The 72,089-nt window shown below is 38.2% G+C and overlaps 1 protein-coding gene across 3 annotated transcripts; it reads left to right on the forward strand.

The window, feature by feature from the left end:
- The first annotated feature begins 36,488 nt into the window (after nt 1-36,488).
- Nucleotides 36,489-45,971, forward strand: LOC145164513 (disease resistance protein RUN1-like). Of its 3 annotated transcripts, none has more exons than XR_013739832.1 (9): nt 36,489-36,587; nt 38,776-39,373; nt 40,462-41,608; nt 41,704-42,027; nt 42,097-43,017; nt 43,095-43,683; nt 43,827-43,898; nt 45,566-45,684; nt 45,809-45,971. XR_013739832.1 is itself a non-coding variant. In XM_079083230.1 (7 exons), exons 2-7 carry the CDS (start codon nt 38,838-38,840, stop codon nt 43,895-43,897), a joined length of 3,588 nt encoding a protein of 1,195 aa, XP_078939356.1. In that variant the 5' UTR covers nt 36,489-36,587; nt 38,776-38,837; the 3' UTR covers nt 43,898-45,544. The 3 variants fall into 3 exon arrangements, 1 of the variants encoding a protein (XP_078939356.1); XR_013739833.1 differs by having other exon boundaries at nt 42,103-43,017; XM_079083230.1 differs by lacking the exons at nt 45,566-45,684; nt 45,809-45,971 and having other exon boundaries at nt 43,827-45,544.
- Nucleotides 45,972-72,089: the final 26,118 nt, after the last annotated feature.

Raw genomic sequence — 72,089 nt, forward strand, 5'->3', positions numbered from 1 at the left:
TTTGAGAGAGATTTGGGAGAGATTTCACATACTTGGAGAGATTTGGCATTCAGAGAGAGATTTGGGAGAGATTTGACATTCTTGGAGAGATTTCTCATACAGAGAGAGATTTGGGAGAGATTTGACATTCTTGGAGAGATTTCTCATACAGAGAGAGATTTGGGAGAGATTTCACATACTTGGAGAGATTTGGGAGAGATTTGACATTCTTGGAGAGATTTCTCTTACTTAGAGAGTTTTGGGAGCGTTAGAGTGAAAGAGATTTGGAGAGATTTCTTTTGTGACCTTTTTGAGTGTTTGGCTTCGCAACGCAAGGTTCTTACACTCTGTTAAGCCTTGTTATGAATGTTATACGCTCCCGAGAGTTAAGGAATAATGTTTTATCGAGTAGAGTCATCACTTACCCTGATTAGGGTTTAGAATTTCCGAACACGTGAAAACTCTAAGTGATAATTTGTATGAGAATTGCGAGTTGTACAATAAGAAACATAATGGAAACCCTAATGTACAAGGGTTAGATAAGTTGACCGATTTGACTTGTTGACTTTAGTTGACTTTGACTTGGCCAAATATTGACGGTTGTCACATCATCCCCCTGTTAGAAAGAATTTCGTCCCGAAATTAGAATTTAGGCAAGGAATAGGCATGAATAATCGAGCCAAGAAGTGGGGATACTTCCTAATCGATTGATTCTCGCCCTACCAAGTGAATCCAGGTCCTTGGTTGGTATTCCAACGAACCTTCACTAATGGGAAGCGGCGTTGCTTTTTCCGTTTGATCTGACAGTTCTTGCAGCTCGGTAGAGGGTTAGACTGTAGGACGATCTGGTTACTGGAGTCGTACCGGGTTCTAAGTTTGTTCGTATGACGATGCGATTACTCGTAGTCTTGGGAAGTCTCCGTCCTGAAGTTCATATTAGATTGAACTTGACGTACCGTCCGAGTGGTACTTCGGGGAGGTTTGTTGAGGTTTCTTCGGAAAGGATAAGAAACCTGAGGTACTCTACGCATGAGTACTTCGGAGTTCTGGAATGACGGCTTCGCTAGAAAGATGATTTCGGAGGAAGAGATTTACGCACGAAACTGGTATTGTGAGGATCGGATGGACTCCAGTCGTATGATAAAAATTGGAGTCACTTGGAAATAAAGGCACTAGATTTTGATCATATAGGCGTTACAGACAAAACACAACTGTGCAACTTTTAACAGAGTTACAGTGCTATAGATTTACTACAAGACTATTGCTGCGAACTAGGTATACTACAAAAGACAAGTATATGCAGCACGAGGGTCCCTTTACTGACGGGGTCTCGCAAAAGATAAGACTCTAGTTGCACTAGTTTTAAACGGTTTATGAGTCTGTTACAACGAACGCCTTAGATACTTTAACGGGGTCCGAAGTAGTTTCTCCTGCGACAGTGATCCTTAGTATCTTCCCGTCTACGCCGAAGTTCTTTATTATTGGATAGTCCTTTTTGAGGTGTCCTATCTCGCCGCATTGGTGACATATCTGGCTTGTACTAGCATTGGTGGTGGGAGTGAGGTGTTTAGTCAGAGTTACGTGGACACGGGTGCCCTCCTCGTTCATCCACTTCGAAAATTTCCTTCTATGGGGTCCGATTTTACCACCACCTTTGTGTGCAGGGTTGGTCCTGATGCCAGGGACTTGAGAAATGGGTCGTGCTGGTGCTGAAGGGGCAGGAGTTGCCACTTGCTGCTGTTGTATGGTAAGTCTTTGGGATCGTTGGCGCTCCTCGAGCTCGGCGATTTCGTTTCCTCCTCTCGGTTTTACAACTTTGTACGTCCGTGACTGTTGCCCTTTGTTGGCTTCCTGGATCGATACATCGATCGAAATTTTCAATTCCTTCGCCAGTCGTGATTGCGTTGCCAGCGTTGAGGTTTGCAAGGACAGCTGTCATGGAAGCTGTTACCGCGGCTTGGAATGTAGCGGCGTCGATATGAAGGATGGGGGATTCGTTGTTCGGCTGACTATTTCCGGATGACGACATGATTCTGTAACATGGGAATAAAATGAATTCGTGAGCGATTATGGTTGAACCTAGATGTATTTTGATCGTATATGTAAAGAGTAGCAATAAGTTCTCGAGAGTTTGACCTACATCCCTATGATGTAGTCCTAGTAAAGAATAGAAGTAAGTTCGTAGAATGGTCTCATGACGTTTGTCGTTCAAACCGGGGTTCCATTGGTTGGTGAATAACATGATTCAACCTTTGAAAGAGAATTGGGAATGATCTCGGAGCTAAATTACCTTAGTCCAATAACTTGACTAGAGTGGGTTTCAGATAGACTCCTACGATAGTATGATGAATGTATTTGAACAAAGAATGACACCGAAGTTAGCCGACTGTCAATGTCATTGATGTTTAAGATGTAACAGGCTTGGGAAAATTGACCTTGTAGAGGGTCTTACATCACATCCGGAGTAGGAAAGTTTTGGCCGCCTAAAGGCCTAACTAAAAGTACCTACAGTACAAGATAGTTTCATAGAAAATGCCACATAGGACATAGATAGGAAAAACGATTCCTTTTTAACAGGGAAAGAAAGTAAGGCATCTACTACTGGCGGCGGTCATCCCTCTGGTGAACCCTCAGTTCAGCCAGTTGCCGCTCCATATCAAGCATGTGCCTTTCGTACACCCTCTGGCGTACTCGGAGTTCTATGACTTCTGCTCGTGTTTCAGCCAGTGCTTACAGCAGGGTTTCATGGTCTCTCTCAGATCTTTCACGAGTGTGCTCAAGGCGATTGGTGCGGATTGTATGCATTCTTGCATTTGTATCAACCTCTGCGATACGATGGAGAGCAGTTCTGCCCTGAATCTCGTTTCGGGCAACTCTACGGACCAGAATTGGAAGAATTCTGTCTGCTGAGCTTCCTTCGCTTATGTTGTAGAAGCTTCGGTCTCCATTAAACAGCATAGGTTGGTCTTGCTCTTCGCTCCAGGTTTCCAAGCACTCTACCCAAGGAGGCGTCGGGCCTTGAAAAGCCGGACGAGGGTTAGGATTCGGAACAAGAGCCATCGGGGGTAGGTTCTCCACTTCAGGTTCGGAGTCAGAACCATCAGCAAAGCCTTCAGCTTGGTGACCATCCATAGGTGATTGGGTGATCATTCTATGGCTCCTCTCCAAGCCATCCAGCATTGCCATGGTTAGGGTAGTACGGGTCGTCGTGGGGATGGAAATACAGCCATGATTTCTACGCGAGAAAAGGAAATATAAGAAATAACTAAGTAGACGTACTAATTAGTTAATTATAAGATGATCTTTATCAGATACTTCAATACTTGTTTAGTGCATACTAGTTATATGTATTTGGGACAGGATAGACCTTCGAATAAGCGACCCTAACTCTAAGTCCACAACCCAACGAGGAACAGGAAGTAAAGCAAAGATCCACAGATTCTAAGTCTATGACGTCCTGGATACATATAATTTTAATGTATCCACTAAGCAATTATTGACCTATTGATAAAAATCTATTTAGTTCTCAGATAAGTAATTATAGTAACACCAAATACCCCTATGGTATTTCATTGTGGTAGTGTTGGTAAGTTTTTAGACTTGTTGCCACATCACAACCATTCTTGGGCATATGCTAATCACTCCTCGGACCAGCATAGTTGATCAGGCTATGCCATTCCCAGGACTGACCATACATCCCCAAGCTTACTTGTGATATTCAACAATCGTAATACTTTTGTTCTTATCATTGTGACACTGATTTTAGTATGAATGCAGGCACGTATAATTTATTAAATATTTTATTATTTAAAAGTATTAACTCTTGGTCAGAGTGTTTTAATCCCATTGTATTTATAGTTAGTATATCTTTTATGGGTTGATATACTTAATTCACTATAAACAATGCTCTGATACCAATCTGTCACACCCCAAAACCGAGAACGGCGGAAACGTTCCGGGGTGGAGGACATCATGTAAAGTATCACAACAATGTAAAGTAGTAAACAAGCGACAACATCATCCATTGCATTAATAGTATAACTTTGAATTACAAGTGTGTTCTTTCATAACATAAACAACATAATAAATACTCAAAATAAAAGACGAGTCTTGACTGCTCCGTCTTCTCTAAACCTTGCATCGGTACTTGTCTAACTGTGACCTGAGAATACAAGTTATTTTGAAAGCGAGTATCAGCAATAAAGCTGGTGAATTCATAAGTATTTTAGTGTCATTTCTTGTGGAAAGTTGTTATGAAAGATTCGTAAAAGTTTGAGAAAGCAGCTTTGTATAAGTGTGAAAACCCTAGAAAATCCCATATTTCCTACTAGTATAAAAAAAGTAGTCTTCTACCAAGACTCATGTGTTTTAAAAGTATGAACCTCTACGTAAGAGAAAGTTTTACCTTGTACAATTATTATTATTCAAATCTAATCTACCTCATCGATTATGCGAACGTGACGCAAAGTAAAGGTAATAAGGTAAATAATATAATAACAGAGAGTGTATCCTTTTGCACTAGGATAATCATGGCGTGGAAACTCGCCGAACAGTACACCCGTAACTATGTGATTGTGACACACAGTAAGGGTAATGATATCCTTGGGTACTAGGATATTCACGGCGTGGAAACTCGCCGAACAGTACAACCGTAGCCATCTGCCGATGTGCATTTTCCCTACTGTAGTTGACAGCCTTGGGTGCAGAATGGTAAGTCCCGTAGTGGTATCCTTGGGTACTAGGATATTCACGGCGTGGAAACTCGCCGAACAGTACAACCGTAGCCATCTGCCGATGTGCATTTTCCCTACTGTAGTTGACAGCCTTGGGTGCGGAATGGTAAGTCCCGTAGTGTATATAATAGAGTCTACTCATACAATATGTAATAGTATCTAAGCATATAGAACCTATGTAATCGTATCTATGTACAAGTATCCATGTAATAGTATCACTACAAATAACATATATTCGTATAGACTCATGAATGAATCGACTCAGGTGTGATTCCTTGTACTAGGAATGGCAAGTAGTATCTCCTAACTATACCTATTATAGGTACTAGTAATGTACGAGTATAATCGGAAGTATACATTTGCTACCCAAAGGTACTGAATTGACTGATGCAACGTTTATGACTATATATGTATACATGATATATAACTGATATTTAGACGACCTTCGGACGGCTAACCGATACCCATCAAACCACATCCCAACGAGGAAAAGGAAACAAGGCGAGCTAGCCGTTCTAAGTCCTTTAAACATTACTTATATAACTATACATGTGTAGGCATGTATTTAATAATATAAAAGTATAAAAGAAGTCTTGTAAAACTTTTGAAAAGTTTAATAACAAAGAAAGAATGACTTGGTGTTAGTTTATAAAACGATTTGAAAACGGTTTGATAAGACAGTGTAAGTGAAGAAAACCTTTGTTGAAACACAGCTGTAACAGACTTTGAAAGGAAGTATACAGAGTGTAAGACAGTTTCCTAAAGAGATTTAAACTAGTAAAAACGTTTTAGAAAGCCATTTAAAGTAATATATTTGGTAAATGTGAAGCGAATGTCTCACAAAGTCATTAACGAATTTACGTGTAACGTAATGAAAATCCCTTTTGTATAAATGTACCCTTTTGAAATGTATGTATTATATAATGTATCATAAACTATACCTATTATAGTTTATCAAAACAAGGGTAGTAGTAGTAATGTATGTAAACTATACTTAACATAGTTTATCCAAATGTTTGTATGTAATGGATGTACTTTGATTATAACAATTTGTTATTTTTATGCTTTATCTAGCAAAATCCATTTGTTAACTGTTGTATGTCCTTATACTAAGACAAAATGTCATATAATGCAATAACATATAATCACATAAAGATATACACCTTGCTCAACATGTTACAAGGCGTAATGAAATTGATAGCATTTTTCTGTTGTTAACAGTTTCTATTAATGTTCTTAGAAAATTTGTAGAAAAATCATCAAAGGTCCAAATCAGAATCCGTAAATTCTGAGAGTTTGGCAAATGAGTCTAGTTTGTTCATAAATGTTCTCACGATTTTTAGTGACTTATAACTTGTGTGAACAAGTCCATAATCACAGACTGGTCCGGATTGATGTTTGAAATGATAGGCAGTTTTGTAAAAATCACCATAAATTGTAGACAAATCGTATGGAGATGTGCAAGTAGCCATTTTAAAGCTAAGGATTTGAACTACTTGCACCTTGTACAGTTTTGAAAACTAAAATGTTTAGGTTGTCCAAAACAGTCCGTGATTGGAGTCCAACTTTTTTGATGAAAGCTGTTGGAAAAGTTTAGTTGTGTTCTTAGTGTTTTAACTTGTATTCCCCCCCCCCCTTAAAACTTAAGAAAACATGAAAAGATAGGGGTATGAACTCACCTTGAGTGATTTCAGAAGATGGATGATGGAGAAAAGAAGTCATCAACTCAAGAACACTTGGGAGGTGCTTGAAGATTCGAAGATCTAACACAAATTGACGACATTTGTGTAAGTAATCTATGATTGGAGTAGAAGGAAGTGTAATAATCATAAGGAGGATGAATTATACTTACCAAGAGTGTAAGAAAGCTTGATGATCAGCCTTGGAATCCCGAAATTGAGGGAGAAAGTTAGAGAGAAAAGTTGAGTTTGATCTTTGGTGAAATGAGAGCAAGTGAGTGAGATTGAGGAGAGAGGATGAGTGTCCAGCTCTAAGAACGTGGGAATAACTTGTGAGAGAGGGAAAAAGTACAAGGAAGTGACAAGGTATGGTGGGGAGGTGTGGCTGGTCATAGAGTGGGTATGGGTGGTTGCTTGTGTCATAAACTAAAGAAAAGTCAACACTCCACCTCTTGTACTTCACCCACTAAATCTTGGATAAGATTTATCCCAAAAAACGTGATTAATTAATAAATATGGGGTTTTATTTGTTAAAATATGATTTTGGGTGAAAAGCCCACGTTAAAATAATTAAAATCGGGCTTTGAACGCAAACTTGTCGAAAACCGGGAAGAAAATGGCATTACAGCGAGGCTTCTCGGATTGGGCCGGAGGTTCGGTCCCTACTGTTGTTGGGTCCGAAGGGAAGTGGAGCGAAAGGTACCAGAAGCGAAAGCGAACTTCGGGTTCGCTCTATGCGAGGTTCGGGTCCGAGAGGACCTTCGGGTTTGGTCCTTGCGAGGCTCGGTCCGAGAGGCAGGTTCGGTTCTCAGCAGGCTTCGGTCCGAGAAGGTTCGGTTCCAAGAGGTTTCGGGTCCTAAGAGGAGTTCCGGTTCCTAAGAGGAGTTTCGGCTCCTTAAGTCCGTTTTTCGCGTAGACTTCTGTTTTTGGGCTGTTTTCGCCAAGTTCGAGGGTCGGGATGCCCCGAGTGATTATAAAAAGTTGAGAGAGATTTTGAGAGAGATTTGGGAGAGATTTCACATACTTGGAGAGATTTGGCATTCAGAGAGAGATTTGGGAGAGATTTGACATTCTTGGAGAGATTTCTCATACAGAGAGAGATTTGGGAGAGATTTGACATTCTTGGAGAGATTTCTCATACAGAGAGAGATTTGGGAGAGATTTCACATACTTGGAGAGATTTGGGAGAGATTTGACATTCTTGGAGAGATTTCTCTTACTTAGAGAGTTTTGGGAGCGTTAGAGTGAAAGAGATTTGGAGAGATTTCTTTTGTGACCTTTTTGAGTGTTTGGCTTCGCAACGCAAGGTTCCTACACTCTGTTAAGCCTTGTTATGAATGTTATACGCTCCCGAGAGTTAAGGAATAATGTTTTATCGAGTAGAGTCATCACTTACCCTGATTAGGGTTTAGAATTTCCGAACACGTGAAAACTCTAAGTGATAATTTGTATGAGAATTGCGAGTTGTACAATAAGAAACATAATAGAAACCCTAATGTACAAGGGTTAGATAAGTTGACCGGTTTGACTTGTTGACTTTAGTTGACTTTGACTTGGCCAAAAATTGACGGTTGTCACATCATCCCCCCGTTAGAAAGAATTTCGTCCCGAAATTAGAATTTAGGCAAGGAGTAGGCATGAATAATCGAGCCAAGAAGTGGGGATACTTCCTAATCGATTGATTCTCGCGCTCCCAAGTGAATCCAGGTCCTTGGTTGGTATTCCAACGAACCTTCACTAATGGGAAGCGGCGTTGCTTTTTCCGTTTGATCTGACAGTTCTTGCAGCTCGGTAGAGGGTTAGACTGTAGGGCGATCTGGTTACTGGAGTCGTACCGGGTTCTAAGTTTGTTCGTATGACGATGCGATTACTCGTAGTCTTGGGAAGTCTCCGTCCTGAAGTTCATATTAGATTGAACTTGACGTACCGTCCGAGTGGTACTTCGGGGAGGTTTGTTGAGGTTTCTTCGGAAAGGATAAGAAACCTGAGGTACTCTACGCATGAGTACTTCGGAGTTCTGGAATGACGGCTTCGCTAGAAAGATGATTTCGGAGGAAGAGATTTACGCACGAAACTGGTATTGTGAGGATCGGATGGACTCCAGTCGTATGATAAAAATTGGAGTCACTTGGAAATAAAGGCACTAGATGTTGATCATAAAGGCGTTACAGACAAAACACAACTGTGCAACTTTTAACAGAGTTACAGTACTATAGATTTACTACAAGACTATTGCTGCGAACTAGGTATACTAAAAAAGACAAGTATACGCAGCACGAGGGTCCCTTTACTGACGGGGTCTTGCAAAAGATAAGACTCTAGTTGCACTAGTTTTAAACGGTTTATGAGTCTGTTACAACGAACGCCTTAGATACTTTAACGGGGTCCGGAGTAGTTTCTCCTGCGGCAGTGATCCTTAGTGTCTTCCCGTCTGCGCCGAAGTTCTTTATTATTGGACAGTCCTTTTTGAGGTGTCCTATCTCGCCGCATTGGTGACATATCTGGCTTGTACTAGCACTGGTGGTGGGAGTGAGGTGTTTAGTCAGAGTTACGTGGACACGGGTGCCCTCCTCGTTCATCCACTTCGAAAATTTCCTTCTATGGGGTCCGATTTTACCACCACCTTTGTGTGCAGGGTTGGTCCTGATGCCAGGGACTTGAGAAATGGGTCGTGCTGGTGCTGAAGGGGCAGGAGTTGCCACTTGCTGCTGTTGTATGGCAAGTCTTTGGGATCGTTGGCGCTCCTTTCGAGCTCGGCGATTTCGTTTCCTCCTCTCGGTTTTACAACTTTGTACGTCCGTGACTGTTGCCCTTTGTTGGCTTCCTGGATCGATACATCGATCGGAATTTTCAATTCCTTCGCCAGTCGTGATTGCGTTGCCAGCGTTGAGGTTTGCAAGGACAGCTGTCACGGAAGCTGTTACTGCGGCTTGGAATGTAGCGGCGTCGATATGAAGGATGGGGGATTCGTTGTTCGGCTGACTATTTCCGGATGACGACATGATTCTGTAACATGGGAATAAAATGAATTCGTGAGCGATTATGGTTGAACCTAGATGTATTTAGATCGTACATGTAAAGAGTAGCAATAAGTTCTCGAGAGTTTGACCTACATCCCTATGATGTAGTCCTAGTAAAGAATAGAAGTAAGTTCGTAGAATGGTCTCATGACGTTTGTCGTTCAAACCGGGGTTCCATTGGTTGGTGAATAACATGATTCAACCTTTGAAAGAGAATTGGGAATGATCTCGGAGCTAAATTACCTTAGTCCAATAACTTGACTAGAGTGGGTTTCAGATAGACTCCTACGATAGTATGATGAATGTATTTGAACAAAGAATGACACCGAAGTTAGCCGACTGTCAATGTCATTGATGTTTAAGATGTAACAGGCTTGGGAAAATTGACCTTGTAGAGGGTCTTACATCACATCCGGAGTAGGAAAGTTTTGGCCGTCTAAAGGCCTAACTAAAAGTACCTACAGTACAAGATAGTTTCATAGAAAATGCCACATAGGACATAGATAGGAAAAACGATTCCTTTTTAACAGGGAAAGAAAGTAAGGCATCTACTACTGGCGGCGGTCATCCCTCTGGTGAACCCTCAGTTCAGCCAGTTGCCGCTCCATATCAAGCATGTGCCTTTCGTATACCCTCTGGCGTACTCGGAGTTCTATGACTTCTGCTCGTGTTTCAGCCAGTGCTTACAGCAGGGTTTCATGGTCTCTCTCAGATATTTCACGAGTGTGCTCAAGGCGATTGGTGCGGATTGTATGCATTCTTGCATTTGCATCAACCTCTGCGATACGATGGAGAGCTGTTCTGCCCTGAATCTCGTTTCGGGCAACTCTACGGACCAGAATTGGAAGAATTCTGTCTGCTGAGCTTCCTTCGCTTATGTTGTAGAAGCTTCGGTCTCCATTAAACGGCATAGGTTGGTCTTGCTCTTCGCTCCAGGTTTCCAAGCACTCTACCCAAGGAGGCGTCGGGCCTTGAAAAGACGGACGAGGGTTAGGATTCGAAACAAGAGCCATCGGGGGTAGGTTCTCCACTTCAGGTTCGGAGTCAGAACCATCAGCAAAGCCTTCAGCTTGGTGACCATCCACAGGGATTGGGTGATCATTCTCTGGCTCCTCTCCAAGCCATCCAACATTGCCGTGGTTAGGGTAGTACGGGTCGTCGTGGGGATGGAAATCCAGCCATGATTTCTACGCGAGAAAAGGAAATATAAGAAATAACTAAGTAGACGTACTAATTAGTTAATTATAAGATGATCTTTATCAGATACTTCAATACTTGTTTAGTGCATACTAGTTATATGTATTTGGGACAGGATAGACCTTCGAATAAGCGACCCTAACTCTAAGTCCACAACCCAACGAGTAACAGGAAGTAAAGCAAAGATCCACAGATTCTAAGTCTATGACGTCCTGGATACATATAATTTTAATGTATCTACTAAGCAATTATTGACCTATTGATAAAAATCTATTTAGTTCTCAGATAAGTAATTATAGTAACACCAAATACCCCTATGGTATTTCATTGTGGTAGTGTTGGTAAGTTTTTAGACTTGTTGCCACATCACAACCATTCTTGGGCATATGCTAATCACTCCTCAGACCAGCATAGTTGATCAGGCTATGCCATTCCCAGGACTGACCATACATCCCCAAGCTTACTTGTGACATTCAACAATCGTAATACTTTTGTTCTTGTCATTGTGACACTGATTTTAGTATGAATGCAGGCACGTATAATTTATTAAATATTTTATTATTTAAAAGTATTAACTCTTGGTCAGAGTGTTTTAATCCCATTGTATTTATAGTTAGTATATCTTTTATGGGTTGATATACTTAATTCACTATAAACAATGCTCTGATACCAATCTGTCACACCCCAAAACCGAGAACGGCGGAAACGTTTCGGGGTGGAGGACGTTATGTAAAGTATCACAACAATGTAAAGTAGTAAACAAGCGACAACATCATCCATTGCATTAATAGTATAACTTTGAATTACAAGTGTGTTCTTTCATAACATAAACAACATAATAAATACTCAAAATAAAAGACGAGTCTTGACTGCTCCGTCTTCTCTAAACCTTGCATCGGTACTTGTCTAACTGTGACCTGAGAATACAAGTTATTTTGAAAGCGAGTATCAGCAATAAAGCTGGTGAATTCATAAGTATTTTAGTGTCATTTCTTGTGGAAAGTTGTTATGAAAGATTCGTAAAAGTTTGAGAAAGCAGCTTTGTATAAGTGTGAAAACCCTAGAAAATCCCATATTTCCTACTAGTATAAAAAAAGTAGTCTTCTACCAAGACTCATGTGTTTTAAAAGTATGAACCTCTACGTAAGAGAAAGTTTTACCTTGTACAATTATTATTATTCAAATCTAATCTACCTCATCGATTATGCGAACGTGACGCAAAGTAAAGGTAATAAGGTAAATAATATAATAACAAAGAGTGTATCCTTTTGCACTAGGATAATCACGGCGTGGAAACTCGCCGAACAGTACACCCGTAACTATGTGATTGTAACACACAGTAAGGGTAATGATATCCTTGGGTACTAGGATATTCACGACTTGGAAACTCGCCGAACAGTACAACCGTAGCCATCTGCCGATATGCATTTTCCCTACTGTAGTTGACAGCCTTGGGTGCGGAATGGTAAGTCCCGTAGTGGTATCCTTGGGTACTAGGATATTCACGGCGTGGAAACTCGCCGAACAGTACAACCGTAGCCATCTGCCGATGTGCATTTTTCCTACTGTAGTTGACAGCCTTGGGTACGGAATGGTAAGTCCCGTAGTGTATATAATAGAGTCTACTCATACAATATGTAATAGTATCTAAGCATATAGAACCTATGTAATCGTATCTATGTACAAGTATCCATGTAATAGTATCTCTACAAACAACATGTATTCGTATAGACTCATGAATGAACCGACTCAGGTGTGATTCCTTGTACTAGGAATGGCAAGTAGTATCTCCTAACTATACCTATTATAGGTACTAGTAATGTACGAGTATAATCGGAAGTATACCTTTGCTACCCAAAGGTACTGAATTGACTGATGGAACTTTTTTGACTATATATGTATACATGATATATAACTGATATTTAGACGACCTTCGGACGGATAACCGATACCCATCAAACCACATCCCAACGAGGAAAAGGAAACAAGGCGAGCTAGCCGTTCTAAGTCCTTTAAACATTACTTATATAACTATACATGTGTAGGCATGTATTTAATAATATAAAAGTATAAAAGAAGTCTTGCAAAACCTTTGAAAAGTTTAATAACAAAGAAAGGATGACTTGGTGTTAGTTTATAAAACGATTTGAAAACGGTTTGATAAGACAGTTTAAGTGAAGAAAACCTTTGTTGAAACACAGCTGTAACAGACTTTGAAAGGAAGTATACAGAGTGTAAGACAGTTTGCTAAAGAGATTTAAACTAGTAAAAACGTTTTAGAAAGCCATTTTAAGTAATATATTTGGTAAATGTGAAGCGAATGTCTCACAAAGTCATTAACGAATTTACGTGTAACGTAATGAAAATCCCTTTTGTATAAATGTACCCTTTTGAAATGTATGTATTATATAATGTATCATAAACTATACCTATTATAGTTTATCAAAACAAGGGTAGTAGTAGTAATGTATGTAAACTATACTTAACATAGTTTATCCAAATGTTTGTATGTAATGGATGTACTTTGATTATAACAATTTGTTATTTCTATTCTTTATCTAGCAAAATCCATTTGTTAACTGTTGTATGTCCTTATACTAAGACAAAATGTCATATAATGCAATAACATATAATCACATAAAGATATACACCTTGCTCAACATGTTACAAGGCGTAATGAAATTGATAGCATTTTTCTGTTGTTAACAGTTTCTATTACTGTTCTTAGAAAATTTGTAGAAAAATCATCAAAGGTCCAAATCAGAATCCGTAAATTCTGAGAGTTTGGAAAACGAGTCTAGTTTGTTCATAAATTTTCTCACGATTTTTAGTGACTTCTAACTTGTGTGAACAAGTCCATAATCACAGACTGGTCCGGATTGATGTTTGAAATGATAGGCAGTTTTGTAAAAATCACCATAAATTGTAGAAAAATCGTATGGAGATGTGCAAGTAGCCATTTTAAAGCTAAGGACTTGAACTACTTGTACCTTGTACAGTTTTGAAAACTAAAATGTTTAGGTTGTCCAAAACAGTCCGTGATTGGAGTCCAACGTTTTTGATGAAAGCTGTTGGAAAAGTTTAGTTGTGTTCTTAGTGTTTTAACTTGTATTCCCCCCCCCCCCCCCCTTAAAACTTAAGAAAACATGAAAAGATAGGGGTATGAACTCACCTTGAGTGATTTCAGAAGATGGATGATGGAGAAAAGAAGTCCTCAACTCAAGAACACTTGGGAGGTGCTTGAAGATTCGAAGATCTAACACAAATTGACGACATTTGTGTAAGTAATCTATGATTGGAGTAGAAGGAAGTGTAATAATCATAAGGAGGATGAATTATACTTACCAAGAGTGTAAGAAAGCTTGATGATCAGCCTTGGAATCCCGAAATTGAGGGAGAAAGTTAGAGAGAAAAGTTGAGTTTGATCTTTGGTGAAATGAGAGCAAGTGAGTGAGATTGAGGAGAGAGGATGAGTGTCCAGCTCTAAGAACGTGGGAATAACTTGTGAGAGAGGGAAAAAGTACAAGGAAGTGACAAGGTATGGTGGGGAGGTGTGGCTGGTCATAGAGTGGGTATGGGTGGTTGCTTGTGTCATAAACTAAAGAAAAGTCAACACTCCACCTCTTGTACTTCACCCACTAAATCTTGGATAAGATTTATCCCCAAAAACGTGATTAATTAATAAATATGGGGTTTTATTTGTTAAAATATGATTTTGGGTGAAAACCCCACGTTAAAATAATTAAAATCGGGCTTAGAATGCAAACTTGTCGAAAACCGGGAAGAAAATGGCATTACAGCGAGGCTTCTCGGATTGGGCCGGAGGTTCGGTCCCTACTGTTGCTGGGTCCGAAGGGAAGTGGGGCGAAAGGTACCAGAAGAGAAAGCGAACTTCGGGTTCGATCTATGCAAGGTTCGTGTCCGAGAGGACCTTCGGGTTCGGTCCTTGCGAGGCTCGGTCCGAGAGGCAGGTTCGGTTCTCAGCAGGCTTCGGTCCGAGAAGGTTCGGTTCCAAGAGGTTGCGGGTCCTAAGAGGAGTTTCGGTTCCTAAGAGGAGTTTCGGCTCCTTAAGTCCGTTTTTCGCGTAGACTTCCGTTTTTGGGCTGTTTTCGCCAATTTCGAGGGTCGGGATGCCCCGATTGATTATAAAAAGTTGAGAGAGATTTTGAGAGAGATTTGGGAGAGATTTCACATACTTGGAGAGATTTGGCATTCAGAGAGAGATTTGGGAGATATTTGACATTCTTGGAGAGATTTCTCTTACTTAGAGAGATTTGGGAGAGATTTGACATTCTTGGAGAGATTTCTCATACAGAGAGAGATTTGGGAGAGATTTGACATTCTTGGAGAGATTTCTCATACAGAGAGAGATTTGGGAGAAATTTCACATACTTGGAGAGATTTGGGAGAGATTTGACATTCTTGGAGAGATTTCTCTTACTTAGAGAGTTTTGGGAGCGTGAGAGTGAAAGAGATTTGGAGAGATTTCTTTTGTGACCTTTTTGAGTGTTTGGCTTCGCAACGCAAGGTTCTTACACTCTGTTAAGCCTTGTTATGAATGTTATACGCTCCCGAGAGTTAAGGAATAATGTTTTATCGAGTAGAGTCATTACTTACCCTGATTAGGGTTTAAAATTTCCGAACACGTGAAAACTCTAAGTGATAATTTGTATGAGAATTGCGAGTTGTACAATAAGAAACATAATGGAAACCCTAATGTACAAGGGTTAGATAAGTTGACCGGTTTGACTTGTTGACTTTAGTTGACTTTGATTTGGCCAAAAATTGACGGTTGTCACATCATCCCACCGTTAGAAAGAATTTCGTCCCGAAATTAGAATTTAGGCAAGGAGTAGGCATGAATAATCGAGCCAAGAAGTGGGGATACTTCCTAATCGATTGATTCTCCGCGCTCCCAAGTGAATCCAGGTCCTTGGTTGGTATTCCAGCGAACCTTCACTAATGGGAAGCGGCGTTGCTTTTTCCGTTTGACCTGACAGTTCTTGCAGCTCGGTAGAGGGTTAGACTGTAGGGCGATCTGGTTACTGGAGTCGTACCGGGTTCTAAGTTTGTTCGTATGACGATGCGATTACTCGTAGTCTTGGGAAGTCTCCGTCCTGAATTTCATATTAGATTGAACTTGACGTACCGTCCGAGTGGTACTTCGGGGAGGTTTGTTGAGGTTTCTTCGGAAAGGATAAGAAACCTGAGGTACTCTACGCATGAGTACTTCGGAGTTCTGGAATGACGGCTTCGCTAGAAAGATGATTTCGGAGGAAGAGATTTACGCACGAAACTGGTATTGTGAGGATCGGATGGACTCCAGTCGTATGATAAAAATTGGAGTCACTCGGAAATAAAGGCACTAGATTTTGATCATAACGACGTTACAGACAAAACACAACTGTGCAACTTTTAACAGAGTTACAGTACTATAGATTTACTATAAGACTATTGTTGCGAACTAGGTATACTACAAAAGAAAAGTATACGCAGCACGAGGGTCCCTTTACTGACGGGGTCTCGCAAAAGATAAGACTCTAGTTGCACTAGTTTTAAACGGTTTATGAGTCTGTTACAACGAACGCCTTAGATACTTTAACGGGGTCCGGAGTAGTTTCTCATGCGGCAGTGATCCTTAGTATCTTCCTGTCTGCGCCGAAGTTCTTTATTATTGGACAGTCCTTTTTGAGGTGTCCTATCTCGCCGCATTGGTGACATATCTGGCTTTTACTAGCATTGGTGGTGGGAGTGAGGTGTTTAGTCAGAGTTACGTGGACACGGGTGCCCTCCTCGTTCATCCACTTCGAAAATTTCCTTCTATGGGGTCCGATTTTACCACCACCTTTGTGTGCAGGGTTGGTCCTGATGCCAGGGACTTGAGAAATGGGTCGTGCTGGTGCTGAAGGGGCAGGAGTTGCCACTTGCTGCTGTTGTATGGCAAGTCTTTGGGATCGTTAGCGCTCCTTTCGAGCTCGGCGATTTCGTTTCCTCCTCTCGGTTTTACAACTTTGTACGTCCGTGAGTGTTACCCTTTGTTGGCTTCCTGGATCGATACATCGATCGGAATTTTCAATTCCTTCGCCAGTCGTGATTGCGTTGCCAGCGTTGAGGTTTGTAAGGACAGCTGTCACGGAAGCTGTTACCACGGCTTGGAATGTAGCGGCGTCGATATGAAGGATGGGGGATTCGTTGTTCGGCTGACTATTTCCGGATGACGACATGATTCTGTAACATGGGAATAAAATGAATTTGTGAGCGATTATGGTTGAACCTAGATGTATTTAGATCGTACATGTAAAGAGTAGCAATAAGTTCTCGAGAGTTTGACCTACATCCCTATGATGTAGTCCTAGTAAAGAATAGAAGTAAGTTCGTAGAATGGTCTCATGACGTTTGTCGTTCAAACCGGGGTTCCATTGGTTGGTGAATAACATGATTCAACCTTTGAAAGAGAATTGGGAATGATCTCGGAGCTAAATTACCTTAGTCCAATAACTTGACTAGAGTGGGTTTCAGATAGACTCCTACGATAGTATGATGAATGTATTTGAACAAAGAATGACACCGAAGTTAGCCGACTGTCAATGTCATTGATGTTTAAGATGTAACAGGCTTGGGAAAATTGACCTTGTAGAGGGTCTTACATCACATCCGGAGTAGGAAAGTTTTGGCTGCCTAAAGGCCTAACTAAAAGTACCTACAGTACAAGATAGTTTCATAGAAAATGCCATATAGGACATAGATAGGAAAAACGATTCCTTTTTAACAGGGAAAGAAAGTAAGGCATCTACTACTGGCGGCGGTCATCCCTATGGTGAACCCTCAGTTCAGCCAGTTGCCGCTCCATATCAAGCATGTGCCTTTCGTACACCCTCTGGCGTACTCGGAGTTCTATGACTTCTGCTCGTGTTTCAGCCAGTGCTTACAGCAGGGTTTCATGGTCTCTCTCAGATCTTTCACGAGTGTGCTCAAGGCGATTGGTGCGGATTGTATGCATTCTTGCATTTGTATCAACCTATGCGATACGATGGAGAGCTGTTCTGCCCTGAATCTCGTTTCGGGCAACTCTACGGACCAGAATTGGAAGAATTCTGTCTGCTGAGCTTCCTTCGCTTATGTTGTAGAAGCTTCGGTCTCCATTAAACGGCATAGGTTGGTCTTGCTCTTCGCTCCAGGTTTCCAAGCACTCTACCCAAGGAGGCGTCGGGCCTTGAAAAGCCGGACGAGGGTTAGGATTCGGAACAAGAGCCATCGGGGGTAGGTTCTCCACTTCAGGGTCGGAGTCAGAACCATCAGCAAAGCCTTCAGCTTAGTGACCATCCACAGGGATTGGGTGATCATTCTCTGGCTCCTCTCCAAGCCATCCAGCATTGCCGTGGTTAGGGTAGTACGGGTCATCGTGGGGATGGAAATCCAGCCATGATTTCTACGCGAGAAAAGGAAATATAAGAAATAACTAAGTAGACGTACTAATTAGTTAATTATAAGATGATCTTTATCAGATACTTCAATACTTGTTTAGTGCATACTAGTTATATGTATTTGGGACAGGATAGACCTTCGAATAAGCGACCCTAACTCTAAGTCCACAACCCAACGAGGAACAGGAAGTAAAGCAAAGATCCACAGATTCTAAGTCTATGACGTCCTGGATACATATAATTTTAATGTATCCACTAAGCAATTATTGACCTATTGATAAAAATCTTTTTAGTTCTCAGATAAGTAATTATAGTAACACCAAATACCCCTATGGTATTTCATTGTGGTAGTGTTGGTAAGTTTTTAGACTTGTTGCCACATCACAACCATTCTTGGGCATATGCTAATCACTCCTCGGACCAGCATAGTTGATCAGGCTATGCCATTCCCAGGACTGACCATACATCCCCAAGCTTACTTGTGATATTCAACAATCGTAATACTTTTGTTCTTGTCATTGTGACACTGATTTTAGTATGAATGCAGGCACGTATAATTTATTAAATATTTTATTATTTAAAAGTATTAACTCTTGGTCAGAGTGTTTTAATCCCATTGTATTTATAGTTAGTATATCTTTTATGGGTTGATATACTTAATTCACTATAAACAATGCTCTGATACCAATCTGTCACACCCCAAAACCGAGAACGGCGGAAACGTTCCGGGGTGGAGGACGTCATGTAAAGTATCACAACAATGTAAAGTAGTAAACAAGCGACAACATCATCCATTGCATTAATAGTATAACTTTGAATTACAAGTGTGTTCTTTCATAACATAAACAACATAATAAATACTCAAAATAAAAGACGAGTCTTGACTGCTCCGTCTTCTCTAAACCTTGCATCGGTACTTGTCTAACTGTGACCTGAGAATACAAGTTATTTTGAAAGCGAGTATCAGCAATAAAGCTGGTGAATTCATAAGTATTTTAGTGTCATTTCTTGTGGAAAGTTGTTATGAAAGATTCGTAAAAGTTTGAGAAAGCAGCTTTGTATAAGTGTGAAAACCCTAGAAAATCCCATATTTCCTACTAGTATAAAAAAAGTAGTCTTCTACCAAGACTCATGTTTTTTAAAAGTATGAACCTCTACGTAAGAGAAAGTTTTACCTTGTACAATTATTATTATTCAAATCTAATCTACCTCATCGATTATGCGAACGTGACGCAAAGTAAAGGTAATAAGGTAAATAATATAATAACAGAGAGTGTATCCTTTTGCACTAGGATAATCATGGCGTGGAAACTCGCCGAACAGTACACCCGTAACTATGTGATTGTGACACACAGTAAGGGTAATGATATCCTTGGGTACTAGGATATTCACGGCGTGGAAACTCGCCGAACAGTACAACCGTAGCCATCTGCCGATGTGTATTTTCCCTACTGTAGTTGACAGCCTTGGGTGCAGAATGGTAAGTCCCGTAGTGGTATCCTTGGGTACTAGGATATTCACGACGTGGAAACTCGCCGAACAGTACAACCGTAGCCATCTGCCGATGTGCATTTTCCCTACTGTAGTTGACAGCCTTGGGTGCGGAATGGTAAGTCCCGTAGTGTATATAATAGAGTCTACTCATACAATATGTAATAGTATCTAAGCATATAGAACCTATGTAATCGTATCCATGTACAAGTATCCATGTAATAGTATCTCTACAAACAACATGTATTCGTATAGACTCATGAATGAACCGACTCAGGTGTGATTCCTTGTACTAGGAATGGCAAGTAGTATCTCCTAACTATACCTATTATAGGTACTAGTAATGTATGAGTATAATCGGAAGTATACCTTTGCTACCCAAAGGTACTGAATTGACTGATGGAACTTTTATGACTATATATGTATACATGATATATAACTGATATTTAGACGACCTTCGGACGGATAACCGATACCCATCAAACCACATCCCAACGAGGAAAAGGAAACAAGGCGAGCTAGCCGTTCTAAGTCCTTTAAACATTACTTATATAACTATATATGTGTAGGCATGTATTTAATAATATAAAAGTATAAAAGAAGTCTTGTAAAACCTTTGAAAAGTTTAATAACAAAGAAAGGATGACTTGGTGTTAGTTTATAAAACGATTTGAAAACGGTTTGATAAGACAGTTTAAGTGAAGAAAACCTTTATTGAAACACAGCTGTAACAGACTTTGAAAGGAAGTACACAGAGTGTAAGACAGTTTGCTAAAGAGATTTAAACTAGTAAAAACGTTTTAGAAAGCCATTTAAAGTAATATATTTGGTAAATGTGAAGCGAATGTCTCACAAAGTCATTAACGAATTGACGTGTAACGTAATGAAAATCCCTTTTGTATAAATGTACCCTTTTGAAATGTATGTATTATATAATGTATCATAAACTATACCTATTATAGTTTATCAAAACAAGGGTAGTAGTAGTAATGTATGTAAACTATACTTAACATAGTTTATCCAAATGTTTGTATGTAATGGATGTACTTTGATTATAACAATTTGTTATTTCTATGCTTTATCTAGCAAAATCCATTCGTTAACTGTTGTATGTCCTTATACTAAGACAAAATGTCATATAATGCAATAACATATAATCACATAAAGATATACACCTTGCTCAACATGTTACAAGGCGTAATGAAATTGATAGCATTTTTCTGTTGTTAACAGTTTCTATTACTGTTCTTAGAAAATTTGTAGAAAAATCATCAAAGGTCCAAATCAGAATCCGTAAATTCTGAGAGTTTGGAAAATGAGTCTAGTTTGTTCATAAATGTTCTCACGATTTTTAGTGACTTATAACTTGTGTGAACAAGTCCATAATTACAGACTGGTCCGGATTGATGTTTGAAATGATAGGCAGTTTTGTAAAAATCACCATAAATTGTAGAAAAATCGTATGGAGATGTGCAAGTAGCCATTTTAAAGCTAAGGACTTGAACTACTTGCACCTTGTACAGGTTTGAAAACTAAAATGTTTAGGTTGTCCAAAACAATCCGTGATTGGAGTCCAACTTTTTTGATGAAAGCTGTTGGAAAAGTTTAGTTGTGTTCTTAGTGTTTTAACTTGTATTCCCCCCCCCCCCCCCTTAAAACTTAAGAAAACATGAAAAGATAGGGGTATGAACTCACCTTGAGTGATTTCAGAAGATGGATGATGGAGAAAAGAAGTCCTCAACTCAAGAACACTTGGGAGGTGCTTGAAGATTCGAAGATCTAACACAAATTGACGACATTTGTGTAAGTAATCTATGATTGGAGTAGAAGGAAGTATAATAATCATAAGGAGGATGAATTATACTTACCAAGAGTGTAAGAAAGCTTGATGATCAGCCTTGGAATCCCGAAATTGAGGGAGAAAGTTAGAGAGAAAAGTTGAGTTTGAGCTTTGGTGAAATGAGAGCAAGTGAGTGAGATTGAGGAGAGAGGATGAGTGTCCAGCTCTAAGAACGTGGGAATAACTTGTGAGAGAGGGAAAAAGTACAAGGAAGTGACAAGGTATGGTGGGGAGGTGTGGCTGGTCATAGAGTGGGTATGGGTGGTTGCTTGTGTCATAAACTAAAGAAAAGTCAACACTCCACCTCTTGTACTTCACCCACTAAATCTTGGATAAGATTTATCCCAAAAAACGTGATTAATTAATAAATATGGGGTTTTATTTGTTAAAATATGATTTTGGGTGAAAACCCCACGTTAAAATAATTAAAATCGGGCTTTGAACGCAAACTTGTCGAAAACCGGGAAGAAAATGGCATTACAGCGAGGCTTCTCGGATTGGGCCGGAGGTTCGGTCCCTACTGTTGTTGGGTCCGAAGGGAAGTGGAGCGAAAGGTACCAGAAGCGAAAGCGAACTTCGGGTTCGGTCTATGCGAGGTTCGGGTCCGAGAGGACCTTCGGGTTTGGTCCTTGCGAGGCTCGGTCCGAGAGGCAGGTTCGGTTCTCAGCAGGCTTCGGTCCGAGAAGGTTCGGTTCTAAGAGGTTTCGGGTCCTAAGAGGAGTTCCGGTTCCTAAGAGGAGTTTCGGCTCCTTAAGTCCGTTTTTCGCGTAGACTTCTGTTTTTGGGCTGTTTTCGCCAAGTTCGAGGGTCGGGATGCCCCGAGTGATTATAAAACATTGAGAGAGATTTTGAGAGAGATTTGGGAGAGATTTCACATACTTGGAGAGATTTGGCATTCAGAGAGAGATTTGGGAGAGATTTGACATTCTTGGAGAGATTTCTCATACAGAGAGAGATTTGGGAGAGATTTGTCATTCTTGGAGAGATTTCTCATACAAAGAGAGATTTGGGAGAGATTTCACATACTTGGAGAGATTTGGGAGAGATTTGACATTCTTGGAGAGATTTCTCTTACTTAGAGAGTTTTGGGAGCGTTAGAGTGAAAGAGATTTGGAGAGATTTCTTTTGTGACCTTTTTGAGTGTTTGGCTTCGCAACGCAAGGTTCTTACACTCTGTTAAGCCTTGTTATGAATGTTATACGCTCCCGAGAGTTAAGGAATAATGTTTTATCGAGTAGAGTCATCACTTACCCTGATTAGGGTTTAGAATTTCCGAACACGTGAAAACTCTAAGTGATAATTTGTATGAGAATTGCGAGTTGTACAATAAGAAACATAATGGAAACCCTAATGTACAAGGGTTAGATAAGTTGACCGGTTTGACTTGTTGACTTTAGTTGACTTTGACTTGGCCAAAAATTGACGGTTGTCACATCATCCCCCCGTTAGAAAGAATTTCGTCCCGAAATTAGAATTTAGGCAAGGAGTAGGCATGAATAATCGAGCCAAGAAGTGGGGATACTTCCTAATCGATTGATTCTCGCGCTCCCAAGTGAATCCAGGTCCTTGGTTGGTATTCCAACGAACCTTCACTAATGGGAAGCGGCGTTGCTTTTTCCGTTTGATCTGACAGTTCTTGCAGCTCGGTAGAGGGTTAGACTGTAGGGCGATCTGGTTACTGGAGTCGTACCGGGTTCTAAGTTTGTTCGTATGACGATGCGATTACTCGTAGTCTTGGGAAGTCTCCGTCCTGAAGTTCATATTAGATTCAACTTGACGTACCGTCCGAGTGGTACTTCGGGGAGGTTTGTTGAGGTTTCTTCGGAAAGGATAAGAAACCTGAGGTACTCTACGCATGAGTACTTCGGAGTTCTGGAATGACGGCTTCGCTAGAAAGATGATTTCGGAGGAAGAGATTTACGCACGAAACTGGTATTGTGAGGATCGGATGGACTCCAGTCGTATGATAAAAATTGGAGTCACTTGGAAATAAAGGCACTAGATTTTGATCATATAGGCGTTACAGACAAAACACAACTGTGCAACTTTTAACAGAGTTACAGTACTATAGATTTACTACAAGACTATTGCTGCGAACTAGGTATACTACAAAAGACAAGTATATGCAGCACGAGGGTCCCTTTACTGACGGGGTCTCGCAAAAGATAAGACTCTAGTTGCACTAGTTTTAAACGGTTTATGAGTCTGTTACAACGAACGCCTTAGATACTTTAACGGGGTCCGGAGTAGTTTCTCCTGCGACAGTGATCCTTAGTATCTTCCCGTCTGCGCCGAAGTTCTTTATTATTGGACAGTCCTTTTTGAGGTGTCCTATCTCGCCGCATTGGTGACATATCTGGCTTGTACTAGCATTGGTGGTGGGAGTGAGGTGTTTAGTCAGAGTTACGTGGACACGGGTGCCCTCCTCGTTCATCCACTTCGAAAATTTCCTTCTATGGGGTCCGATTTTACCACCACCTTTGTGTGCAGGGTTGGTCCTGATGCCAGGGACTTGAGAAATGGGTCGTGCTGGTGCTGAAGGGGCAGGAGTTGCCACTTGCTGCTGTTGTATGGTAAGTCTTTGGGATCGTTGGCGCTCCTCGAGCTCGGCGATTTCGTTTCCTCCTCTCGGTTTTACAACTTTGTACGTCCGTGACTGTTGCCCTTTGTTGGCTTCCTGGATCGATACATCGATCGAAATTTTCAATTCCTTCGCCAGTCGTGATTGCGTTGCCAGCGTTGAGGTTTGCAAGGACAGCTGTCATGGAAGCTGTTACCGCGGCTTGGAATGTAGCGGCGTCGATATGAAGGATGGGGGATTCGTTGTTCGGCTGACTATTTCCGGATGACGACATGATTCTGTAACATGGGAATAAAATGAATTCGTGAGCGATTATGGTTGAACCTAGATGTATTTTGATCGTACATGTAAAGAGTAGCAATAAGTTCTCGAGAGTTTGACCTACATCCCTATGATGTAGTCCTAGTAAAGAATAGAAGTAAGTTCGTAGAATGGTCTCATGACGTTTGTCGTTCAAACCGGGGTTCCATTGGTTGGTGAATAACATGATTCAACCTTTGAAAGAGAATTGGGAATGATCTCGGAGCTAAATTACCTTAGTCCAATAACTTGACTAGAGTGGGTTTCAGATAGACTCCTACGATAGTATGATGAATGTATTTGAACAAAGAATGACACCGAAGTTAGCCGACTGTCAATGTCATTGATGTTTAAGATGTAACAGGCTTGGGAAAATTGACCTTGTAGAGGGTCTTACATCACATCCGGAGTAGGAAAGTTTTGGCCGCCTAAAGGCCTAACTAAAAGTACCTACAGTACAAGATAGTTTCATAGAAAATGCCACATAGGACATAGATAGGAAAAACGATTCCTTTTTAACAGGGAAAGAAAGTAAGGCATCTACTACTGGCGGCGGTCATCCCTATGGTGAACCCTCAGTTCAGCCAGTTGCCGCTCCATATCAAGCATGTGCCTTTCGTACACCCTCTGGCGTACTCGGAGTTCTATGACTTCTGCTCGTGTTTCAGCCAGTGCTTACAGCAGGGTTTCATGGTCTCTCTCAGATCTTTCACGAGTGTGCTCAAGGCGATTGGTGCGGATTGTATGCATTCTTGCATTTGTATCAACCTATGCGATACGATGGAGAGCTGTTCTGCCCTGAATCTCATTTCGGGCAACTCTACGGACCAGAATTGGAAGAATTCTGTCTGCTGAGCTTCCTTCGCTTATGTTGTAGAAGCTTCGGTCTCCATTAAACGGCATAGGTTGGTCTTGCTCTTCGCTCCAGGTTTCCAAGCACTCTACCCAAGGAGGCGTCGGGCCTTGAAAAGCCGGACGAGGGTTAGGATTCGGAACAAGAGCCATCGGGGGTAGGTTCTCCACTTCAGGGTCGGAGTCAGAACCATCAGCAAAGCCTTCAGCTTGGTGACCATCCACAGGGATTGGGTGATCATTCTCTGGCTCCTCTCCAAGCCATCTAGCATTGCCGTGGTTAGGGTAGTACGGGTCGTCGTGGGGATGGAAATCCAGCCATGATTTCTACGCGAGAAAAGGAAATATAAGAAATAACTAAGTAGACGTACTAATTAGTTAATTATAAGATGATCTTTATCAGATACTTCAATACTTGTTTAGTGCATACTAGTTATATGTATTTGGGACAGGATAGACCTTCGAATAAGCGACCCTAACTCTAAGTCCACAACCCAACGAGGAACAGGAAGTAAAGCAAAGATCCACAGATTCTAAGTCTATGACGTCCTGGATACATATAATTTTAATGTATCCACTAAGCAATTATTGACCTATTGATAAAAATCTATTTAGTTCTCAGATAAGTAATTATAGTAACACCAAATACCCCTATGGTATTTCATTGTGGTAGTGTTGGTAAGTTTTTAGACTTGTTGCCACATCACAACCATTCTTGGGCATATGCTAATCACTCCTCGGACCAGCATAGTTGATCAGGCTATGCCATTCCCAGGACTGACCATACATCCCCAAGCTTACTTGTGATATTCAACAATCGTAATACTTTTGTTCTTGTCATTGTGACACTGATTTTAGTATGAATGCAGGCACGTATAATTTATTAAATATTTTATTATTTAAAAGTATTAACTCTTGGTCAGAGTGTTTTAATCCCATTGTATTTATAGTTAGTATATCTTTTATGGGTTGATATACTTAATTCACTATAAACAATGCTCTGATACCAATCTGTCACACCCCAAAACCGAGAACGGCGGAAACGTTCCGGGGTGGAGGACGTCATGTAAAGTATCACAACAATGTAAAGTAGTAAACAAGCGACAACATCATCCATTGCATTAATAGTATAACTTTGAATTACAAGTGTGTTCTTTCATAACATAAACAACATAATAAATACTCAAAATAAAAGACGAGTCTTGACTGCTCCGTCTTCTCTAAACCTTGCATCGGTACTTGTCTAACTGTGACCTGAGAATACAAGTTATTTTGAAAGCGAGTATCAGCAATAAAGCTGGTGAATTCATAAGTATTTTAGTGTCATTTCTTGTGGAAAGTTGTTATGAAAGATTCGTAAAAGTTTGAGAAAGCAGCTTTGTATAAGTGTGAAAACCCTAGAAAATCCCATATTTCCTACTAGTATAAAAAAAGTAGTCTTCTACCAAGACTCATGTGTTTTAAAAGTATGAACCTCTACGTAAGAGAAAGTTTTACCTTGTACAATTATTATTATTCAAATCTAATCTACCTCATCGATTATGCGAACGTGACGCAAAGTAAAGGTAATAAGGTAAATAATATAATAACAGAGAGTGTATCCTTTTGCACTAGGATAATCACGGCGTGGAAACTCGCCGAACAGTACACCCGTAACTATGTGATTGTGACACACAGTAAGGGTAATGATATCCTTGGGTACTAGGATATTCACGGCGTGGAAACTCGCCGAACAGTACAACCGTAGCCATCTGCCGATATGCATTTTCCCTACTGTAGTTGACAGCCTTGGGTGCGGAATGGTAAGTCCCGTAGTGGTATCCTTGGGTACTAGGATATTCACGGCGTGGAAACTCGCCGAACAGTACAACCGTAGCCATCTGCCGATGTGCATTTTCCCTACTGTAGTTGACAGCCTTGGGTGCGGAATGGTAAGTCCCGTAGTGTATATAATAGAGTCTACTCATACAATATGTAATAGTATCTAAGCATATAGAACCTATGTAATCGTATCTATGTACAAGTATCCATGTAATAGTATCTCTACAAACAACATGTATTCGTATAGACTCATGAATGAACCGATTCAGGTGTGATTCCTTGTACTAGGAATGGCAAGTAGTATCTCCTAACTATACCTATTATAGGTACTAGTAATGTACGAGTATAATCGGAAGTATACCTTTGCTACCCAAAGGTACTGAATTGACTGATGGAACTTTTATGACTATATATGTATACATGATATATAACTGATATTTAGACAACCTTCGGACGGATAACCGATACCCATCAAACCACATCCCAACGAGGAAAAGGAAACAAGGCGAGCTAGCCGTTCTAAGTCCTTTAAACATTACTTATATAACTATACATGTGTAGGCATGTATTTAATAATATAAAAGTATAAAAGAAGTCTTGTAAAACCTTTGAAAAGTTTAATAACAAAGAAAGGATGACTTGGTGTTAGTTTATAAAACGATTTGAAAACGGTTTGATAAGACAGTTTAAGTGAAGAAAACCTTTGTTGAAACACAGCTGTAACAGACTTTGAAAGGAAGTATACAGAGTGTAAGACAGTTTGCTAAAGAGATTTAAACTAGTAAAAACGTTTTAGAAAGCCATTTAAAGTAATATATTTAGTAAATGTGAAGCGAATGTCTCACAAAGTCATTAACGAATTTACGTGTAACGTAATGAAAATCCCTTTTGTATAAATGTACCCTTTTGAAATGTATGTATTATATAATGTATCATAAATTATACCTATTATATTTTATCAAAACAAGGGTAGTAGTAGTAATGTATGTAAACTATACTTAACATAGTTTACCCAAATGTTTGTATGTAATGGATGTACTTTGATTATAACAATTTGTTATTTCTATGCTTTATCTAGCAAAATCCATTTGTTAACTGGGTAAGCAGTTTATTCGTCCGAGTAGTTCACCCTGGGGAGCACCGATCCTGTTCGTCAGGAAGAAGGACGGTTCGCACAGGATGTGCATTGACTATAGGGAGCTGAACAAGTTAACAGTGAAGAACCGTTATCCGCTTCCGAGGATAGACGATCTTTTTGATCAGCTGCAGGGTGCATCTTGGTTTTCCAAGATTAATTTGAGATCAGGATACCACCAGGTCAGGGTGAGGGAGGAAGACGTGGAGAAGACCGCGTTTCGGACTCGTTATGGTCATTACGAGTTCGTGGTGATGCCGTTTGGGCTCACCAACGCGCCAACAGTAGTCATGGATCTGATGAACCGAGTCTGCAGACCGATGCTCGATCGCTCGGTCATTGTGTTTATAGATGATATCTTGGTATATTCCAAGACCCGAGAGCAGCATGAGGAGCACCTCAGGGAGCTGTTAGAGGTATTGCAACGAGAACGGCTGTATGCCAAGTTCTCGAAGTGCGAGTTTTGGTTGAGAGAGGTTCAGTTTCTCGGACATCTCGTTAACCAGGAGGGGATTTTGGTCCATCCGGCCAAGGTGGAGGCGGTTATGCAGTGGGAGACTCCGAGATCTCCCTCAGACATCAGGAGTTTCTTGGGTTTATCAGGGTATTATCGGAGATTCATTCGTGATTTCTCCAAGGTTGTCGTACCCCTCACTTGTCTAACGAGGAAGGGGGTAGATTTCCGGTGGGGCCCTGAGCAGCATAGGGCGTTTGAGACCCTCCGACAGCGGTTATGCAAGGTGCCGGTGTTGATACTCCCCGAGGGAGTGGAGGATTTCATGGTATTTTGTGATGCGTCCATCACAGGTTTAGGGGCAGTCCTCATGCAGAGGGGACGAGTGATAGCTTATGCATCACGGCAGTTAAAGCCGCATGAGACAAGATACCCCACGCACGATCTTGAGTTGGGAGCGGTGGTCTTCACTCTCAAGATTTGGAGGCACTATCTGTACGGGGTCCGTTGTACCATATACACGGATCACAAGAGTTTGAGGCACATTATGGATCAGCCAAACCTGAATATGAGGAAGCGCAGGTGGCTGGATGTAGTCAAGGACTATGATTGTGAGATCCTTTACCATCCTGGTAAAGCGAACGTGGTTGCGGATGCTCTGAGCCGCAAGTCAGCTGGGTCCTCGACCCCAGCCAGGTGTATGAGGATAACGGTGGATTCCCCGCTGGTAGGTCTGGTCAGGGATGCTCAGATTGAGGGTATGAGACTAGAGAACTGGAAGTTGGAGAAGATTAAGGGCGAAAGCGCCCTGTTTGTTCAGGATAGCTGCGAATTGTTGACCCGTTACGGTCGGGTTTGGGTTCCGATGACCGGAGGGGTCCGACAGACAGTGATGGAGGAGGCTCATAAGTCTCGCTTCTCTATTCATCCGGGAGCCACCAAGATGTACCGTGATCTGAGTTCGAGTTATTGGTGGCCGGGCATGAAGCGAGATATCGCTTGGTTTGTTGAGAGGTGCTTGACCTGTAGGATGGTCAAGGCCGAGCACCAGAGGCCGCATGGTAAGTTGCAGCCCTTGGAGATTCCCATGTGGAAATGGGAATGGATCACGATGGATTTCATCACGAAGTTTCCAAAGACGGCAAAGGGTTTCGATGCTATATGGGTCATCGTGGATCGATTGACCAAGAGTGCCCACGTCCTAGCTATACAGGAGAGTTCGTCAGTAGAGAAGTTGGCCGACCTGTACGTCCGCGAGATTGTCTCTCGCCATGGGGTCCCAATTTCCATAGTTTCCGACCGGGATGTCTGATTTACTTCCCGTTTTTGGCAGAAGTTCCACGAGGAACTAGGTACGAGGTTGCATTTTAGTACAACGTTCCATCCGTAGACCGATGGGCAAAGTGAGCGGACCATACAGACCCTCGAGGATATGTTGAGGGCGTGCGTCATTGATTTCGTTGGGAGTTGGGATTCCCACCTACCACTTGTAGAGTTCGCCTACAACAGCAGCTATCATTCCAGTATTGGCGCCCCGCCTTTCGAGTTGTTGTATGGGCGGAAGTGTAGGACCCCAGTCTGCTGGGGCGAGGTTGGGCACAGAGTGATGGGTCGGACAGAGGTAGTTCTGCAAACTATCGAGATGATACAACAGATTAGACAGAAACTGCAGACCGCTCAGAGTCGGCAGAAAAGTTATGCCAACCGACGCCGATCTGAGCTGGAGTTTCAGGTGGGTGACATGGTTCTCCTGAAGGTTTCACCCTGGAAGGGAGTGATCCGCTTCAGGAAGAGGGGAAAATTGGGTCCCCGCTACATCGGGCCGTGTAGGATTGTTGCCAGGGTTGGCAGGGTGGCTTATAGGCTAGAGCTTTCGGAGGAGCTTAGCCGGATCCACAACACATTTCATGTTTTGTAATTGCGAAAGTGCATTATGGACCAGGAGGCAGTGGTATCGTTGGATAACATTCAGGTCGATGAACGCCTGAACTATGTGGAGAGATCGGTGGCTATTTTGGAAAGGAAGAAGAAGATTCTGCGGAACAAGGAAATACCCAGAAGCGGAGATGCGTGAGCATTACCCGGCATTGTTTATTCTGACGGACTTCGAGGGTGAAGTCTAGTTCAAGTGGGGGAGAGTTGTAACGCCCCGATTCTCAGGTATTGTTTAAATAAGATTTATTGGGTGAAACTCTACTCGACGAGTTGGTTGACCTACTCGTCGAGTAGCAGCGGGGTGGGATCGCGTGTTAAGTGACCTACTCGACAAGTCCATATTGGGACTCGGCGAGTAGGAGATGGCAGATGAAACCCTAAAACCTGGGGTTTTGCACCCTATTTAAAGGAGCTTCAGCCTCCTTTGGCCTCTTTGCAGCTTTTAAGAGCTCCTTAAAAACCCTAATTCGTGTGGTATTCCCTTTTGGTGTGTCCTAAGCTTGGAAAGAAGGTTGGCTAGAAGAGAAAAGATAGAAGTGCAAAGGAATTGAAGCAAGGAAGGTGTGGGAAGCAGAATTTAACTCAGCTAGCATCCCTTGGAGGTATCAAGTTGCCATCCTTACTTCCCTTTTTCCTTTTGTTGAGTTTTGGGGGTTTTCATGGATTTTGAGGTTGATAAGGTGGGATATGGGCTAGATCTGAAGTTGTAACTTCAGATCTAGACCCTCCTTAAGTTTTAGAATCATAAAGTTGCTGTATTGGTCGTGATTGAGATCCCTCTTGGACATGAAGCCCCATTAAGAGCTTAGATTTGACATTTAGAACCTTTGTAGCTATGCATGCACGTAAAGTTTGCAACTTTACGTGAAAAGCATGCCCTAGAAGCTTGGATCTGTGATTTGGAGCCACTGCATGGCTCAAAACAAGTCTGTATGGAAAAAGGACTGAATGGACTCGGCGAGTCGCAAGGTTGACTCGGCGAGTCACATGAAGATGGCCGTGGACTCGACTAGTCGGATGAACAACTCGGCGAGTCCGATGAAGATCACCATAAGACTCGACGAGTTGAAGAACAACTGGGCGAGTCGGATGAGTTTTCCCTAGGATATGTATGCATGTGTGCCCGTCGAGTGGCAAGGAGGGAACTCGACGGGTGGCCTTAGAGTTTGAACGGGAATCGAAGGAACTCGACGAGTCACCCCGATGACTCGGCGAGTGGAATGTGCTTCGAGGAACTCGGCGAGTAGCCGAGGGTACTCGGTGAGTTGGGGTCAACATGGACTGTTGACCTTGACTGAGGACTTTGATTTTGACAAGGGGTTGACTGGTGGGTTATGGAGTACCTTATAGATTTAAGGACTTATGAGTATATTGTACTATGATCATAGGAGGTGGAGCCTGTGTCAAGTGATCCGAGAATTGGAGTTTACCTTTCGAGTCGGCATCTGCGAGGTGAGTTATCCTCACTATATCGATAGGGTCTACGGCACCAAGGCCGGCCCTTTAGTTGTTATTGTTATGGTATGCTACATGGTTTGGTCTGCTAGATCGGAATCAGGGTAGACAATATGTTATGCCTTATGATCCGTAAGGATTGGTATGTTAGTGACCTGCTAGGTCGGTACTCTAGTTATGAGAGGATTCTATGGTTGATGATCAATATGACAGATATGTTTGATGTTTGTATGTGCCAGTATATGATAGTATGCGAATTTGGTTATTTGCTTATTGGTTGGGTTGAGGCGGTCCTGCTTTGTGCTGAAGGCCAACATACCCTATGAGCGGTCCGGGGAGACTGCAGGACCATGAGGCGGACCAGTCATGCCGAAGGCTCGGGATAGATGCAGATAGACTGTAGGCCCAGTAGGGCGGTCCAGTCAGGCCGATGACCCAGTATGCTTGGATAGGTTCAGATAGACTGTAGGCCCGGTAGGGCGGACCAGTCAAGCCGATGGCCCAGTATGCATCATTGATTGATTGATTGGTACTGATATGGTATTGTCAGTGTGGTATTGGTATTTTGGGGGTAGCTCACTAAGCCCTCGGGCTTACAGTTTTCAGTTTATTGTTTCAGGTACTTCAGGAGATCGTGGCAAGGCGAAGGCGTGACCGTACCGCTCCTCATCCTTATGTTATGATTTTGGACACTCTGATGGATATTGATTTGAAAACATTTTGTAAATAATACTATTTGACTTTTATTTGTGATTTAAAAAGTTTGAATTTGGCGTGAAATTTTTGGGACGTTACATTTACAAAAATATTTTTTTTAGAAAAAAATAGCTATATATTCAACAATTAAAACGACGCTATTTTTTTTTTCAAAAAAGTCACTCATAATTTTAAAAGGTTTTATAAAAAAACAATTCATATTTAAATAACTATTTAAAAAAAAGGTTTTTAATTTTTTTTCTTCAGAATACAACGTAATTTCTGACAATGAAGCACAAGTTGTTAATAGTTATGGGTGAGAATGGTTCATTTTTTTGTTAAACCAAAATCAGATTGAAAATTTTGATTTTTTATTTTGGAAAATACCAAACCATTGGTTTTTTATTTCGGTTTCGGTTTTTCGTTTTTTCAATATATTTTTTGGGGTTTTGTTTTTTTTATTTCATAGATTTCTTCATCAACAGATGTTGTTAGAATTTAACAAAAATAAATAATTTGCTAAAACATAATTCAAGAGGAAGTTTGTTCACATTTAGTCATTGAATTTATTTTAGAGAGTAACAAACTTTTGACTTTGTTTACATTTAGTCACTAAACTTTTTTTCATTCTCTATTTGCCACTGAACTATTGAAACTGTTCACATTTTACGGTTATGACCGGTTGTTACCGGTCATAAGGGTAAAATGTGAACAGTTTCAATAGTTCAGTGGCAAACAGAGAATGAAAAAAAATTTAGTGACTAAATGTGAACAAAATCGAAAGTTTATTACCCTTTCAAGTCATTATCCCTACATCAATAAGGGGAATAATGGGAAAGGCCGAGGTGTGTGGGCTTGCCCGAGACTGAATCCACATTACTAAAACCCGGTATGCTTGAGGAGATATCTCGTCGGTTCAAAAAAAAATATGAATAGATCGATAACTTTTCAAGCCTATTTAGAATAAGTTAAAAAAAATATTATGATCGTATTCAGTGTCTTTAACATTATATAATATCGTTTTAATTAAAAATTTCGTTTAAATAAAATATTATGATCGTATTTAGTGACTTTAATATTCTATAATATCTTTAGCTGTTCAAAAAAAAAAAAATCTATAATATCGTTATAATTAATAGTTTTGTCAACTATAACGAGTATTAACTACGTATCTGTATGGAAGCTCATCAACGGGTACTATACACGTTTCAAGAATTAAATTACATTTCCTTTTTAACCTTTAATTCCTACGAAATTACCTATAAAATAACTTTTAATTGAATAATTTATGGATAAATAATTGTATTCAAATATATTCTATTAAATTCATGAATAAGTCATACTTTGAATAAGTCATTCCGTGTGGAAATCAATATAAATAAGTAAATTACAGTTTTGGTCTCTACGGTTTGGCCCAATATGCATGTTTAGTTCAAGTTTTAATTTTTTTTAACATGGATGGTCCTGTGGTTTCAACTATTGCATCAGTGATCACTGAGTTTAACTCTGTCTGAGTTTCATCGTTAAATACCCTTATTTGACCCTCATATGAGGGTATTTTTGTCTTTTTCTCGTTTTCTTTCTCTCCAAACGTTCGTTTTTTTGTTAATTCACGCATCCGCTTCTTCTTCCTCACACCCACTTCCTCCATTGTTTCTTCTACTCCATTCTTCCACAATTTAAAGACACACCCATACAAAGGTCAAGAATATGATCATTTTGTGGTTATGGTTCACAATCAATAATCATCATTCCCTTGACCAATCTCAACCAAGGTCGCAGATTTTGATGTTGTTCTTGGGTCATACCAAAGTGTAGTTTTATTGGGTGGTTTGATGTCCGAATGTGCCTTAGGTCTTGTGTTGTTATTACAGGGATGCTATAAAGATTAAAGAACATGTTGGAAAAATCCCATCAAGATGCTAATAAATAAAAAATCATGTTCTATGTTTCACGGGCTTTTTACAATATGGAACTCAACCATATGAACCTCCACATCATCTACCATGTCTAGTTTATCCACATTAAATTCACTATCACTACTACTTCCACCAGTTTCATTTTTTTTTGAGCTTTGTTTGAACATTTGTTACTATATTTAACTCATTTAAGCTTTCAACTAAATTATCTTCCATGTGAGTTTCATATTCCACTTTCAAGTTCATGGTATAGTCTTCCTTGATGTTTCCTTTGTATGGTAAGTTGTGTGTTCCAATATCAAAGAAAGGGTTAAAATAATCAAGTGTTTGTTGATAAAACAATGGGACATTTTTTTGATTGCATTAGTATATCTTTACCATCACCCATTGTCACATATCCACCATCAATCATTGCTTCACCATGATCATTGGGTTGCAAACCTTCACCATTACCCATTGTTTTATGATCATTTATAATGCACTCATCATCACATACTTTGGAATCAAACTTCTCTTGTGTTCCTTTAAACACTCTACAGTTTTTATAAGGGAATATAGCATGTCAAGTTTTAACAGGATCACCTACATTAATCACATGGGAAAAGTCAACAAGTTTATTCCAGTCAAAATCAAGTTTCTTGCTGCAAGACCCTATTTGTTTCCTCTTTTTCTTATTTCTACTATGACCATACGATGGATCACCATATATCTCCTCAATAGGCACTTCAATGGGGGGACATATATAAAGTACATATGCATATGTCTTTTATTATGCTCAATGTAAACCATGATCTAGTTAGACTCGACACCATATGTAGACCGATTAATCTCATCTTGGTCATTTCCAAGTGGTAAAAGACCTAAATCTAAGTGTACATCATGCATTCCAAAGCGATAATACATAGCTTCGTGTTTGACATAGGTTGTTTTTTAGTGTTTATAAGATCTTACGTTTTGAAGTTCAGACCGAAAGGGGATGAAAAAATATTAGAATATGAATAGGGTTTTTTTTCTTCGGAAGAATATATTTATAGATTAAGGAGTAGTGGTGTAACCCATAGGCAATGTTTTAAAAACCGGTATTTTAGTTGAACCGGTATGATGACCGGTTTTCAGGTTCAACCGGTTCGACCGTCGGATTAACCGGTTTCTATATTTTTCATGTTTTTTCGTATTTTCCTACACATACATACATATATAAATCATGAATTTGATGTTTACAAATTCAAACAATAAAAATACACATAAAAATAAGTTTTAGATGAATCCAAATACATTAAAATAACATATAACCATAAGTTCTAGTGTTTTACATCAATTCATATACGTCAAAAAGAAAATAAAGTATAATACCGTAACGATATATAATTTTAGATGAATACAAACACATCAAAAAACTTTATAACATTACCATATGTTTTTATTTAGAGAAAACTAAATATATATGAAAAAAAATCACCAAAGTTTATTATGTAAATGGTTTTTTTCATATGTTTTATATGGTTTAACCGGTTCAACCGGTTTATTTTGACCGGCTCAACCAGTTTTTTCTAAAAACCGGCCGGTTCAATCCGGTTCAGAAATCAATGTAAAACCGGTGTTAGTTGAACCGCTCCCACCCCAGATTCTCGGTCCAACCGGTTTGATCGGCCGGTTCAAACAGGTTTTTTAAACATTGCCCATAGGCGTAATTAGGTACATAATGGCGAAAAAGACGTTAAAAGATAAAGAGAACGTGAAAAGACAAATTTACCCTCATGTGAGGAGCACATGAGGGTCTATAACCATGAAACTGATCAGACGGAGCTAGCTTCAGGGATCACCAGTCAATTATTTGAAGCCACAGGGATCATTCATGTCAAAAAATCAAAACTCGAACTAAAAGTGCAGATCGGACACAACCACAGGGACCAAAACTATAATTTACTCAATATAAATCGTCCTCCTCTCTCGCTTTCTCGTCGACTCACAGTTTGCTCTGGTCTTCGTCGTTGATTCATATTCTATTCTCGCCGCCTCAGCTATCGTCGTCGTTCTGCAGATAGCTGTTAATTAATCCACATTCTTGCAAGTTAGGTTAGCATGTTAGACCCTTTGATCTTTTAATCATAAATTCATAATCATTTGTTTGTTCTCACCATCAGGTGATTGAAATTTCGACTGTTTCAGTTTCTTATGTTCGTCTTTACATTTCAATAACAGAGTTTGTTGTATATGTTTCTTTTTGAATGATGCTATCTGCTTCTGAACAGTAAGCTGAACCCTCATAGTGAATAAGCTTTAACATTTGATTGTAATAATTCTAAATTTCCTGGTGATGTTCCCATTTTGCAAAAGTTACTGGTCTGTTGAAGCCAGACTCGGTTCTTGTGAAATACTTTCGGTTGTTATATTCCTTAAAACAAAATTACTGTTTATGCTAGTGCAGAGTTTCGATCACTAAATTTACTTATTTAACGCTCAATTTATTTGCAAATAACTTGGATTATGTTTTTGTTTTAAGCTACAAAATTATGTCGGATTTTTCTGTAGATTTAAAACCTACAGTCTTGGTCAGCAAAGCTTAATTAAAGGTCATTCCCTAGCTAGGGGCAGAAAATACAACTCAAGATTGACCATGATATCTAGTATTTGCTTGTGTATAAGGTGCATTTACGACTGAAGTTTCATCTTGCATAGAGTTTGAAATTAACGAGAGCTTAGAAACAGGGTGATTTGTTAGTTTCAAAAACTTATCATACAGAACAACTATGTCAAGAAATTTGTTCTCTATTTGCCCGTCTGTATGCTGATACTTGATCTAGTGATAGATAATGTTTTTGCGGTTAATGTAGGTGCATAAAATTTGGGGGATCTATAAACAACCATGTCACGAAATTTGTTCTCTTTTGTGTTTGGATATTTTTAATCTTTGTTCGTTCATATCTAGTGAAAGTTTGGAATTGCTTATTGTTAGATAATGGATTGATCCCTTTACATAAGAATATATAGAAAATACCTAAAGTCTAATAGCTAAACCCTAAAGGGCTTGGGCCTAAAACCTAATCACTAACATTCCCCATGCAGTTTGATCGGGTGGAGACGATTAAACTGGAAAAATAAACAAAAAAGAAAACATAATAACTAGATGAAGATAGCGGCATCGGCGGTGGTAGAGCTCTAACAATGGCGGCTAACATCGACTGCTCGTCAGAGAACAAGAGAGAAGAAGCGGCAACCATAGGTGATTCCATTGAAGAAAAAGAGAAGACTGTAGACAGCTGCGATGATCATGCAACCAGCGGCAGAGGAGTCTGGAGAAAGGCAGCGAGAAAGAAAGAGGGCTCGAGTTGAGGCGGACGGTGCCAATTCCGGCGAGATCGGAAACTACAATGTTAATAGAGAAAAAAATGACTACAGACTAGAGGCTGCCCGGCGGAGAAGATGTCATCGGAGGAAGGCAGCAACAACATCAGAAGGGGTTGAATAAGAAAAGAGATCTGAAGAAGTGGCCAGCCGAGTAGGAGGCAGAAGGCTCAGAGGCAGGCGTCATGAGAGAAGGAGGTAGAAGTAGACGAGACAGTGGAAGAAACCGATGAAAAAGCTCTGGTTTGGTGTCAGTTGTTGTTTTATTATTTAGGCGGAAAAGAGAAGAAAAGGAAAAATATGAAACATAATGAAGGCACCTCCGACGACTATTAGAGAAGGTTGCCGGAGGTGGAAGGCGGTGACTGTGGGTTGTAGCAGCAGGATTAACCTAGAGCTCTGATACCATGTTAGATAATGGATTGATCCATTCTCAAAAGACAATTACATAATAATATATAGAAAATACCTAAAGCCTAATGGCTAAACCCTAATCACTAACACTTATCTCTATTGCAATTCCATTCATATGATGTAATACTAAATCTTGTGTTTGTTTCTAGAATGAATTCGGTGTTGATCTTTTTTGAGGATTACTTAAACTGAACGTTAGATGGAACCTATTTAGACTATTTTAGGGATGTATGTAGTGTGCTAATAAAATCATAAAGGTTTTGTAGGTTAATTTGAATAGATTGGTTTGATATTTTCTTGCACCTAAATTAACTGCAAAAACAGTTTAATTTGTTTAATTGAGTAACCAATTTTTAAACAATTCCCAGCTCAATGCTATTGTTTATTCTAATTCAATGCATAGTTGTAGATATGTTGGTTATTTATGAAGCATATTAAATTCGCATGTAAAAGTTTGGAGATGCATTTGTATTGTTATTTGAACACTTAAATTTTTTATTTGTAGAGTATAAGGAGAAGCTAGATTTAACTCATAAAATCGTGGGAAGGGTTATTCTATCATTTATAATGGTTGTTCTGTCTGAACTTTCTGAAGGATCTTCATCTTATTCATCAACTCATAAAGGTCATAGATATGACGTATTTTTAAGTTTCAGAGGTGTTGACACTCGTCATAGTTTCACTAATCACCTTTATAACGCCCTCATGCATGCCAATATAACTACCTTCTTGGATAATGAAGAGATTGAAACAGGGGAAGATCTGAAACCAGAATTGAAGAGTGCTATTAAATCATCTAGGGCTTCTGTTATTGTGTTGTCCAAGAATTATGCCTCTTCAAGGTGGTGCCTTGATGAATTGGTGCTGATCCTTGAGCAACATATGACATCAAACCATATTATTTTCCCGATTTTTTATCATGTTGAGCCCACCGATGTTAGGAAGCAACAAAGTGGCTTTGGAGATGCAATGACTAAGCATAGACGGATGATGGAAGCAGAGACAGATGCAAATAGAAGAAGTAAATGGGCTCAAAAGATAGAGTTGTGGGATAAAGCACTTAATGAGGTTGCCGATTTAAAAGGGAAGGATGCAAATGGCAGGTAACACATGAAAAGTCAATATCATATTTTTATGCATTTTATGTCGTTTCTTCATTATCATCAAATAGAAATATTTTTTAACGTATTTAAATTTGGATAAATCTTAAAGAAAGGGTTGAAGTTGAATCTAATTTATGCAATTATGTGATTTAATAAATTAGTTCATATAGGTAGGTTAGCCATTTGCTAATTTTTAACACATTTGTTATGCATTTATTATTTTATCATGAATAAATTAATTTAGATAAGGAAAATCTCCTATAAAGTCCTTACATTTTCATCTCATATTCAATTAAGTCCCTATATTTTTTTTGTTTGAATAAGTCCCGAATACTGGTTAAATTATTAAATTGTGGACAAGTTGCAAGTTAGTCGGTATTCCAACCGGTTAACAGCATATGTGGGTGTCGTGTGTAGGGACTTAATTGAATATGAGGTCAAAATGTAGGGACTTAATTGAATATGAAGTCAAATGTAGAGATTTTGTAGGAGATTTCTAAGCGTGAAACCCGCTAATCTGAAATATTGTCCACCATTGAATAATTTAACTGGTATTCGGGACTTAATCAGAAAAAAATAATAATAATATAGGGACTTAACTGAATATGAGTTCAAAATGTAGGTACTTTATAGGAGACTTCCTTTTAAATAATCGGTTGTAATGGTTTTAATTAATAAACCAAATTTTTAATGGTTGTAGTTTCTTTTACTAATATTTATATCACCGTACCTTCAATTCATATCATCTGTTATTATTATGATAAATAGATATTCTTGTAAGTAACAAAGGTTAACTTACATTTTGTTCTGATTATGCAATACCACGTTGATATTTAAGTTTGTTGTTTCATAGAAACACAATGAAAATTGGTGGCCCGTTAATTAAATCTTGTATTACATTGGTGGCTTTGGTCTTACTACGGTTAGAAGTGCGGACACGATAATATCTATGATGTGAAAAACTTTATTAAAGAATAGCTTAATATGATATAATTTTTATTTGGATCTTTTGCAAAAATTAAATCTCCAATATAGCATGTTAGTTTTTTGGATTGTGTTTTTTGGTTCTTACAAAAATCAAATTCCAGGCTAGAGGTGGAGCTTATTGATGAAATTCTTAACGACATTTTCCGTAGATTACACATATCTTCAAGGTTTCCACCACCCCAACTTATTGGGATGGAGAATTCCATTAAATTCGTCACTTCATGGTTGAAAGATGTATCATCAAATACAACAGATATACTAACTATTTTGGGCATGGGTGGGATCGGGAAGACGTCTTTAGCCAAATATGTCTATGCATTACATTTTCTTGAATTTGACACAAGCAGTTTCATTGAGGATATCACCAGGAGATGTGATAAAAAATCCAATGGGATGCTTGATGTACAAAAGCAACTCTATGATGACATTTCAAAACGAAGTTCAGTTCAAGCTCATGCTCATGACGATTCTATATACACCTCAATGATAGAGAATGTAGTAGCCTATAAAAAGGTGTTTCTGGTTCTTGATGATATTGGTAGTCTTGACCAATTAGACGCGTTACTTGGAAGAAAAGGTTTTCATCCGGGAAGCAAAATAATAATAACAACAAAAGATACATGGTTGACCAAGAGTTGTGCACTATTCAAAACAAATGTGAAACCCAAACATGAAACACACGAGATTAAGGGCTTATCTGAGATTGATTCACAAAACATTTTGTGTTTTCATGCATTTATGTGCAACGATCCCAAGGCAGGTTATGAAGAGGTGTCAAAAAAGCTAGTGAAGTATTGTGAAGGACATCCAATGGCGCTTAAAGTTTTGGCTAGGTCTCTACATAATCGTGATGTAACTTATTGGGAGGGGTACATAGATAGACTAAAGAAAGAGAATAATTCCCCTATAAATAATGTCTTGAGAATGAGCTTCGACTCTTTGCCATCAGAAAATGATAAGGAGTTGTTTAAGCATATTGCTTGTATTTTTGTTGGAATGGATAAAGATTTTACTGTAACAATATTAGAGGCATGTGACATAGAGACAAGATCTGGGATCACGAATCTTATTGACAGATGCCTTCTTAGTTTCAAATGGAATAAAGAATCGAAGAATATCGAATTGGCGATGCACCAGTTGGTTCAAGAGATGGGAAAATTTGTGGTACGTAAAGAATCACTTGACAAGCCATGGGAACGAAGTCGATTATGGGGCCATGAATCTTTCAAAGCATTGAAGCAAAAAAAGGTAAGATGTCGTGGCATTTCCTATTTTTATATACATGTGTTCTTGCTTAAAGCATTTCCTATTTTAAAATGTTTTTGCATCCCCTTTCTTTTTAGGGTACAGAAAATGTGCTAGGCCTCATCATTGACATGCGAATGCTTGAGAAAGAGAAATTACATGGATCGCTTGAGTTAAAAACAGATGCATTGAGTAAAATGGATAGGCTAATGTTGCTACAACTCAATTATGTGCAAATCACCGGATCTTACAACAAATTTCCAGAAGAATTAAGATGGTTGTGTATGCATGGGTTCCCTTTAAAGTCTATACCTTCTGACTTACCGATGGAGAATTTGGTTGCTCTTGACCTGTCTTATAGCAATATTGAATCATTTGGGATTTGCTATAACTATCCAAAAGGACTTCCTAAGAAGCTAAAGGTAAATTTCTCCATTTATTACTCTTCTATGTGAGTTGATAAAATTCACTACCATTCTAACTCATCTTAGTCTCAGCAATTGACTGGATCATGCTCAGAAGAAAAAAGGTCGCTTCGATCATTGAAGATTCTTAATTTAAGTTTCTGTGAACAACTTCATAGTCTTGGTGGCTTTGACCACCTCCCTAAACTTGAGAGGTTGATACTTAGAGGTTGCATTGGTTTGATTGAGGTTTGTGAGTCAATTAAGAAATGTGTTGAACTTTTCTTCATTGATCTGAGCTGCATCAAGTTTGAAAAACTTTCAAGAATTATATGCAAGTTAAGAAAAGTTGAAACATTATTGTTAAACGGCTGTTATCTCGGTGAATCTCCAATCAAGATTAGGGATATGGATTCAACCGAAAAGATCATGGCTAACAACATTGGCATAAAAACAAGAACGTCTTCCTCCGCTGTTCTGAAGGCTATATCAGCTGATTTTAAGTTCTTAACGATTCCTTTACCGAGATCTTTAGTAAAGTTGTCACTAGCAAATAATAATTTATCTACCGAATCCTTTCCCATGGACTTCGGTTGGCTATCCATGTTAAATGAATTACATTTAGATGGAAATCCTATCGTTTCCCTGCCTAATTGTGTTAGGAGCCTTCCTAGGCTTGGGATACTGAGTATGAGAAATTGTAATATGTTGATGTCAGTTGAGGATCCTCCACATACACTAAGAGTTTTGGATCTCCATTTTGATTCTGAAAAGCATTTGCTACGAAAAGTGGTATTTGATCCACAAATGTCTCCACTAGGGTTCATATTAGACTGGAACATGTTAGCAACTTCGTCGTTTGAATTTCAAGGCTTGGTCAAAATCCAACCAATGGAAGGTGTTGAGGAAAAGGTAATACGTAGTTTGGGTTGGACGAAGCTAGATTTCCTTATTGGAAGGCGTGTGGGAACCTATCTTGTGAATCAAAGAGAGAAATCTGAAATCCAGGTTTGGTCTAGTTAACTATCTGTCTATGTGTTAATATCTATGTATATTTAATTAATGAAGTTGGTTGTATTTGGCAGATGTATTATGAATTTGGAATATTCAGCACAATTTATGAAGGCGAAAAAATGCCAAATTGGATTTCAGATAGAAGCACGGGGTCATCAATGTCATTTACCATCCCATCATCTCCGAACAAGCTTAGAGGATTGAATTTCTGCTATGTGCTGACATCTCAATATCTGGATTATAAAACTTTTAATTTGCCGGTGATCATAATTAGTAATATTACAAAGAACCACACCTGGAAATACCAACATTACATTCTCCATGTCGATGTTGTTGGAAAGTGTTTGACCTTGTTAAGCCATTGGATGTTTGGGGTGAATGATATGGAATGTGGTGATCAAATTACTATTACCATGAGACCAGAACCATTTCATGTTGAGTGTGGGGTGAGTTTTGTTTATGATGATGGAGACATAGATGAAGAAGAAGATGCATTGGGTTATTACAGGTCCTGGAATCACATTATTGGTGGAGATTTGACCATATTTCAGTTAACAACAGGAGAGTACATCTTAACAATATGGCGATTTCTGCTGTTTGAAAATCAAATACGTGAACATTCATACGGGTCTTTGTTTGGAGATGGTGTCCACTTTAAAGGTAGATAACTAGATATCTTTCTTATGTATTACTTCTTATGTAGAGCTGATAATAACTAAAATGATAAAGCTTTGATGATTCGTAATTCATATTTGAATTTTTGTCAATCAATCTCACATCTTTAATCTATCTCTTTTCATTAGACGACCAAAGACAACTACACTTCAGAGCTCTCTCCCAACGGAAGCCTGGCGTACTGGAGGATGGCACCTAAGGTATTTGTATATCCCAAAAAACAACAGTCATAAGCTTATTTTAGGTTCGTTTTTATGTTTTCTAATGGCAGTGAAGGTGATTTTTTGTTTTACTGTTTTGTTGTCCCAAAGAGTTGAATCTTCCAAACATTCATGTTCAAAAGTATATTGTTTGTATGTATTTATCTCCTTCTCCTCCGTGGCTCCACAAAAAAGGAAACTGTATTGCACAACACAGTTGATCACATGACACTTTTTTTTGGGTTAATAAACTAATCTTATTCTCAAAATTTACTAATATATATTTATTTCCTTAGAAAGAAAGAGCAAGTTATATTTGTACCTCTTGTATAAGTTATCATGCAAAACAACATAGGAATGCCCCCTTAAATGTTGGTTCAAAACTTAGCATATGCTCGACATGCTTTAAATTTTGATGAAGCTTTAAAACATACAAGGAAAAATTGGGATTTGAGAGCTAATCAAAATAACTGGAGAAGAAAGTTGACCTTTATGTTGGTATAGTAGTCAACATTCTTGATGAAAAATAAATAAATAAACAAAAGGATGTCTTTTAATATACCCAACATATTGTAAATTCTGCATGTTATAATGCTTTAATAAGAAAAAGATTGAAAATACAATGCTGTAATAGAACTAAATGATAGTAGATTATTGCAAAATACACAAATAATTAATGAAAGTATGGTGCTATTTCTTGCATGTAGCCCTTAGCCAATTGAATATTAAAACCTTTTACTTTTGGTGAGTACTAACTACACACCGTATGTGTTAAGGATATAATATAGAGGAGTTAGGGCACCATGTATTTGTCCCCTGAACCTGTCATCTTATGTGGTCCTTTTGGTGAGTACTAACTACGGATTTTTTATTTTTTCGCACCTACATTAACTATTCACTTTAAGGAAGAACATTATAATTTCACTTACCATATATGTAACCACTGAATGCAAGAAATAGCATGGTGCATTAGTTTGTCTTACTTTTTCTTACTAAGACAATGTACTTTAGAAAATTTACCAAATTATATCATTGTATTTTCAATCTCTTTCTTATAACATCATACTTTGAAAATTCTATCCTTTCATAACACTGAGAATTGCTTTGTATTTGGATAGCATTGCTATAATTTGGTTATTTTTCAAATTACAATGCTATAATACAAAGAAATGAAAATAGGATTCTATGATAAACAAATTAGTGAGTACGTTGCTATTTCTTTCATTTTACTTCTCGAAGTTGCAGCTAAGATGGGGAAAAAGGTGTAATGGTTTATATAGCTTTTTTGACATGCTTCATTCATGAAAACTTCACATTCATTTTGGATGTCATTGCTATGCAATGTATTTGTTAGAATGTAGATATTGTACTTATTAGCTTTGGCCCTAACATTGATCCGGGTTCATGCCTTTATATATAGTCTTTACAGTATTGTACCAATTATAGCAATGAAATGTGCTTTGTAAGTTGGATGACATTGGTATAAATGGGTTAATTTTTCAAAGTACAATGTTGCTGGAAGAAATGAAAGTAGAATGTTGTACTAAACAAATCAATGCAGTAATGTGTATTTTTTGCAATACAAACCAAACTAAATAGCATGTATATGAAATTTGTTTCATTTTTGTGGTTTCTCTTCTCGAATTACATGTATCTAAATTTTTTAGATGGGATTCAGTCAACCTCCAACAGCTAATCAAACTGCTTCAAGACCCTTTGTTCCTATGAGAGAAAGGCCCACCAATAGCATCAGCCCCCCCATATTAGATTCTCAGTTATATATCACGTATGTGTATTTATTTCCATTTCTTAATGTAGATTTGTTATATCTTTAGTTTACAAACTAGTATAAGTCTTCAAGTTGGTGTTTGTCATCAGCCAAATCTTAATGCTTTTCACTACAATCTCAGGTGAATGTCAACTCAATTCTCAAGGTGGAAATTAAACCTGGACCTTAGGAAATCACTCCTTATCAAGTATTCATGTACCCTATGTGTTTAATTTTTAATTTCTGTGTTGACAAAATTTTGCTCCCATCAACTCAGTCGAAATGAAAAAGGTTTAAATGTAAGAAATAGCAATGTAATTTTTTATTTTTATAGGATCTTACTTGCTTAACTTACTATTACAACATTCTGCTTGGAATAATCTGATCACCTAGTTATAGCAATGTCAAATATCCAAATACAAATCAATTTTTGCGAGTATATTTTTCAAAGTACTATGTATTAATATGAATAAAAAAAATTAAAAATATTATGCTATATATGATTTGGTTTAAAGCATTGGCTAATGGAAGCATTTTTCTGTTTTGTGTTACAGCCCAACAAAAGGCCCACGTATATTAACTAGATTGAATAGGACAAAAATTGAACTTTGGATTTCATGCCACTAGTACAGAAGAGATTTGATAAGGCGGTTAATATAATTTGTTGATGTGGTTTTCTAGCCGCACCAAAAAATATAGCATAAAAAAATAAACATATTTGTTGATGCGGTTTGTAAACCGCATTAGAAAACGGGGTAAACCGCCTTATAAAATATCAACATTAAAATCACAAATCACACCAAAAAATCAAGAACTGCTCTATTAAATAATAACACCAAAAAATAAAAAACCGTCATATTAAATAATAGTACCAAAACATATAAAACCGTCCTATTAAATAATAGCACCAAAACATATAAAACCGTCCTATTAAATAATAGAACCAAAAAATAAAAAACCGTACTATTAAATAATAGCACCAAAAAATTAAAAACAACCCTATTAAATAATAGCACCAAGATATGTATAAAACCGCCCTATTAAATAATAGCACCAAAAAATATAAAACCATACTAATAAAATACAGCATCAAAACTAAACCGCACTATATATCATTTAACAAATCATCAATAAACAAAAACATACTATTAAACAAAACTTCATTATACAAAAAATCAACAATTTCTAATTTACATTTTAGTTATAATAAAACACAAAACATTATAATTCTTACAAAGTTCTTTTCCGACTATCGTTCACCATGTTAATTAAACGAGGTGGTATTTTTGAGACCATATCTTCAAGTTTAACGGGCGAAGCAAAACTATTCTTTTTCTAAATCTGCAACACACACACACACACACACACACACACACACACACACACACACATATATATATATATATATATATATATATATATATATATATATATATATATATATATATATATATATATATATATATATATATATATATATAGGCTTAGGTTATTCTATTAAAAGTAATTATTGTGTTATTGTATGCATAAATGTGGGCCAATCAAATTTACTTATTTTAAGAAAGTGATTAATATATATTATTGAATTAAATATAATTAAAAAAATATCATCTTAATTAATTACAAGGGTAATTTAGTCAGTTAATATAGATTTAATAAAGGAAATTTGCATATTTTAAGGGATCATAGATTCTATTAATTTTAATAATCCGATTTTACGAATTATAAGGTTTTTAATTCGGACATTCTGGCAGAATATGTTTGAGTATGTTCAAAAATAAAAATATTCTTGAACCATAAAATAATAAAAATATTCTTGAACATATTTCTTGATCATGACTTTAAAAATTTCTTGTAGAATAACAAAATTCCTGAACCATCAATTGAAGAATTAAAACAAAAAATTACATTAATTCTTATAGAATACATGTAACAATTGCTAAGAATTACATTTATTGTAAAAGAATAAAACTAAAAAACTTTCAAATCGAAAAAAAAACATCAAAAATCTAACAAATACACTAATTCATTCTAAAAGAATAATGTTGTTAAGAAACACTTTCAATTTTGTTGTCCGTTCTTCAAGCATCAACTTCTGTGAAAACAAATCCAATTGTAGTTTAGAATCCAATAATGCATTAGCAAATGATAAATAAAAAACTATATTCCTTTGGAAAAATATGCGGACTTGTTAACTGCACCAAAACCAATAACCAAAAATTGTAGAACATGTATAATCAATGAGAAAATATCCATACTCCATTCCAACAAAATTAGAATTCGTGTTTCCATTCCGATAGAATTTGAATTCGTGATTCCATTCCGATAGAATTTGAATACGTGATTCCATTCCGATAGAATTGGAATTGTATAAAATACACAAACCACTAAGGGATTACTAGAAAGTAGTTTACTCAATTGTTGATCATTGATAGCAAAAAGGAGAAGTGAATACCAATATTGTAAATAGGAAATATGTGAGATCTTATTACTCAAATTAGTTTTTGTTTCTATTTTGAAGTGAAAAAACATGTCTAGTTCGAAGCATATTAGCTCAAATTAGTATTTTCTTTCATTAAGACCAAGTGTTTTAGACAATATGTCAATATCTAATTTTCAACTCAAATGTAATCGTTTGCAAACTCTCACCCATTGGCATCACATAACAGAAAGAAGGCATCAAGTCAAAATTTAACCCTGGTATAACAAGGAACAAATAAGATTAATATATCTTCAAAATTTTGTGAAAACTTAATATAATAAGTTTCTATTTTGAAATTCTAAAGAAGATCGCCCTAAGTCATTTCATCAAACAGTTTATGTGCTAAACATAAATTAAGTCGGATTGAAATGTGATGGAGAAATTTTAATTAAACAAACGATTTCCACTTCACCAACTTAAGTTTTTACAAACGATAATCTGTTGCTATTCAATCCCACTGAAACAAATCAGTGAAGAATGTGCAAATCAACGTGATGGAAATCTATAGACAAAAAAAATAAGGATTGAAACTAATGCTTACCATTCTGTCGATAACCACTCTGGATTGTTGACAAATGGCTTCAAGGATGATAAACGCTTCAACGTAGATGAACAGCGGAGATCGAGCAGTGGATGCCGGCGGGATAGCCGGAGGTGAGCAGTCGACTGAGGGTCGTCTCGTGTGGCCGGAGGTAAGCAGCGTGGAGGAAGCGCCAGTGGTCAGCAGCGGAAGTGACCAGCACCGATTGACAGTCTTCTGGTGTGGCCGGAGACGCCTACGTTTGGCCGGAGACGGAATCGTTTGGACTTTGGAGGATTCACGATGTAGGCGGAATCCATCTTTGCCCGATCAAAAGGAACACGGGTTTAAAAGCCCTAATCTTTTAAGTGGATCCACTTGTTGAAACATCAAAGACACCCTAATTTATTTAGGTTATAAATCAATACCATGATTATAGGGATTATTTTTGGAAGTTACTAAACACATTACTATATTACCCTTATTTATTTATTTAATTATTTAATTTTGATTGGCCCACATTGATGCACACAATAACACAATACTTACTTAAACACCTGAACCTATCTCTATATAAGAGGGACCATTTATGAAGTTTTTTGTTATTTAAAAAAAATAAAAAAATAAAATTATTTAATAAAGGGTCTCTCTCTCTCTCTCTCTCTCTCTCTCTCTCCATAAAACCCCACAATTTCCACCGCCTCCCACCTCCTATATCGCCTCCCCTTTCTCACATATGCACCTCTACCGCCTCCTAAACCTTCAATATCCTTTACTTCCTTTCACCTACTCAGCCAAAGGGGAAAACCCCCTCTTATATCCACTGCATCGATTTGTTCCGTCGGGGTAGGATTTTAATGAGATTGAATTTGTGGGAATTGGGAAGAAGATGAGGGGGTTGTGTATTGAAGTATTTGTGTGTGAATTAAGTAGTGGCGTTACTGGAAGGTAGGGGATTGACGATGCGAGCTGTAAGGGTTTAAAGGTGACCGTGGTGAATGTTTCTCGCCGGTAGATAAATTGGGTTTTTTCCGACGAAGATGGGGGTAGGGGCGAAGAGGAATCGATTTTCTGTTCTTATGTGCAAATCGATTCTTACACAACCCTTTTGATTCCATCCGGATTCAATTCCAATTTCATTCAACAACCATTTCAGAGAAAACAAAGGAGGCAGAGGTGGAGTAGATAATTTTTGGAGAAGATGAAGCCTAGGCGATTTCATTACTGCTCGCTTAAAGAATTCTTGGATCGTCATTGTTTCCATGAATCTCCTGTTCGAATTGCTTGGAACTTATGCACTGTTATATATAGGATTTCGAGGGTATAGTAATTCTATAAAAACGATGAAGATTTTTGTGGTTTTAATCCGAGAATTGTGATCTTGATATCATCTGATAATTGATGTTTCAGATGATGATTTGTTGAATATGATATCTTTGTGAATCAAAAGACTCTAACGAACAGGAAGAAACTTGACAGTCAAATATATGGAGGATAACGAAATGCTTACGAAGATAACTGATGAAACGAAGCTTTATCCGGAGATTGCATCTGATGATCCGAGTTGTAGGTCCTCGCAGCCATCATCTCGAGGAAATGGTGTTGCCGGAATCATGGTAATCAGCGTTTTCAAGAAGTAAGGGGGGGGGGGGGGGAGATATATATATATATATATATATATATATATATATATATATATATATATATATATATATATATATATATATATATATATATAGAGAGAGAGAGAGAGAGAGAGAGAGACAGAGAGAGGGTGGGTGGGTGGGACCCTTTATTAAATATTTTTATTTTTTTATTTTTTTAATAAAAAAAAAAATTCATTAATGGTCTCACTTTTGTGAAATGACAGAAATGCCCTTTACTTAACGGCCAAAAGCTAACAGAGTTAGCGAAAATGACCATTTGTTAAAAGTTTTGAAACCACAGGGACCATCTTTGAGGTTTTTAAAATTTAGGGACTAAACTTCAGATTTTTCAGAAACCACATGGACCATTTTTGAAGTTGTCTTTTGAGAATTACCACTGCCAAACAAAATATGGAGTAAATTAATTGTGAGTCGTTGGTAAACACTTTTTTATGGGTGTTGTATTTAAATTAAAAAAAAATACTTGTATATAATATTAATAAAATATTTTTCTGATATTATTAGCTACAATATTTTAATTTTTTTTTTCAAAAAAACACAACTTTAAATGGATAGAAAAATATGAAGTAAATTACAAATTTGGTCCATGTGCAGCTTGATCAAAGTTTTGGTTTCTTTTCTTTTTTCTTGGTTTTTTGTTTTATTTTGATTTTTTTTTCTCAAAAGCATATCCATGGCTTATTATTGTCTCATTGTTGTGATTCTTATGCTCTATGGAACATTAGTCTAACCATAAAATATTAGATTTTCATAAGACAAAATTGCAAGAATGGTCTGTGGTTAGGTGAAAATCGTTAGTTTTGTCCAAATAGGTATGGACTAGCACAAGAGGTCCAAAGGTTTCATTTTGTTGCGAATTTGGTCCAATGCCTTAACGCCCGTCAGTTTTACCCCGTTAACCTAGCTTTGACATGTCAAGATGAGGTATCTTGGTCATTCCCTATTTTAGTCCCTTTATTTAATTAATAAAACCCTCATATAAGATCGATGCTACTCAAGCTTTTATCCCTTCGTTCATATCTTCTTCAGTAGCCCTAAGTCACCCACTATTCACGATTTGCTCTCAAGAAATTGACAATGGTGCTTTTTTTTCTGCGGTAAAATGGTTGTTGTACGCACTTTTGGGCTGACAAAACCCGGTCGTCGCTTTTGGGGATGCCCTACTTGAGGTAAGCAAATCGATTTTGGATTTTCAAGCTTATTCTTCGATGACAATAGTGCTTTGTTTCTTTAATTTTGAAAGGATCCAAGTGTCGATTTATTGGGTGTTTTGATGGTCCTATGTATAAACGTTCAAAAGCTATCATATCTGGATTACTAAGGACAATCAAAAAATTGAAGGCACAAAGCACAAGACTCAAGTGTTACCTGATATGCAGTTGGATTTTCTTTGTGTTTGTACTGGTTTACAAGAAGTAGTTTGGAATGTAATAGTTTGGGTAGTATTTTGTTTAAGCTATAAGAAATGTAATCTTTTGGGTAGTATCTGGGTAGAATTTAGTAAAGATGTAAGCAATGTAAGACATGTTTTGAAAAAAAATGTTAATGGAAATTATATTTGGTATCTATATTTTGACCATTTTATTTTGTTTATGATTTTAACGTTATCAATTGCAATTGTATGTTTTGTGTAAAATGTAACAATGGTGAAGTTCTACAAACATGAAATTATATATCAGATTAAACATACCATTAACCATAACATCAAATTCCTGATAAGGTCTTCCCATAAATCACAATACATACTATCAAGTACCAAAAAACGACATCAAAGTAGCTTAAACCCCAAAAGACATCAACTACCAAACACACAATAAACATAAACAAGACATTATCCCATTACAACAATTGACACATAAACCCCAAAAACATCAAAGTAGCTTCAAATCCCATCAGTTTCCTACTTAGCCCCTGCAAGTTCTAGCATTATGCCCTTTATTTTTACACTTGCTGCAAGTTACCCTGATAAACTTCCTTGTTAGCTTTCCACTAGTACCATGAATTTGACTCCCACTAGCAACATTATCTACCTTCTTCTGGCTTCTCTCCCTCTTGGATTGCTTTCTCATTTTCTTAGGCCTCCCAGGCTGATTATAGTGTAGAGGAGGGGTGATTTTAATTGGACATCCACTTATAGGCCACATTCTCAACATTTAATAGGCTCTACCTTATAGGCATAAACTGATTTCTAAGTATCTAGCCACTGCACCCTATGGACATAAGTATATAGCTCTCCAATCTTCTCACCATTATCTTGTGACAACCCGGAAACCTCTACCTCTCAGTTACCTCGATCATTGAAAGTCAGACTCGTTCTGCTATCTTTTTGCATTGTTTAGGGTCTGTTTGAGTGTTCTAAACCTAGTACATTCAAGGTTTGGGTCTGGGGATGCGTTCTTTTCAATTCATCGAGTTGCATTCAAGCCGATCACTCCTTCAAGAGGAGTGTACGGTCGTACACATGGGTGTACGGCCGTACACCCATCTATAGCCGTGAACTTACCCCATATGTATCACGTTCCTTCATTTTCACCCCAAGAGCTTCAAACTTTAGTGTTTATTCGAGTCTGGAGAGTTTGACTCGTTCCGGAAACCATTCCCAAGGTGTGTACGGCCGTACACAGGGTCTACGGCCGTACACCACCCTTTATATACATATATATACATATATATATATATATATATATATATATATATATATATATATATATATATATATATATACACACACACACACACACACCCAAAAAGGGTCCAAATCAAGTGTTCTACCCATCTCCTTGTTGAACATTAGACCCACTAGTTTCCCCATGGACCAAATCAACCTTTTTGCATGTTTCTTTCATGGGTGTACGGCCGTACACTCCATGGCCGTACACTCATGGCCGTACACACACAGTGACCGTACACCCCTGGCCGTACACTCTCCTGTATGGTCGTAGACCCCTTTTAGTCAATCACATGTGATTGTAACACTTAGTTTCAAGTGTTTCCTAGTCCCTAAGGGTGTTTCCTTGCATGTTAGTTGTCCAAAAACACTAATTACATGCCTATATATGCTATTATATGTCATTTAGCACTCGTTGTGTCTCGGGAATTCATTCGAGGAACTCCCCATCCTTACGCGAACTTTTGATCGAATCAAACACATAAGGTGAGTTCATACCCCTATATTTTCCGAGTTTTTAATGTTTTCAGGGGGGATACAAGTAAAAGCACAAGAAATCTTGTGTTTAAAAATATAATTTTGGTTTATTATATTTTTCCTATTACTAGTATACATTGGACATATAACTTACACACATAGTAAAACATCGTCACTAGTAGACTTGAAATAGGTTTTACAAAACATGTTAAGATACAAACTTTACAAACACAGTTTTCAGAATAGAGGAAACAAACTTATGAATTATGAAATAAAAGATATTATTTTATAATGATTCATAGTAAAAGGGTTTTCATAGTATTATTCGCGGATTCGTTAAGAGAACTACAGTGTGTGACGCCTTGTAACCAGAATCTCCTGGAGGGAGAGCGTGAATTTGTGTATAGGCCTATACGGGAGTGACAATCCCGCACCCTGACTATTAGCTACAGTCAACCGAGGGTGACAAACGTCATTTTTCACGATGTACGTCCGAGTACGTCGTAATGTTGATCGTCCATAGTATGGTTATAAGAATCCACAAGTGAAACAACGACTCGTCCACGTAATAATATACCTAACGAAAAAACACTAGGGTTAATAACTATGTGATAACTTAGTATATATACCAGGGTAATATGAAATTAACATCGGACTTGCAGTTTGATGTGTAATCTCCGCCTCATTTCATGTTCCTTGTTTGGTTGTGGGCTTAGGGTGGGATCACCCAATCGACTGTTTGTTCGATCTAGATTTCTATAACTCGTATGTACTTGGTGATCACAGGAGCGTATTAACAACACTTTCAGTATACCGTACAACATGCATTCAGCTAGTTTTATTTATGTAATAAGACTACTATACAATGGTGTCATACAATGGTTTCATACAATGGTTTAATACAATGGTTTCATACAATGGTTTAATACAATGGTTTCATACAATGCTTTCATACAAGGGTTTTCATACAAAGTTTTTCGTACAAAATACATACATAACATACACTTAGGAAAATATAGGATTTTCCAGGGTAAACATCGGTACTTTACAAACAATTGGTTAATTATTCCATTGACAAATATTCATTATAAATTCTATAATTCCTTAGTTTGTGCATCCGAGTTACATATGAAGAAATATCCGATGGACTGTGAAATGTGTGGTTTCCGCCTCATTCCCTGCTCCTTGTTTGGTTGTGGGTTTAGGGCAGATCCACATAGTTAACTGTCCATTCGATATTGGTTTTTATGTAACTAGTATGAACTAAGTAGTTATAGAAGGAATGGGTTAATCATGCTTTACATAAGAAAATATTGGATTTTATTGAGGAACACTTTCAAACAGATATCAAAGGGACGATACAGTTAACTTTGTAAGTATCTAGTGAATACTTCAGGATTATGTATATGAGGATCCGACAACCAGTGGAATGTGTGGACTCCGTCTCACTTCCTGTTCCTTGTTTGGTTGTGGGCTTAGGGCAGAACCGCATAATCGATTGTTTTTCGATCTGGATTGTATATGATTTGTATACACTAAGTACTCGCAGGAGAAACTAGTAAGAATCATTTTTACTGAAGGTTTATACATTCATTACATCAGAAAATATAAGGTTTTCTGGAGAAAGATAACACACTTTTCAAAAGAACAAAGAACAGCCTTTCCAAAACTAAACGCTTATGAACTCACCAGCTTTATGCTGATACTCTTTCAAAATCTACTTGTATTCTCAGGACATTAGTAGACAGGTACACACACGTATTCAAAGAAGACGGAGCATAGTAGCTTCGAGTGTTTACTTATATTTGCTTTTGGAATCAATCATGTATGATTCAAATGTAATGTAAACACTATACTATTAATACAATGGTTGTTGTTGCTTTGATTACTATTATTGAATTGTTGTGATACTGTACATGACGTCCTCCGCCCCCGAACGTTTCCGCCGTTCCGGTTTGGGGGTGTGACAGATTGGTATCAGAGCATTGTTTATAGTGAACTTAGTATATCAACCAGTAAAAGATATACAACTATAAATAACAATGGGGCCGGAGTGCTCTGACTAAAAGTATACTTATAAAATATAAGTATTTTACGAGATGTATACTAATAAGCATACATACTAAGGACAAGTATTACCATAAGAACAGATAGAAACAAAACAAACAAAAGTATTTAGATGTTGGACACTATAGTCAAACCTAAGCAGTTATGTAATCATATTTGGAATAAATATAACCTGATCAACTATATTTATTCGAGATACGACCAACATGTGTTTGGGAGTGATAGTGGTGTCGCAACGAGTCTAAAACTTACCTAACTCGATATACAAAGGTATCCTTAGAACAAAACATAAAGATAAAATACTATAGGAGTATTTTAGGCACTATAACAAACTTACATAAGAACTAAAAGACCCCTACTGACAGGCCTATAGTTGCGAAGTGCATGATTCCAGGGTTATGTATAATTGGGATCTTATAGACTCAGAATTGGTGATCTACGCTCTACTACCTGTTCCTTGTTTGGTTGTGGTTTTGGAGTAGGATCACCTATTCGAAGCTCTATTTGATCTTGGTTATAAACAACTTGCATACACCGCGTGACTATAGGAGGATCCAGTTTGGATCATCAATAACTATAAGAAGAAATGTTTACTTAACCTCATAGGATTCTTTAGACATCCCCATTCTCGCGCGAACAACCTAGAAATAGATAGCCACTCCAACCACTAACATAGAAGTCAATGAGGAATAAGAGAGGGTTCATAAATTGGGTTCCGAGAAGGAATCATACGAGGAGGCAAATATCCCATCAGGAGGTGATGGAGATCTGCGGTAGAACCCGAAGCATGAAACTACAGTGAATAGGAAAACCATAAGAAAGTTCAGAGCTAAACAATCCTCACGGCTGAATTCAGAACCATCATAGCTAGTACAGGAAACCCCTCCCGAGGCGCGCAAGGTGGTAGAACACCATATACGTCATACTAATAATTAACTAACTAATATAATCTAGTGAGTTAGTGATTACACTGTTCACACTATGTGTTAGGCTTATCGCCTTTATCATATCAGCTAGTAACAGTAAACCAGGTCCCAGAACTTCATTAAGAGGGTAGTCACTATCAAATTCATAAGTCTATTTTGCATAGACCTCTGTTATGAATTGCTTCGAAAGTCAGAACACGATACATTCAAAACTGAGACAATTTTGATTAAGATAACACTCAACTTGTAACCACTATGGACTTACCCTCGTTTCGTCTTTTAAACCTTATGGCAGAAAGATGCCACCGAAGAAGTCGAACAAAAACAAGAACAATGCACCACCACCGCCACCTTCTCAGTATGACCCGGTTGTCTTTCAAGCGGCAGTAACAGCCTGAGTGACAGCTGTCATGACACAAATCAATGCAAGTGACACCAGTGGATCAGGTAGTGGAACCAACAACTCTAACCACAGACACACAAGGGAGTGCTCATACAATGACTTCATGATTTGCGGTGCCAAATCCTTCGATGGAAGTGGGGGAGTCATCGCTCTAATGCAAAGACATAATCGATTTTTGAGCTATGCGCGTGCCCAGAAGGGAGCAAAGTGAAGTTTGCTGCCTGCACCTTCTCTGACCGAGCCCTTACATGGTGGAATAGCCATGTCAAATCATTAACTCTTTTGATAGAAAACGCAATGGGCTGGGAGAATCTAAAGCAGATGATGCTGGAAGAATACTGCCCGAGGGGCGAAGTGCAAAAACTAGTGCATGAGCAATGGAATCTCACCATGGCAGGCTCAGACATAGAAGCTTACACAGATAGATTCAGCGACTTAGCTGCGCTATGCCTTGCGATGGTTACCCCAGAGAGCAAGAAGGTTGAGAGATACATTTGGGGACTGCCTTCTCCAATCCAAGAAAACGTATTAGCAGCGAAACCTCTTACGTTTGACAGTGCCAAACGTCGGGCTCGAACATTGGTGGACTATGGGATCTGCCAAGGCATAATGGACCCCGTCCAGGAATCAACCAAAGGAGACGATAATAACCAAAGGTCCGAGAACAGGAAGAGGAGACAATCAACACAAGAACCCTCTGAGAGACAACAGACTAGTGCGACTTATGCTGCCACGACACCAACCACTTCAACAGCAGGTAGTCGTTATGCTGGAACCCTCCTTAAATGCAATAAGTGTAACTTTTGTCATACCGGAAGGTGTCGGAATTTGTATTGCAAGAACTGCCTCCGAAGAGGACACACCATCCGTTTCTGTAGGGCACCGACACGACCAATCTCTCAGGTCCCATTTGAGGAAGCGAGCCAGACCTGCTATGAGTATGGTGAAACAGGACACTACAGGAGAGATTGTCCATTGGCCAGAAACCTTGATGAGGAAGGAAGAGTACTAATGATCACTGCAGGAGAGTCTACCCCGGAACCACATGAGAACAACGGTACGTTTCCAAGTAAATCCTAGCTATAATAGTTTCTTCCTCGTCTAAAGTCTAAACTAAGCACATAGTTTATATAGAAACTAAATACTCTTTCTGGTAAGCTATAATGACTTGGTGTAAACATTAGAGCCATATATAATTAAGAACCAATATACTTAGAGTGCGTGATTCTGCCTTATTTCCTGTTCCTTGTCTGGTTGTGAATTTAGGGCAGAGTCACTCAGTCGACCGTCTTGTCAATCTTAATTATATATGACTTGTAGGCACCAAGCGATTATAGAGGGACCAGATAGGGATGATAATATCAAGTATCGGTCACTAGAACAATCTTTCAGTTAATACACACATAAGCCAATGCAAAACTATCGTAGTAGTAATATCAGGATCAAAACAGAAAGCACCAGAAACATACACCCAGATGCACCGATGTTCTAACAAAGCACTCTTTCCGAACTAACTTAACACGCGATCCGACGAGGTCATCCCACCTAGTCTAACTAAGTCCAGGCGATGTCGAACCTATGTGTCACCGAGTAGACCCTTTTCCTTAAACCGACCAAATAACAAAACTCTAGTCACTCCTAACGAAAAACTAGATGCGAACCTCGAAATTTCATCTGGCTTCAAACCCCCTAAAATACTCATGCGAGGAGTATGGTATCCACCCGTAACCTTCCTTAAGCACCCTCAACAGATCATTTTGGAAATACCACTCGCGTAGCAAGTCAAGTTCAAGCATAGAGGCTAGGGACATATACGGTTAACCTATCAATATTAAATGTACACGCGAGGGTGGTATATAATTAAGATTCTACTGACCTAGGATGTGTGTTTCCTCCTTACTTCCTGTTCCTTGTCTGGTTGTGGACCTGGGGCAGAGCCACCCATCCGACCGTCTTGTCAATCTTAATTATATACAACTTGTGTACACGAGACAATGATAGATGAACCAGGTATGAGTCCTACCATGAACTTCAGGACAAAGGCTGCTCAGGACCACAAAAGGGCATTCCACCAGTTGGATGAACATGGTTGAGCAAGCTAAACCTACACACCTTTCACAGATCAGAACAACATATACAATAGTGATGATCCACTGAAACACCCAGCGAGGATCTGAATTCACTGGAGAACGCGAGGGTTTTATGAAACCCAAGTACCCTACCGATCCTAGAGAGGTGTCTATCCGATGAAACACTTGTGATACCCTCATCTTTTTCCAAGTCCATGATTTATATTCCATGTTTGAATTTCGGGACGAAATTCCCTCTAACGGGTGGATGATGTGACAACCCGGAAACCTCTACCTCTCAGTTACCTCGATCATTGAAAGTCAGACTCGTTATGCTATCTTTTAGCATAGTTTAGGGTCTGTTTGAGTGTTCTAAACCTAATACATTCAAGGTTTGGGTCTGGGGATGCGTGCTTTTCAGTTCATCGAGTTGCATTCAAGCCGATCACTCCTTCAAGAGGAGTGTACGGCCGTACACATGGGTGTACGGCCGTACACCCATCTATGGTCGTGAACTCACCCCATATGTATCATGTTCCTTCATTTTCACCCCAAGAGCTTCAAACTTTAGTGTTTATTCGAGGCTGGAGAGTTTGACTCGTTTCGGAAACCATTCCCAAGGTGTGTACGGCCGTACACCACCATATATATATATATATATATATATATATATATATATATATATATATATATATATGTAATGCTCGTTTCTTCTCATTTTTCCCTCCTCCCAACCAAGATCACTCCCATTCTCTCTCAACTATCATCGACCGTGAACACCCCCAAGGCACCAAAAACGTAAGTATTTCAACCTTTAACTTGTTATACTTGAAAGACCCCTAGGTCTAAGCATCGATTCTTCACATGTCGGCATCACCTTCATGGTCTTGAAGGGTGTACGACCGTAAACCCTTCATAGGTTGGCCGTACACACCCAAAAGGGTCCAAATCAAGTGTTCTACCAATCTCCTTGTTGAATATTAGACCCACTAGTTTCCCCATGGACCAAATCACCCTTTTTGCATGTTTCTTTCATGGGTGTACGACCGTACACTCCATGGCCGTACACACACAGTGACCGTACACCCCTGGCCGTACACTCTCCTGTATGGCCGTGGACCCCTTTTAGTCAATCATATGTGATTGTAACACTTAGTTTCAAGTGTTTCCTAGTCCCTAAGGGTGTTTCCTTGCATGTTAGTTGTCCAAAAACACTAATTACATGCCTATATATGCTATTATATGTCATTTAGGACTCGTTGTGTCTCGGGAATTCATTCGTGGAACTCCTCATCCTTACGCGAACTTTCGATCGAATCAAACACATAAGGTGAGTTCATACCCCTATATTTTCCGAGTTATTAATGTTTTCAGGGGGGGGGGGGGGAATACAAGTAAAAGCACAAGAAATCTTGTGTTTAAAAATATAATTTTGGTTTATTATATTTTTCCTATTACTAGTGTACATTGGACATAGTACTTACACACATAGAAAAACATCGCCACTACTAGACTTGAAATCGGTTTTATAAAACATGTTAAGATACAAACTTTACAAACACAGTTTTCAGAACAGAGGAAACAAACTTATGAATTATGAAAAAAAGATATTATTTCATAAGGATTCATAGTGAAAGGGTTTTCACAGTATTATTCGCGGATTCGTTAAGAGAACTACAGTGTGTGACGCCTTCTAACCAGAATCTCTAGGAGGGAGAGCGTGAGTTTGTGTATAGGCCTATTCGGGAGTGACAATCCCACACCCTGACTATTAGCTACAGTCAACCGAGGGTGACAAACATCATTTTTCACGATGTACGTCCGAGTACGTCGTAATGTTGATCGTCCATAGTATGGTTATGAGAATCCACAGGTGAAACAACGACTCGTCCACGTAATAATATACCTAACGAACATACACTAGGGTTAATAACTATATGATAACTTAGTATATACACCAGGGTAATATGAAACTAACATCCGACTTGCAGTGGGATGTGTAATATCCGCCTCATTTCTGTTCCTTATTTGGTTGTGGGCTTCGGGCGGGATCACCCAATCGACTGTTTGTTCGATCTAGATTTCTATAACTCGTATGTACTTGGTAATCACAGGAGGGTATTAACAACACTTTCAGTATACCGTACAACATGCATTCAACTAGTTTTATATATGTAATAAGACTACTATACAATGGTGTCATACAATGGTTTAATACAATGGTTTAATACAATGGTTTATTACAATGGTTTCAGACAATGGTTTCATACAAGGGTTTTCATACAAAGGTTTTCGTACAGAATACATACATAACATACACTTAGGAAAATATAGGATTTTCCAGGGTAAAGATCGGTACTTTACAAACAATTGGTTAATTATTCAATTGACAAATATTCACTATAAATTCTATAATTCCTTCGTTTGTGCATCCGAGTTACATATGAAGAATATCCGATAGACTGTGAAATGTGTGGTTTCTGCCTCATTCCCTGCTCCTTGTTTGGTTGTGGGTTTAGGGTAGATCCACACAGTTAACCGTCCATTCGATATTGGTTTTTATGTAACTAGTATGAACTAAGTAGTTATAGAAGGAATGTAATCATGCTTTACATAAGAAAATATTAGATTTTCTTGAGGAACACTTTCAAACAGATATCAAAGGGACAATACAGTTAACTTTGTAAGTATCTAGTGAATACTTTAGGATTATGTACATGAGGATCCGACAACCAGTGGAATGTGTGGGCTCCGTCTCACTTCCTGTTCCTTGTTTGGTTGTGGGCTTAGGGTAGAACCACACAATCGATTGTTGTTCGATCTGGATTGTATATGATTTGTATACACTAAGTACTCTCAGGATAAACTAGTAAGAATCATTTTTACTGAAGGTTTATACATTCATTACATCAGAAAATATAAGGTTTTTTGGAGAAAGATAACACACTTTTCAAAAGAACAAAGAACAGCCTTTCCAAAACTAAACGCTTATGAACTCACCAGCTTTATGCTGATACTCTTTCAAAATCTACTTGTATTCTTAGGACATTAGTAGACAGGTACTATCAATCATGTATGATTCAAATGTAATGTAAACACTATACTATTAATAAAATGGTTGTTGTTGCTTTGATTACTATTATTCAGTTTTTGTGATACTGTACATGACGTCCTCCGCCCCCGAACGTTACCGCCATTCTGGTTTGGGGGTGTGACATATCTGCTTTGCTATTTAGGACTACAATGACATGTTTACAAGGGAGTCATGTTAATTCCCACTTCCCGTAGCTACATACTATTTCAACCATGTCAACAACATGTTGATACTGCCATGGCCCTTTCACTTGGTACATGTCTGACACATTCCACCTAGTTGTGTATTGAGATGCACAATTGCCATTATTATCTATAATTTTTGTTGCATATAGGGTTAATGGACCTACACACTTATTTTATACCTTGATGAAATTGCAGATTCTTTCATCATATATCCCCTTCAATCAATTTGTGTTGAAAGCTTCACAAAGATTATTCAAAATCATATCTAATATTGTTCTCCCTAAAAGCACAAAAATGTTGTCAAAATCAGAGAAAATAATAAGCAAGACAGTGTAATAACAAATTAATACACCATATGGGAAAATTTGGAAATTCGGTTAATTACCTGTGAATTGGGTTCTTTCCCAATGTTGTGGGGGAATCTGTCACACCCCAAAACCGGAACGGCGGAAACGTTCTGGGGCGGAGGACGTCATGTTTAGTATCACAAGACATGCATCATAGTAAGCAAAGTAATAAACAACCATTTCATTTGAAAGAAAGTGTTTACAAAGTATGTGGTTCACAAAACATAGAATACATAGCAAATAACAAAAAGACATGAAGCTATACTGCTCCATCTTCTGAATCGCAGTGCGCGTACCTGTCTACTGGTCTCCTGAGAATACAAGTTATTTTTAAAGCGTAGATCAGCATTTAAGCTGGTGAGTTCATAAGATTTAGTGATGTAAGTAAGTTGTAAGAAAGTTGTAGAAAGTTATAGTAAGTTGTAGTAAGTTCTGTTTAGAAACGTTTGCCTGTTCCTCCAGGAAATCCTATATTTCTTGCTTTGATGTAAGATAAGTAAAAATGACTCTACAGTCCTTTCTATGAGTATTAAATGGATACAAGTTATATGAAACTCCGAGTAAACAAACAATCGGTTGTGTGTATCTTCCCTAAGCCCACAACCAAACAAGGAACAGGAAATGAGGCTGAAGACACACATCCCATTGTTTGTTAGATCATCGTTGTATATAACTCCTGCGTATTCACTCGGTACTCACGGAGTTAACTGTAATAGTTCCTTTATATTTGATGAAAAGATCCTTTAAGAAAACCCTTATTTCTTATAATAAAATGATAACCACAGTAGTTCCTCCTATAATCACTTAGTTTATACTAGTTATATATAATATAATATCGAACAAATAGTTAATTGTGTGAATCTGCCCTAAACCCACAACCAAACAAGGAACAGGGAATGAGGCTGAAAACACACATCTAACTACTTATCGGATATTAATTATATATAACCCTGATGTATAAACTAAGGTATTATAGAATTAACCACCTAATGTCCTTTAAGTTATACTGGTTTAATAAAATGGATTAAACCCTTTACTGGTTAAGTTTCTAGTTTTGTATTCCAAAAGTTCTTCATTTGAAAAGTATGTTTTGTACTAGAAAACGGTGCATTGAATTAGTGTCCTATGACCTGACCCATGCATGGTACCTCTTATGATTTCTTGGTGTATACGGAACATATATATAGCTAAGATCGGATAGATAGTACGCTGGGTGAATCTGCTCTAAGCCCACAACAAAACAAGGAACAGGAAATGAAGCAGAAAGCACACATCCTACTACCTGTCGGATCCGATTAATATATATCCCTGAATGCATACACTAAGGGATCATAAAGTTAGCATTATAGGCCCCTTACTACTGAATGTACTAGACTCGACTGTTCTATGTGTCGGTTGTAAAATGTAAGTTTTCCCTAGTTTATAACTATCTTGACTCGAAAATAGTTTGCATTAACTTTCTAGTGGAACTGTCACTTACTGAAAGTAATGGGAAATTATAAGTACACAGTTGTCTTTTGAATTGACATCCTGTAGTACTAATTACCTTAAAACATGTTGTTTTATTAAGGTCATAATGTGAGGAATAGTACCCACACTATACGCTCTCCCTGCAAGAGATTATGGGGACCAAACGCGACTTCTGCAAACGAATTGCTAGGTCGTGTAGAATTCACATTAAAGTTATGTGATCATGTATACCAAATTTTACTATCACCTTTTGTTTAGAACAATGAGTTAGTGATTCATTGGTATAATTATAGTGTGTAGTATGTTCTCATGCTAGCATCTTAGTATGTTCGTTCTGTTATAGTGTATAGTGTGTAGTATGTCTCTCTAATGTATTCTATCTACCTCCCTGTTTCTCTTTATGTTATCGTGTATTGTATCTACCTCCCTGTTTCTCTTTATGTTATCGTGTATTGTATCTACCTCCATGTTTCTCTTTATGTTATCGTGTATTGTATCTACCTCCCTATTTCTCTTTATGTTATCGTGTATTGTATCTACCTCCCTGTTTCTCTTTATGTTATCGTGTATTGTATCTACCTACCTGTTTCTCTTTATAGTATGTTCTAGCATCTAGTATGAACTGAACCTCTAAACTATACCCCTTATATTTTACTAGTATTTTACTTGAACTGTTATTGAAAAGACTCATTTTACTACTAAGTTATGCTTGTACTTTAAAAACAGAGTTTTGTTAAACTATAAAGTAACATAACTTTAAAAGAGTTTTTGAAATGTTTTGACTACTTATTAATGACATAAGCAATCTTTTGAAAAATGTTTGTAACAAACAATTACACAATTATCATTGTGTTCAACTTGTATTCCCCCCCCCCCCCTTAAATGCATTTAAACCAGTTTAAAAGATTGATTACGGGGTATGAACTCACCCTGTGTAGGTGATTCAAACGAATTTGCGCGTAAGGATGAGAAGTTCCACGAATGAAGTCCCGAGACTTAACGAGTCCTAAATGACATATAATGACATATATTGACATAAATATAGTGTTTAGAAAAAACCAAATGCAAGGAAACACCTTACGGGACTAGGAAACACTTTGACCAAGTGTTGGAATCACATGTGATTCACTAAATGGGAGCGTACGGCCATATTGATGGGTGTGCGGCCATGGGTGTGCGGCCACGGAGTGTGCGGCCACACACTCATGGTAAAGAGTGCACAAAACCGTTATCCAAAGGTGGGGAGGTTTGTGGGACAATTGCTCAACAAGTGGTGAAGCTAGAAACACATTTTGGAGGCCATTTTGGGGTCTTTTAAGGGGTGTACTGCCACACTTGGGTGTGCGGCCGCACACACCATACCATTATGAGTTCTGGGCATTTTCTAAGACTAAATCAAGTGTTCTTAACAAGATTCAAGCAAAGGGGAAGGGTACTTACGATCCGGAGGCTCGAGAAGGTCCAAAATCGCCAAGAACAAGTGTGTGTTCTTGGTGAGATTTGAAGATCTATACAAAAATATGATTTCAAATGGATGAAATAAAAGGATGTAACTAGTTTATGAAGATTAACAACAAATCGGGAGAATAACACTTACAAACTCGAAGATCTAAGCTGAAAATCGGATGGTAGTTGAGAGCAAAATCGTTTTCTAGGATTGGGAGGGTGAAAAGGGATTAAAGGAGGCTGAGTTATACCTTAGTACACGTGAGTGTGCTGCCAGGAGAGGGGTGTGCGGCCGCACACCCATGTGTGCGGCCGTACACTCCTGAGGTTGGAGTGTAAGGCTCGATTTTGGTGCCAGAATTGTACGCGATCCATTCCTATACTCGAGGCTTGAATGTACTGAGCTTTGAACCTTTAAACGGACTCTAAACGAGGCTAAATGATAGCATAAATGAGTCTGACACTCAGCTGAGCTGACTGGCAGAGCTTTACAAGGCAAAAGTTTAAAAATTTTTCGGGTTGTCACAGAATCTGCTTCAACCAATTATATGCTTATTTTTCAAAGAAGTTGAATTCCCTCATCAAATGGTTGAACTATGGGACTTTTGTTGGTGTGGCACACTTCCATAAGTGCTCTTTGTATTCTCTAGATCTGCATGTTCTCTTTATACTATCATGTATATACCTAAGACAATACATATGCTCAGCACATGGGAACAGCTGAGAAATGGAAGATGTAATCCATGTGAAGGAAATAAAACATATTTAGTATATTACATCCATATATAGCAAATTTAAACAACCAATTACATACCTTTTGTTTGTCACTTATAAAAGTGAAGTTTGAGTTTGCATATAGGTCTAGGTCATTTCCTAAACAATCAAGAAACCATTTTCCAACTTTGAGTGTTCTCAGTCTCAACAATGGCATAAGCTAGGGAGTATATTTCACTGTTAGCGCCTAACCTAACTATAATTAAAAGTGACTTTACGTATCTCTCCTTGAGAGCACCTTGTTTCCTTCCCCAATTCTTTTAATAAAGCTCTACTTTTATTTGCCATATCAAAACCTCATCCATTCAATCCCATCGACCATTATCAATTACATCCAAATCTTTAGGGTCTTTAGGGTATTTGTAGCAATTGGTAAAATAGGTCAAAGTTCGTCGGTCAAACTACCGCAAATACAACTGTAGAAAGGACCTATTGTGTAGCATTCCTTGTCTTGGAGTGCAATTGAAGTCATTATACCTGAAATTGCATATTAAATACCCTAAAATTTCCCAAAGCTGATAGTCGTTGATAACCAGAAAACAATTTAGAAAATAAGAAATCTGAATATATTATGTTCTCTTGATTTTATGGGATACAAAGAACGCTCAAAATGGAGATTGTATGAGCAAGTTACACTCATTTCAAGGTATAAAATCAGTATATATCTGATTTTCCTGAAACAAACTATGAACTGCTACGTTTAGAATAGCTATGAACATCATAAATTGTGTTTGAGCACGTTTGTGAACTCATACTATGGTCTATTATCTTATTTCATTTTTATGACATTTTTAATCTCAAGCAAAATCGGATTCATAAAATCTGACAAATCTTAAACAATTAATCGCAAAACTTTAAACACCAATTCTCAGAGTTCTGTATATCAGAATTGATTACCGTCTGCGTTTCTGGAATCATTACAACCAAGACAACAATCAGACACTTTCAGAAAAATTTCAGGATATGGTATGATGGCACAAAAATTGAGAAATGAGACTTACATAACAAAAATACATTATACATATTTAAAACCCAATATATCTCTCAAAAGTCAAAGGGATACTTTTTTGTAAATTAAGCCAAGATTCAAATTGATGCTACCCTTTTCTCTCTAACTTCTCTACCTCACACTCGATTATTTCCACACACACATACTCACACATCAATCACACATACACTAGATTTAGCAAATATATATGGTACTCTACAAGATCATTCTAGAATTTGTTGTACAAAAATTCATCATTAAAGTCGCCTACAAATATGCATTGGATTATACAAACTTCACTAAATCATCTGTAACAATCACATCTCTCCTGTGTTTATCTTTTTTCTACATTTTCTATCAAATAAAAGGAATTGTCGGTGACCTCCTCACCGGTTGCTGTCCCAACCCCCTCCTCTCTCGTTTTCCTTCCTTCTCACTGATTTCCCAACAAGCCAAACACCCCACCTACTACTGATTTCGTTCACCCTTTTTTTCTGTCGTGTTTTTCTATTGGATCGGAGATGAGAACAGCCAACGAGGCCGCCGGAGCAACCTCCCTAGCCACCGTAGACGACATCTACATCCACCAGCTGTCACCTCTGCCTCATGGTTTCCTTCGCGAATCGCCATTGGAGACCCACCTTCTTCTTCTTCCTTATTTTCCTACTGATCAGAGCTAACTTGTTCCTTCTGTATTGTTTTTTCCAGCGACAAAGAATAAACCCACAGGAGGGGCTAGCCATAGGTGTGTGGCTACCCCTCCTTGTTGCCTTCATTCTTCTTCTACTTCCGTTCGTTTCTTTCATCATCGATCAGACGAGGACAAAGAAACCTCCCACCTTTTGTTTGTGTTGTTGGACCCAAACCAGTCCCTCCATTTATTTAAAAGATCAAAAACCACCCCTCACTTGTAATTGCTTGAACTAATCAGCCCTTCCTCCTTGTTTTTAGACCAAAACAGTCCCTTGTGTTAGCTAAATTACAAAACAGCCCTTACAATCATTATACAAGATTTAAATCAGCCCTTTTGATTTAAATCATTACAAAAATAGTCCCTTTAGTTAAAAATATTAAAAAAAATAGTCCCGAAAATGTTTCAAAGTACAAAAATGGTTATTTTTGCAATTTCTTACATAAAGCTTCACAAAAACAAGCATAGATCAAGATCACACGTCAAATATGAGTTTCTATAGCCCCACTTTTATAGTTTTAATATTTGGGGGAGAATACATGCGTAAACATGCACCAGGATAATAATGGTGATAGGGTTTCAGATCTTGAAACCAAAACATAACCCTAATCTAAACTCGTTCCTACAGATCTTGAAACCAAAACGAAAAGATCTAGAGATATATCAAGCGTTTGTAGGCGTCAACAACACAAGGGTTTGAGCAACATCGTAGGGTTTAGGTTCCACCGTTTACGGTTTGAAAAGTGTCGTATAATAGCTTAAACGTGATGTAACATCCCAAAAACCAGGGCCAAAATTTTCACTTTTAAAATAATATCACATCCATTCTTAGTGAAGTTACAACCATTTCTTCATAAACCATTACAATACAAAATCAGAGTTAATAAGAAGATAGTGCGAAAGCTCAAATCATAAATATGTTGATGTGTGTGTATAGTCCCGCTTTCGCAATCCGATAAGTACCTGCAAAATAGTTAATCCACAACTGTAAGCATAAAACTTAGTGAGTTACCCAAAATGCCATATACAACACAACATAAATAATCAACTAAGAATTATCAGCAAACTCTGGACACTATCAATGGTCCCAATGGGCTAACAACACGCCCTGTGGATTAACAACACATCTCACGGGTTATCAGCTACCCTGAGACTATCAACATTCATATGGACCTACAACAGTCCAGGAGTTATCAGCAACTCATTTAATATATAAGTTGCTCATTTCACATATAACAGAACCAACAAATAAGACCCATCTGATCGACATGTATATACTACCAAACATGCAAGTCTAGTGAAAAGACTCACATCGTGAATAACAGCTAGCACACAATAACTGACAAACCAGGTATACAGGTACAATGAGACACCTAACATCAATCAAGATGTACCTTCTTAGTCTACACCCTAAAACCCTTATTTAATAAAGAGTCCACCATGGTCAAAGTCAACGGTCAAGGTCAAAGTCTAATTCAGCAGATCGCCACGCCATGACCTCCCATTGCCACGTTGTGGGAGAAAAACGACAAAATAGTCAGACATCCCCCGATCACCATGTGTTTTCCTTCAACCTCAAGAGCTCCAAAGCTCAGATCTAGTCCTTCCCAAGGCCTTGATGGATAAAATTTCCAACTTTACCCATTAAGACATCCCGATGAGTCTAGATCCCTAAACCTAGATCCTTAATGACAACTTAAATCATGGACTCAACCTTTAAGGTCTTAATAACCAAAGCCAAAAATCCATAACTTCTAGAAGGATTTCTTACTTCTATTCCAACATAAAAATCATAACTTTATGGACATGCACGACCAATACAAGTCTAGATCTCAATCTAGGTCAAAATTGGCAAAAGACCAAAATTTCACACATGGATCTCAAAACATAATCAAACTTCAGATCCAAAAGATATACTAATAAAGGGACCAAGATGAGCTATAAAGTTGCAAATTTTATCTCTTCAAACCAGCCAAACTTGAATATGGACCAAGAAATGCAATAAATCTTAGATATATGAAGAGTGAACCAAAAAGGTGTTGTATAAGGTGTATAAGTCCATAACTATATTTGAGATGTACTTGACCCGACCCGGCATGGTCCATTTGGGTTGCACTTCACCCGAACAATTTATATGGATAATCTTTTGAGAATAGTATAAGTTATGATTTATTAATATATTATAAGTTCTAATATATTAATATGAAATCATATTATTTAATTAGTATTGATCTAAAATTAATTTAGAATTAATTTGGTGATTGTGACAACCCGAAATTTCTATTTTTGTACAGCCATTCAATCCAGTTGAAGTCAGAACAGTTTCTGCTAACTTTCAAACATTTTGGAATAAGTTTGAGTATTTTAAAGTTAGTGCTTCAATAGATATTAGGAGAGAGGATACCCTAGGGAGTATTATGTAGCAATAAGGTCCCAAAACTCCAAGAGTTTGGAGTTTACGGCCCAAAATGGTATTAGGGCCGTAAACCGTAAAGACTATATAAGTGACACTTAGCTTATTTTTCACTTTTTTTTTTTCACATTTCCAAGACTAGAGCCATTTCTCTCTCAAGTATCATCCAACTTTTCTTCAAGATCTTCAACTTGTAAGTGTTTCTAAGCCCTATTAAGTTAATATCTACTCTAATCTAGTGATCTAACACACTTCTATCCGTGAAATCATTCCAAAAGTATAGATCTTTAAGTTTCACCAAGAACACCAAGAACACACACTAGTGTTCTTGGACTTTTAGCACATTTCCAAGCTTCTACCTAGTAAGTACTTCTATCCTAGAGTATTATAAGCCTTGTTACACTTCCAAACATCAAGAAAACACCCAAGAAATCCAAGATCAAAGGTGTTTACGGTCCAAGATGTTCTTGGACCGTAAACCCTAAAAAGGGTGCCAAAGTGTCCCTATTCTCTTACCAAGCCTTGGAAACTAGCCTAGACCCTTACCTTGATGTGCTAAGTACTTGAAAACATCAAATGACCATAAACCATTTGGGTTTACGGCCGTAAACCCAAAGGCAAATGGTCCAAAAACCGTAAACCCCATAAAGGGGTGATTTGTTGCCCTAATCACTTCCTAAGACTTAAACATGAAGTAGGAATGCTTAGAATGACTTGTAAGACTTCAAATCACAAAATGGTCAAGGTACCATGAGTTTACGGCCGTAAACTCATGGGTTTACGACCGTAAACTCCAAAGGTGATGGTCACAAAACCGTAAACACCTTTTGATGCCATTTCACTCTCCTTTGATGAATCACATGTGATTCCAACACTTAATCAAGGTGTTTCCTAGTCCCGGAAGGTGTTCCCTTTCATATAGTGGTTTATAAACACTATATTCATGTCAATATGTGTCCTTATATGTCAATTAGGACTTATTGTGTCTCGGGATTTCATTCGTGGAACTTCTCATCCTTACACACATACCCGATTGAATCACCCACATCAGGTGAGTTCATACCCCGTAATGAATCTTTTAACTGTTTTAACTGTTTTAAGGAGGGGAATACAAGTTGAACACAATGATAATTGTGTAAATGTTCGTTATAAACATCTTTCAAAATGTTATTTATGTTATTTATAAGTTGTCAAAACATTTCAAAACTCTTTTAAAGTTATGTTACTTTATAGTTATACAAAACTCCGTTTTTAAAGTACAAGCATAACTTAGTAGATAAATGAGTCTTTTCGGTAACAGTCCAAGTAGAACATTAGTAAACTATAATAGGTATAGTTTAGGAGAATGCTATTCATTACTTCTAGTACAATGAAGCACACAAAGAGTCAGTTCTTACAGATAGTGAAGAGAATCAAACAATACCGTACAGAACAGATAGTGAAGAGAATCAAACTATATCATACAGAGAGAACACACAATTATGAGCAACAAACAGAACATACAAAACAAACAAGTTAGGCTGCTAAAGCATGAGAACACACATACAGGATCTAATTATACCAATGAATCACTAACGCATTGTATTAAACAAAAGGTGATAGTTATATTGGGTATACATGATCATATACTTTAATGTGAATTACATGGCTTGCAAGAATTTACAGAGGTCGTGTTTAGTTCCCCTAATCTCTTGACAGGGAGAGCGTCTAGTCAGGGTTCTAGCCTTCACATTATA

Source organism: Lactuca virosa, chromosome 1 (genome assembly GCF_052849685.1).
Source record: "Lactuca virosa cultivar CGN04683 chromosome 1, Lactuca_virosa_CGN04683_v6, whole genome shotgun sequence".
In the NCBI taxonomy this organism is placed as follows: domain Eukaryota; kingdom Viridiplantae; phylum Streptophyta; class Magnoliopsida; order Asterales; family Asteraceae; genus Lactuca; species Lactuca virosa.

Bases quoted from the DNA above. Each gene is read 5' to 3' on its own strand.
- LOC145164513 (XM_079083230.1), top strand. From the start codon at position 38,838: ATGGTTGTTCTGTCTGAACTTTCTGAAGGATCTTCATCTTATTCATCA. The intron at 39,374-40,461 runs GTAACACATGAA...ATCAAATTCCAG, and splicing joins GGGAAGGATGCAAATGGCAG to GCTAGAGGTGGAGCTTATTG. The intron at 42,028-42,096 runs GTAAATTTCTCC...AACTCATCTTAG, and splicing joins GACTTCCTAAGAAGCTAAAG to TCTCAGCAATTGACTGGATC.